This window comes from Coregonus clupeaformis, unplaced genomic scaffold (assembly GCF_020615455.1).
Source record: "Coregonus clupeaformis isolate EN_2021a unplaced genomic scaffold, ASM2061545v1 scaf2372, whole genome shotgun sequence".
Lineage (NCBI taxonomy): Eukaryota > Metazoa > Chordata > Actinopteri > Salmoniformes > Salmonidae > Coregonus > Coregonus clupeaformis.
In genome coordinates, this window is record NW_025535826.1 from 230 (window position 1) to 72,301 (window position 72,072).

At 44.7% G+C, this 72,072-nt stretch overlaps 1 long non-coding RNA gene and 1 pseudogene across 1 annotated transcript; one reads left to right on the top strand and one right to left on the bottom strand.

Moving 5' to 3' along the window:
* Nucleotides 1-3,669: 3,669 nt before the first annotated feature.
* On the bottom strand, nucleotides 3,670-5,561 carry LOC123488532. The gene is made up of 3 exons (XR_006660163.1): nucleotides 4,925-5,561; nucleotides 3,780-3,942; nucleotides 3,670-3,688 (listed from the first exon to the last, which is right to left on the bottom strand). It is a non-coding gene; the product is annotated as an uncharacterized LOC123488532 (long non-coding RNA).
* A 7,914-nt stretch (nucleotides 5,562-13,475) lies between these two features.
* Nucleotides 13,476-59,445, top strand: LOC123488533 (annotated as a pseudogene).
* Nucleotides 59,446-72,072: the final 12,627 nt, after the last annotated feature.

Consider the following 72,072-nt stretch of genomic DNA (forward strand, 5'->3'; position numbering starts at 1 on the left):
TGACTTAGTATTTGGTGGCAAAACCCTTGTTGGCAATCACAGAGGTCAGACGTTTCTTGTAGTTGGCCACCAGGTTTGCACACATCTCAGGAGGGATTTTGTCTCACTCCTCTTTGCAGATCTTCTCCAAGTCATTAAGGTTTCGAGCCTGACGTTTGGCAACTCGAACCTTCAGCTCCCTCCACAGATTTTCTATGGGATTAAGGTCTGGAGACTGGCTAGGCCACTCCAGGACCTTAATGTGCTTCTTCTTGAGCCAATCCTTTGTTGCCTTGGCCGTGTGTTTTGGGTCATTTTCATGCTGGAATACCCATCCACGACCCATTTTCAATGCCCTGGCTGAGGGAAGGAGGTTCTCACCCAAGATTTGACGGTACATGGCCTCGTCCATCTTCCCTTTGATGTGGTGAAGTTGTCCTGTCCCCTTAGCAGAAAAACACCCGCAAAGCATAATGTTTCCACCTCCATGTTTGATGGTGGGGATGGTGTTCATGGGGTCATAGGCAGCATTCCTCCTCCTCCAAACACGGCGAATTGAGTTGATGCCAAAGAGCTCCATTTTGGTCTCATCTGACCACAACACTTTCACCCAGTTCTCCTCTGAATCATTGAGATGTTCATTGGCAAACTTCAGACGGGCCTGTATATGTGCTTTCTTGAGCAGGGGGACCTTGCGGGCGCTGCAGTCCTTCACGGCGTAGTGTGTTACCAATTGTTTTCTTGGTGACTATGGTCCCAGCTGCCTTGAGATCATTGACAAGATCCTCCCGTGTAGTTCCGGACTCATTCCTCACCATTCTCATGATCATTGCAACTCCACAAGGTGAGATCTTGCATGGAGCCCCAGGCCGAGGGAGATTGACAGATATTTTGTGTTTCTTCCATTTGCGAATAATCACACCAACTGTTGTCACCTTCTCACCAAGCTGCTAGAGATGGTCTTGTAGCCCATTCCAGCCTTGTGTAGGTCTACAATCTTGTCCCTGACATCTTGGAGTGCTCTTTGGTCTGGTGGAGAGTTTGGAATCTGATTGGTTGATTGCTTCTGTGGACAGGTGTCTTTTATACAGGTAACAAGCTGAGATTAGGAGCACTCCCTTTAAGAGTGTGATCCTAATCTCAGCTCGTTACCTGTATAAAAGACACCTGGGAGCCAGATATCTTTCTGATTGAGAGGAGGTCAAATACTTATTTCCCTCATTAAAATGCAAACGAATTTATAACATTTTTGACATAGGTTCTTCTGGATTTTTTTGTTGTTATTCTGTCTCTCACTGTTCAAATAAACCTACCATTAAAATTATAGACTGATCATTTCTTTGTCAGTGGGCAAACGTACAAAATCAGCAGGGGATCAAATACTTTTTTCCCTCACTGTATGTTAAATGGGCAAAAACATTGCCCTCCCCCCAAAAAATATAGGCATTAGAGAGAATAAAGATTAATTTTATGTTTTGAGGGGCGGTTAGTTCTGTCAAATGGTCGGGCTAATTTTGTTTACGCTATGATATCGAAACAAGTTACGGGATGTTGATATTGTGATCATTTTACAAAAAAAGTTGTTTGTAATACAGTAAAAAGGCATTTAATTTATATATTGGAATGAACTGAGACATTAATTTAATTTAAATAGAAAAGATGTACAATAAATGTGTAATAACCTGTTGGAAGGATGAAGTGGGTTTCTGTCTCACTTCTGGGTCTGCTGAAGGTTGAGCTGGGATCTTGTCACTTGGTGTCTGCAACAAAATACAACAATAAATATTCTGTATTATAATCTATTTAATTAAAACTGAGAAAATCATCAGTGTATATACACTGCTCAAAAAAATAAAGGGAACACTTAAACAACACATCCTAGATCTGAATGAATGAAATAATCTTATTAAATACTTTTTTCTTTACATAGTTGAATGTGCTGACAACAAAATCACACAAAAATTATCAATGGAAATCAAATTTGTCAAACCATGGAGGTCTGGATTTGGATTCACCCTCAAAATTAAAGTGGAAAAACCACACCACAGGCTGATCCAACTTTGATGTAATGTCCTTAAAACAAGTCAAAATGTGGCTCAGTAGTGTGTGTGGCCTCCACGTGCCTGTATGACCTCCCTACAATGCCTGGGCATGCTCCTGATGAGGTGGCGGATGGTCTCCCTGAGGGATCTCCTCCCAGACCTGGACTAAAGCATCCGCCAACTCCTGGACAGTCTGTGGTGCAACGTGGCGTTGGTGGATGGAGCGAGACATGATGTCACAGATGTGCTCAATTGGATTCAGGTCTGGGGAACGGGCGGGCCAGTCCATAGCATCAATGCCTTCCTCTTGCAGGAACTGCTGACACACTCCAGCCACATGAGGTCTAGCATTGTCTTGCATTAGGAGGAACCCAGGGCCAACCGCACCAGCATATGGTCTCACAAGGGGTCTGGAGGATCTCATCTCAGTACCTAATGGCAGTCAGGCTACCTCTGGCGAGCACATGGAGGGCTGTGCGGCCCCCAAAGAAATGCCACCCCATACCATGACTGACCCACCGCCAAACCGGTCATGCTGGAGGATGTTGCAGGCAGCAGAACGTTCTCCACGGCGTCTCCAGACTCTGTCACGTCTGTCACCTGTGCTCAGTGTGAACCTGCGAGAGCACAGGGCGCCAGTGGCGAATTTGCCAATCTTGGTGTTTTCTGGCAAATGCTAAACATCCTGCACGGTGTTGGGCTGTAAGCACAACCTCCACCTGTGGACGTCGGGCCCTCATACCACCCTCATGGAGTCTGTTTCTGACCGTTTGAGCAGACACATGCACATTTGTGGTCTGCTGGAGGTCATTTTGCAGGGCTCTGGCAGTGCTCCTCCTGCTCCTCCTAGCACAAAGGCGGAGGTAGAGGTCCTGCTGCTGGGTTGTTGCCCTCCTACGGCCTCCTCCACGTCTCCTGATGTACTGGCCTGTCTCCTGGAAGCGCCTCCATGCTCTGGACACTACGCTGACAGACACAGCAAACCTTCTTGCCACAGCTCGCATTGATGTGCCATCCTGGATGAGCTGCACTACCTGAGCCACTTGTGTGGGTTGTAGACTCCGTCTCATGCTACCACTAGAGTGAAAGCACCGCCAGCATTCAAAAGTGACCAAAACATCAGCCAGGAAGCATAGGAACTGAGAAGTGGTCTGTGGTCACCACCTGCAGAACCACTTCTTTATTGGGGGTGTCTTGCTAATTGCCTATAATTTCCACCTGTTGTCTATTCCATTTGCACAACAGCATGTGAAATGTATTGTCAATCAGTGTTGCTTCCTAAGTGGACAGTTTGATTTCACAGAAGTGTGATTGACTTGGAGTTACATTGTGTTGTTTAAGTGTTCCCTTTATTTTTTTGAGCAGTGTATATAAAGCGGTGACAAAATACATGCAAGAAGGGACATGTATTTATATATTTTATAATTCTTTGACAGATCCTATACATTATAATATATTAAAGCAGATGTACTTACCAGAGCACGCCATGGCCACTGAGATTCTCCATAATCATAGGTTATTTCACTCTCTGCTTGAATGTTTTCAATAGCAAACAAGCAAAGATGAGGTTTACATTGGACTGTCATCTTTTTCATTTTGCAATTTGGTGACCTGTGGGCATCATTTACCAGCCCCCAGTGAACCGTCTTTCGCAGGATGCATCTATGCTAAAATTGAACAGGGAAACAGATTTACGTTTTCTCCACAAAACATATAAACATATAGAGATTAACTGATGTCTTATAGGGCTTTACTTACCACCATGAGCCATTGTTCCATTCAAAATCAAACAAGAAAGCATTTTGCTTTTCCGTATACTTCCCCTGCCTCTTGTCCCGTTCATATTGCGATATAAACTCCCCACGGTACTCGAGGACAAAGGATCCCTTTTCAATTGGTGCTGAGGCAAATACACCACGTCCTGATACAACAAAGTTAAGAACTTAGTATCAAGTAATACAGTTCAAATTAGGTTAATGAATTGCAGATGATCAGACCCATTTAGCCTGCTTATCAATGTGTATGATTTAATATTTAGGGGAAAGATCCATTGCAGGGGTGCAAACTGGTAAGGACCCAAAAAGGTGTCAACATTAAAAATAAATTTGGTCTGAAAACTATGAAAATCACGAGGAGACGTATTTTATGTTGGATTTAATGACAGATCTACAGCTAAAAACTGAAAAGCCGAAACAATGGCGTTAAAGCGGGGCAAAAAGAGATGTGATCCCAGGTAAGGTTCCAGCAGTTATCACCGCTAGACCTGCAGTGACTTGCACCGCTGAGTCTGCCTTTGACTCCCCGCTTTAGACCGCTTTATTGCAGACTTTGTATTTAAGGACATTAGCGTACACAAAAAAGTCCCAAATCACACAGGCAGGGATTACGCACCCACTCGTGTTGTGAACATGATTCTCTGTCGGTAGGCCTACACGGCGGTGCATTTTCGCTGTTAACTTGAATGGTGCCGTATTTGTTCTACGCGCTGATACGAATCATTCACATGTATTGTACATTTTTATCATTTAAATGCTTCTACATTCCGTTTATTGATGGGGTTGTTATGATCAAATGTTAAAAACATTTTTTGAATTTAAATCACATTACCGGCTTTCACACATAGCGCGAACGGTCTGCCGACTGGCCAAGGAAATTACCACCAATATCACACATTCTAATAGAAGTTGGGAGGTGTAGTTCATAAATCTTGAATATTTTTCCCCATCCCCCAACTGCTTGCAAAAGAATCACAACATAACTTCTGAAATTGGATGTTAAAGCCGTATGTGTCTAATGCAGCGGTGATGCAGTGATTTTTTTCACTTGTGTAAGACTTGAATGTGTTTCAAATGACATCCCAATATGGTATGACCCAATAAGTGTAGCGTGTGTGTATAACATACCTTTATAGTCATTGATCCATTTGACTTTATAACAAGGCTTGTCACTTCCAGAAATAATAAAATGAATAGCCTCAGCCTCAGGACTAAGTCTGGCTCTTCGTTTTGACATGCTCTTCAATTGCCCATGTGCTCCTCAACTAGAACACATCTACATTGGATGACAAAAAGTCAGCGAGACAAATACAGAAAAGACTAATACTTGATTTGAATCGAATAAGGATATATCAAATGGTATTAGTCTGCCTTTAGTCATATCGTGCTCATGTTCTTACTAATGCAGTATCCAGTTAGCTTATTAGGCTAACCGATCAGTGCAAACCTTATGCAACTGCAATCACAATAGCAATCTTTTCACAGTAAGCACAGTAAGCAATCTTAACACCTTCAAAGATAAATACTGTTATAAAAGTATAGTACTGTAAACTCTACAAATAACATTATCTGAACTGAACAACCAATATCATCACTTTGGCTTTAAATGGAAAAACATGATAGTGCTAAGTAACATTTGTGGTCAAGAACACTTAAATGTAAGAACAGCTTAGATAATAACTATCTCTTTAGTTGTAAATGAAGAAAAATAAATGTATTACCTTCATTTCTCTTGCACTTCTTCCAGTTCTGAATTTTCCATGTGGCAAAAAGTCCTTTTCATTCCTTTCAGCTAATTTGCTAACATTAGCTTATCTGGCTAATTGATGCTAAATTACGTTTTATTTGAAGGATTTAGGAGGATTTTATGATAATAAATAAATAATATGCCATTTAGCAGACGCTTTTATCCAAAGCTTAGTTATAGTTGACTATGATGACATGTATTATGTGTATTCAAGTAAATCTATCTTGAATAGTTGGAAAGTGTGCTCAAACAAAATCAGGATATGTCACGTAACTAAAAGTGTGTCACGTGACTAAAGTGTGTCACGTGACTAAAGTGTGTTTAAAGTGTGTTAATGTTCCAAAACTGACCACTAGGTGGCGTATTCACAGGTGAGCAAAAAGCGTAAACACACACACACACTTCAAATCATGAGATTGTGACATTTAAAGACTTTTCAGATTTTTGGTTTAGGGGCATTCTATGGTCGTCTAGAACACTGTAGTGAGCTCGGAAAAATGAGGACTCCAAAAATGTCCTCATATTTCCGAGCGTCCTGACATTGAAGGTGAGTTGTCATAAAATTGTCTTCATATGTCACCAAAACGAGTACACACACACACACACACACACACACACACACACACACACACACACACACACACACACACACACATACTCACGCACACACACACACACACACACACACACACACACACACACACACCACACACACACACACACACACACACACAGAGAGACGTGAGATGGGGAGATAAGAAAAGTCACAGTCTAATTTAAATGAGTTAATCTCCACTAAATGAAAGATGCTGTGTATGTGTCTTTGTGTGTGTGTGTGTGTGTGTGTGTGTGTGTGTGTGTGTGTGTGTGTGTGTGTGTGTGTGTGTGTGTGTGTGTGTGTGTGTATATATGTGTATATGTGTGTGTCTGCCTTCAACTGAAGTAAGTTTTCCCCTCACCACAGGTGCTAAAGTACATTATTCCAGCACTAGTATGCAAATAAGCATTGCATCTGCAGGGAGAAATGCAATCAATGCAAAGCGGTTTTGCTCTTAACTTTCCTATCAGTATCCTATCAGTATCCTATCAGTATGCATTGTGTTTATAAATGATAGATTTCGGGTTTTTGGAATTGCTGATTTATTTTGATCATCAGGTCTTTTGAAGCAAGAGTGAGGGATGATGATGGCGCCGGAGAAGATGGCTGCCGTTTTACAGCCCTCTAACCAATTGTACTATTATGTGTGTTTTTTCGCGTTATTTGTAATTTATTCTGTACATAATGTTTCTGCCATCGTCTCTTATAACCAAAAAGAGCTTCTGGATATCAGGACAGCGATTACTCGCCTCGTATTGGACGAAGATTTTTTCTTCAACGAGTCGGACGCAAAGGATATCCTACAGACACCCGACAAGGCCCAAATCCCTGTCATTCGCAGGAGAAAGAGACAGAGATATCGTGGACGTAGGTCGGGGTGCCTTGTAAGGATCCGACGGCAGCCGAGTAAACTGCCTCTTCCATCAATCCTATTAGCCAATGTTCAATCATTTGAAAATAAATTATATTACCTAATATTACGGTTATCCTACCAACGGGACATTAAAAACTGTAATATCTTATGTTTCACCGAGTCGTGGCTGAACGACGACATGGACAACATACAGCTGACGGGATATACGCTACATCAATCAATTTTATTTTATATAGCCCTTCTTACATCAGCTAATATCTCGAAGTGCTGTACAGAAACCCAGCCTAAAACCCCAAACAGCTAGTAATGCAGGTGTAGAAGCACGGTGGCTAGGAAAAACTCCCTAGAAAGGCGAAAACCTAGGAAGAAACCTAGAGAGGAACCAGGCTATGAGGGGTGGCCAGTCCTCTTCTGGCTGTGCCGGGTGAAGATTATAACAGAACCATGCCAAGATGTTCAAAAATGTTCATAAGTGACAAGCATGGTCAAATAATAATCAGGAATAAATCTCAGTTGGCTTTTCATAGCCGATCATTAAGAGTTGAAAACAGCAGGTCTGGGACAGGTAGGGGTTCCATAACCGCAGGCAGAACAGTTGAAACTGGAATAGCAGCAAGGCCAGGCGGACTGGGGACAGCAAGGAGTCACCACGGCCGGTAGTCCCGACGTATGGTCCTAGGGCTCAGGTCTCTCAGTTGGCTTTTCACATCGGCAGGATAGAACGGCTGACTCCGGTAAGACAAGGGGTGGCGGTCTGTGTATATTTGTAAACAACAGCTGGTGCACAAAATCAAATACTAAGGAAGTCTCAAGGTTTTGCTCGCTCTGAGGTAAAGTATCTTATGATAAGCTGTAGACCACACTATTTACCAAGAGAGTTTTCATCTATATTTTCATAGCTATCTATTTACCACCACAAACCAATGCTGGCATTGAGATTGCACTCAATGAGCTGTATAAGGCCATAACTAAACAGGAAAACGCTGATCCAGAAGCAGTGCTCCTAGTGGCCGGGAACTTTAATGCAGGGAAACTTTAATCCGTTCTACCTCATTTCTACCAGCATGTTAAATGTGCAACCAGAGGAAAAAAAACTCTAGACCACCTTTACTCCACACACAGAGACGCATACAAAGCTCTCCCTCGCCTCCATTTGGCAAATCTGACCATAACTCTATCCTCCTGATTCCTGCTTATAAGCAAAAACTAAAGCAGGAAGCACCAGTGACTCGGTTAATAAAAAAGTGGTCAGACGACGCAGAGATGCTAAGCTACAGGACTGTTTTGCTAGCACAGACTGGAACATGTTCCGGGATTCTTGAGATAGCATTGAGGAGTACACCACATCAGTCACTGGCTTCATCAATAAGTGTATCGATGACGTCATCCCCACAGTGACCGTACGTACATGGTCCTCTGTAGCTCAATTGGTAGAGCATGGCGCTTGTAACGCCAGGGTAGTGGGTTCGATCCCTGGACCACGTGAAAATGCATGCACGCATTACTGTAAGTCGCTTTGGATAAAAGCGCCTGCTAAATGGCATATTATTATATGATATTATTACATACCCCAACCAGAAGCCATGGATTACAGGCAACATCCGCACTGAGCTAAAGGGTAGAGCTGCCGCTTTCAAGGAGCAGGACTCTAACCCGGACGCTTATAAGAAATCCCGCTATGCCCTCCGACAAACCATCAAACAGGCAAAGAGTCAATACAGGACTAAGATTGAATCGTACTACACCGGCTCTGACACTCGTCGGATGTGGCAGGGCTTGAAAACTATTACAGACTACAAAGGGAAGCACAGCCGCGAGCTGCCCAGTGACACAAGCCTACCAGACGAGTTAAACCACTTCTATGCTCGCTTCGAGGCAAGCAACACTGAAGCATGCATGAGAGCACCAGCTGTTCCGGATGACTATGTGATCATGCTCTCCGTAGCCGATGTGAGTAAGACTTTTAAGTAGGTCAACATTCACAAGGCTGCAGGGCCAGACGGATTACCAGGACGTGTACTCTGAGCATGTGCTGACCAACTGGCAAGTGTCTTCACAGACATTTTCAACATGTCCCTGATTGAGTCTGTAATACCAACATGTTTCAAGCAGACCACCATAGTCCCTGTGCCCAAGGACACTAAGATAACCTGCCTAAATGACTACCGACCCGTAGCACTGACATCTGTAGCCATGAAGTGCTTTGAAAGGCTGGTCATGGCTCACATCAACATTATCTCAGAAACCCTAGACCCACTCCAATTTGCATACCGCCCTATAGATCCACAGATGAGTGCAATCTCTATTGCACTCCACACTGCCCTTTCCCACCTGGACAAGAGGAACACCTACGTGAGAATGCTATTCATTGACTACAGCTCAGCGTTCAACACCATAGTGCCCTCAAAGCTCATCACTAAGCTAAGGATCCTGGGACTAAACACCTCCCTCTGCAACTGGATCCTGGACTTCCTGACGGGCCGCCCCCCAGGTTGTAAGGGTAGGTAACAACACATCTGCCACGCTGATCCTCAACACGGAGGCCCCTCAGGGGTGCGTGCTCAGTCCCCTCCTGTACTCCCTGTTCACCCATGACTGCATGGCCAGGCACGACTCCAACACCATCATTAAGTTTGCCGACGACACAACAGTGGTAGGCCTGATCACCGACAACGATGAGACAGCCTATAGGGAGGAGGTCAGAGACCTGGCAGTGTGGTGCCAGGATAATAACCTCTCCATCAACGTGACCAAGACAAAGGAGATGATTGTGGACTACAGGAAAAAAAAGAGGACTGAGCACGCCCCCATTCTCATCGATGGGGCTGTAGTGGAACAGGTTGAGAGCTTCAAGTTCCTTGGTGTCCACATCACCAACAAACTATCATGGTCCAAACACACCAAGACAGTTGTGAAGAGGGCACGACAAAGCCTATTCCCCCTCAGGAGACTGAAAAGATTTGGCATGGGTCCTCAGATCCTCAAAAAGATCTACAGCTGCACCATCGAGAGTATCCTGACTGGTTGCATCACCGCCTGATATGGCAACTGCTCGGCCTCCGACCGCAAGGCACTACAGAGGGTAGTGCGTACGGCCCAGTACATCACTGGGGCCAAGCTTCCTGCCATCCAGGACCTCTATACCAGGCGGTGTCAGAGGAAGGCCCTCAAAATTGTCAAAGACTCCAGCCACCCTAGTCATAGACTGTTCTCTCTGCTACCGCACGGCAAGCGGTACCGGAGCGCCAAGTCTAGGTCCAAAAGGCTTCTCAACAGCTTCTACCCCCAAGCCATAAGACTCCTGAACAGCTAATCATGGCTACCCGGACTACTTGCACTACCCCCCCACCCCCACCCCATCTTTTTACGCTGCTGCTACTCTGTTAATTATTTATGCATAGTGACTTTAACTCTACCCACATGTACATATTACTCAACCACCTCAACATACCGGTGCCCCCGCACATTGACTCTGCACCGGTATATAGCCGGTATATACCCCCCTGTTGTCAAAGACGTCAGTGAAATGCGGTGGGCGAAGTCAAACGCAGGACACAGAGCTTATCAGAAAACATACTTTACTAGAAAGTAATCTGAGAATACACAATCTCCACACAGGCAGGAAATAACCTGCACACCAACGACTGCCGATAACAATAACAATCACACACAACACACAGTGTAAGACAGAGGGTTAAATAGGGAAGACAATATTACATAATAGAAAACAGGTGTAACCAATCAAGACAGAACAAGTCGAACATAGAAACATAGATCGGTAGCAGCTAGTACTCCGGTGACGACGAACGCCGAAGCCTGCCCAAGCAAGGAGGAGGGGCAGCCTCGCTGAATCCGTGACAGTACCCCCTTGACAGGCGGCCCCAGCCGTGCGCCGACCCGGCCGGACGGCCAGGAGGACGCGAAGCAGGCGGGTCGGATGACTCTGGTGGAAATCCCTCAACATGGAGGGATCTAGGATGTCCCTCCTAGGGACCCAGCACCATTCCTCCGGACCGTACCCCTCCCACTCCACGAGATACTGCAGGCCCCCCACCCGACGCCTCGAATCCAATATGGAATGGACCGAGTACGCCGGAGCCCCCTCGATGTCCAGTGGGGGCGGAGGAACCTCTCGTACCTCAGACTCCTGGAGTGGACCAGCTACTACCGGCCTGAGGAGAGACACATGTTCCGAGGGGTTAATGCGGTAATTAATAGGAAGTTGTAACCTATAACAAACCTTGTTCAATCTCCTCAGGACTTTAAATGGCCCCACAAACTGCCGATCCAGCTTCTGGCAGGGCAGGCGAAGGGGCAGGTTTCAGGTCGAGAGCCAGACCCGATCCCCCGGTGCATACACCGGAGCCTCACTGCGGTGGCGATCAGCGCGCCTTTGTCGCCTGATAGCCTGCAGGTATACATGCGCAGCGCCCAGGTCTCTTCCGAGCGCCGAAACCACTGGCCCGACCGCAGGAGCTTCGATCTGGCTCTGATGCCAAGGTGCCAGGACCGGCTGATAACCTAACACACACTGAAAAGGCGTAAGGTTAGTAGAGGAGTGGCGAAGTGAGTTTTGGGCTATCTCTGCCCAGGGGATATATCCCGACCACTCCCCCTGCTGGTCCTAGCAATAGGACCTCAGAAACCTACTCACATCCTGGTTAACTCTCTCCACCTGCCCATTACTCTCGGGTGAAAACCTGAGGTAAGGCTAATCGAGACCCCCAGACGTTCCATGAACGCCCTCCAGACTCTAGAGGTGAACTGGGGACCCCGATCTGACACTATATCATCAGGTATCCCGTAGTGCCGGAAGACGTGTGTAAACAGGGCGTCAGCAGTTTGTAGGGAGACCTGGCACAGGAATGAGACGGTAGGCCTTCGAAAACCGATCCACAACGACCAAGATCGTGGTGTTCCCCTGTGAGGGAGGAAGGTCCGTGACAAAGTCCACCGATAGATGAGACCACGGCCGTTGTGGAACGGGTAGGAGTTGTAATTTCCCTCTGGGCAGGTGTTTAGGTGCCTTACACTGGGCGCACACCGAGCAGGAGGAAACATAAACCCTCACGTCCTTGGCTAAAGTGGGCCTTCAGTACTTCCCACTAAGACAGTGCACTGTCCGACCGATACCAGGATGACCAGAGGAGGGTGACGTGTGAGCCCAATAGATGAATCGATCACGAACCTCGAGCAGCACGTACATCCGACCCTCCGGACACTGGGGGGGAGTAGGCTCGGTACGTAACGCCCTCTCGATGTCCGCATCAACCTCCTACACCACCGGTGCCACCAGACACGACGCCCGGAGTATGGGGAGTGGGCTCAATGGACCTCTCTCTGTGTCATACAGTCAGGACAGGGCGTCTGCCTTAGCGTTCTGGGAACCTGGTCTGTAAGTGAGCGTAAACACAAATCGAGTGAAAAATATAGCCCATCTTGCCTGACGAGGGTTCAACCTCCTCGCCGCCCGGATTTACTCCAGGTTACGATGGTCAGTCAAAATGAGAAAAGGGTGTTTAGCCCCCTCAAGCCAATGCCTCCACACCTTCAGGGCTTGAACCACAGCTAACAGCTCCCGGTTCCCCACATCATAATTGCGCTCCGCCGGACTGAGCTTCTTAGGAAAAGAAAGCACAGGGGGCGGAGTTTTGTGGCGTACCCGAGCGCTGAGACAGTACAGCACCGATCCCAGCCTCGGACGCATCCACCTCAACTTGGAATGCCAAGGAAGGATCCGGATGAGCCAGCACCGGAGCCGAAGTAAACAGGTCCTTCAGATGCCTAAAAGCCCTGTCCGCCTCAGCCGACCACTGCAGACGCAGTGCCCAAAGCCCCGGATAAACCTCCGGTAGTAATTGGCAAAACCCAAGAACCGCTGCACCTCCTTCACCGTGGTTGGAGTCTGCCAATTACGCATGGCCGAAATGCGGTCAATCTCCATCTCCACACCTGATGCGGACAAGCGGTGTCCCAGGAAGGAGATGGACTCTTGGAAGAACAGACATTTCTCCGCCTTCACATACAGGTCATGCTCCAACAGTCTAACAAGCACCCGACGAACTAGGGACACATGCTCGGCTCGTGTAGCAGAGTATATTAGAATGTCATCGATATACACCACTACACCCTGTCCATGCAGGTCCCGGAAAATCTCATCAACAAACGATTGGAAGACTGAAGGAGCATTCATCAGACCGTATGGCATGACGAGGTACTCATAGTGCCCCCGAGGTGGTACTAAATGCTGTCTTCCACTCAACTCCTCCCGAATACGTACCAGGTTGTACGCGCTCCTGAGATCCAATTTAGTGAAGAAGCGCGCCCCGCGCAATGACTCCGTCATACTAGCAATCAGAGGTAGTGGATAGCTATATTTTATTGTGATCTGATTTAGACCACGGTAGTCAATGCACGGGCGTAAACCACCATCCTTCTTCTTCACAAAAAAGAAACTTCGATGACACAGGAGAAGTGGACGGTCAGTATGTATCCCTGTCTCAGAGATTCGGTGACATATGTTTCCATAGCGCCGTCTCCTCCTGTGACAGAGGATAAACGTGACTCCGGGGAAGCGCAGCGACTACCTGGAGGTTTATCGCACAATCCCCCTGTCGATGGGGTGGTAATTGAGTCGCCTTCTTTTTACAGAAGGCGAAAGCCAAATCGGCATATTCAGGCGGAATGTGCAAGGTGGGAACCTGGTTCAGACTCTCCACCGTAGTTGCCCCTACGGAAACACCTACACACCTCCCCAAGCACTGATCAGACCATCCCTTGAGAGCCCTCTGTGCCATGAAATAGTGGGGTCATGAGAAGCTAACCAGGGAAGCCCCAACACCACAGGAAACGCAGGAGAATCAATCAGATACAAACTAATCATTTCCTCATGACCCTCCTGCATCTTCATCCTGAGAGGCGCTGTGACCTCCCTAATCAACCCTGACCCTAAAGGGCGGCTATCTAGGGCATGGATAGGGAAGGGCACATCGACTGGCACAATAGGAATCCCTAACTTATGGGTAAACTGACGATCAATAAAGTTCCCAGCTGCGCCTGAATCTACTAGCGCCTTATGCTGGGACTGAGGAGAAAACTCGGAAACACAACATTCATACACATATGCGCAACAGGGAGCTCTGGGTGAGTTGGGTGCCTAATCACCTGAAACGGCTCATCAGTGCGCTGCCTACTGCCTCGACTCCTAGGAGGCCCTCCCCAGCACCGACCAGCAGTATGTCCTCTGCGGCCATAGTTGGTGCAGGGGACGGCCCCTCTACTGGTCTCCCTCATAGCAGCACCTCCGAGCTCCATAGGGGTAGGGTCTGAGGTGCTGGGGGATGGAATGGACGGCCCCGGATCCGGACGTCCGCGGGTAGCCAACAGGTTATCTAGTCGAATAGACATGTCCACCAGTTGGTCCAGGCTTAGGTTGGTGTCCCTGCAGGCCAATTCCCGACGAACGTCCTCCCTCAAGCTACATCGGTAGTGGTCGATGAGGGCCCTCTCATTCCATCCCGCGTTGGCAGCCAGAGTCCGAAAGTCCAGTGCGAATTCCTGCGCGCTCCTCTTTCCCTGTCTGAGGTGGAATAGATGCTCACCCGCCGCTTTCCCCTCTGGTGGATGATCGAATACCGCCCTAAAGCGGCGGGTGAACTCTGCATAGCTGACAGTTGCGGCGTCTATCCCCCCCACTTGGCGTTGGCCCACTCCAGCGCTTTACCGGACAGACAGGAGATGAGGGCGGACACGCTCTCGTATCCCGAGGAGGCCGGGTGGATGGTTGCCAGGTAGAGTTCTACCTGGAGCAGAAAACCCTGACACCCGGCAGCTGTGCTGTCATAAGCCCTCGGGAGCGAGAGCCGAATCCCACTGGACCCCGGAGGTGAAACGATGGGTATCGATGTAGGTGGTGGTGTCATCGGAGGAGGTATAGGAAGACCTCCTCTCTCCCATCGCTCCATTGTGTTAACCACACGTTCCATGGCGGTGCCGAGAGCCTGGATCATGGCCGCTTGTTGTTGTACGCGTTCCTCCATCGATCCGGCTGGCACCGCTGCTCCTGCTAACTCCATGCTGGTGTGTGATTCTGTCAAAGGCTTCAGTGAAATGCGGTGGGCGAAGTCAAATGCAGGACACAGAGCTTATCAGAAAACGTACTTTACTAGAAAGTAATCTGAGAATACACAATCTCCACACAGGGAGGAAATAACCTGCACACTAACGACTGCCGATAACAATAACAATCACACACAACACACAGTGTAAGACAGAGGGTTAAATATGGAAGACAATACTACATAATGGGAAACAAGTGTAACCAATCAAGACAGAACAAGTCGAACATAGAAACATAGATCGGTAGCTGCTAGTACTCCGGTGACGCACGAACGCCGAAGCCTGCCCGAGCAAGGAGGAGGGGCAGCCTCGGCTGAATCCGTGACACCTGTATATAGCCTCCCTACTGTTATTTAATTTTACTTCTGCTCTTTTTTTCTCAACACTTTTTTGTTGTTGTTGTTTTATTTTACTTTTTTATTAAAAAATAAATGCATTGTTGGTTAAGGGCTGTAAGTAAGCATTTCACGGTAATGTCTACACCTGTTGTATTCGGCACATGTGGCAAATAAAATTGGATTTTTTTCTCCTAGAGCATTCAGTCAAGTTGATTGTAGTATTAGGATCAGGTATCAGGTGTGCATAACCATACAACAGAGACCAGGATATCTCACGACAATTTCTGGCCCTGTTTCTGATTACATGGTCAGAAATAACCCTGTCATGATGTTGAGGAGTTGTGTTTCGAAATGCTATCTGCAATTTGACGTTTCTACTTGTTGTCCAAAAGTGTTGAGAACAATCTGTGACTTTCTACTTGGAGTGCAATTTGAAAGGTGTCTGTATACTGTATATGAGCCTCAGCCTCTCTATGCCTCTCTTTGAGGTACTGTATTTCTTCAGCTAATTTAGCTGTGCAGCAATTTGGCACTCCGTCTAGGAGTTACCACAGATAACCCTCCTACAGATTGCATCACAGCTCAGCTCAATGAATCATTGAACAGGAATGAGAGACACCAGCCTCTCAGGAAATAGATATAGTGGCAGAGAGTTAGATAGATGTCAGTTCAGTATATTGTATGTATAAAATACAGTATATTCCATGTAAATTGCCTATGCACATACAGGAGAGTTTGTAGAGGACCTCAGTGTATTGTTGACATTGATAAATGCATGACTTTAGACAACAGGGCAGCCATCTCCTGACAACAACGTTAGGTATTTTATTGACCACTTTGACAGTTTTAGGTCCAAAAAGGTTGGGAGGGGAACTGAGGCAATACCTCAGCATGGCATTAAGATGGTAGTTGATGTATTTCTGAAAGCCCACTGTGTATCTCTCTGCGCAGGACTTTTTTAGCAAATCAGATCCTTTCCTGGAGATCTTCAGGATAAACGATGACGACACGCTACAGCTTGTGCACAGAACAGAGGTAAGGCCAGCGCTTGAACTAGTCATTCTGTTAAAACGGATCCATCCATCCAATTACATTAGCTTATTGACTTTTCTCTTTCATGTTTCACTCACAGACTGTTATGAACAACCTTAACCCGGTGTGGAAAACCTTCAAGACCTCCCTGAATTCCCTCTGCAGTGGAGACCATGACCGGCCTCTAAAGGTATAGGTGTGTGTGTCTGTGTATAGCTCTATCTCTTCTTGCCAGCCCAGGGGACCTGATTGAGCACCTTTGCCACGGTGGCGGACTGACTGGCAGGTGAGCAACACTGATGTCAAATCAAATCAAATCAAATCAAATCAAATTTTATTGGTCACATGCGCCGAATACAACAGGTGCAGACATTACAGTGAAATGCTTACTTACAGCCCTTAACCAACAGTGCATTTATTTTAAACAAAAAAAGTAAGAATAAAACAACAACAAAAAAAAGTGTTGGAAAAAAAGAGCAGAAGTAAAATAAAGTGACAGTAGGGAGGCTATATATACAGTAAAATAAAGTGACAGTAGGGAGGCTATATATACAGGGGGGTACCGTTGCAGAGTCAATGTGCGGGGTACCGGCTAGTTGATGTAGTTGAGGTAATATGTACATGTGGGTAGAGTTAAAGTGACTATGCATAAATACTTAACAGAGTAGCAGCAGCGTAAAAAGGATGGGGTGGGGGGCAGTGCAAATAGTCCGGGTAGCCATGATTAGCTGTTCAGGAGTCTTATGGCTTGGGGGTAGAAGCTGTTGAGAAGTCTTTGGACCTAGACTTGGCACTCCGGTACCGCTTGCCCGTGCGGTAGCAGAGAGAACAGTCTATGACTAGGGTGGCTGGAGTCTTTGACAATTTTGAGGGCCTGGTATAGAGGTCCTGAATGGCAGGGAGCTTTGCCCCAGTGATGTACTGGGCCGTACGCACTACCCTCTGTAGTGCCTTGCAGTCAGAGGCCAAGCAGTTGCCATACCAGGCGGTGATGCAACCAGTCAGGATGCTCGATGGTGCAGCTGTAGAATTTTTTGAGGATCTGAGGACCCATGCCAAATCTTTTTAGTCTCCTGAGGGGAATAGGCTTTGTCGTGCCCTCTTCACGACTGTCTTGGTGTGTTTGGACCATGATAGTTCGTTGGTGATGTGGACACCAAGGAACTTGAAGCTCTCAACCTGTTCCACTACAGCCCCGTCGATGAGAATGGGGGCGTGCTCAGTCCTCTTTTTTTTCTGTAGTCCACAATCATCTCCTTTGAGATGATTTAGGCACCAGGGCCTAAATCTTTAAGAGGTTTGTCTACTAAAGTCAGAAGGGAGGGCTGGACTAGGGAGGAAGGGGGATACTCTATAGCAGGGTTATTCAACTCTGACCCTACGAGGTCCGGAGCCTGCTGTTTTTCTGTTCTACCTGATAATTAATTGCACCCACCTGATGTCCCAGGTCTAAATCAGTCCCTGATTAGAGGGGGACAATGAAAAAATGCAGTGGAACTGGCTTGGAGGTCCAGAGTTGAGTTTGAGGGCTCTATAGACTAGTCATTTGTGGCTTGGCCTGATCATACAGAATGTCTATTAAACCAGGGGAGTGGAAAGAGAGAGACTCTCAATCGCCCCGCCCCCACCACCTTTATAACTCCTCCTCTTTCACCCCTCTCATGTTCTCTTTCAGCCCCCCTTCCCACTGTCTCACATTGTCTGCATCTTTCCCCTTTTCCTTTATGGCCTTGTGTGTGTGTGTGTGTGTGTGTGTGTGTGTGTGTGTGTATTATTGCCTTTTTCCCCCTTTCTAACTCCCTGGCATTACTAAATCATTAAACTACAGTTAGTCTAATGGGCGCCTCAAGGGCCTGCTCTAAACAAATAAGACTTTCTCATTAAACATTTAGGCAACAGCAGTGGCTCATTGTGTTTAGGGGCACTGAGTCTCTCTCTCTCTCTCTCTCTCTCTCTCTCTCTCTCTCCCTCTATTCTTCATTCCCTCCCTCTTAACCTCTCCAGTCAAGGAGATAGAGAGGGTGGTGCTGAGGTGGGAGGAGGTTAAGCTCTCAACGCCACTCTTCAACCGCCCCCTCCTCAACTCCCTCCCACCTACCTCTTGTCCCAATCCCTCCATGTTGCCAAGAGCACCTCTCCTCTTCATCCCAAGATCTCAATCAGCCCTGGTTGCCGCGGTGGTGCCCTTTAGGGGTTACAAGTGATGAGGTCACTGTAGGGTTGGAGGTGTGTTGGTGGAGCCAACAGTGATTAACCCCAGGGCAGGAAATGACATGGAGCTAAAGAGATCATTCGCATTTAAATGTTGATGGCTAAGAAACTGTCTGACCACATTACTACCAATATTAACAGCACCTACGGTATCTCAAAACCTTTTTGAAATAGGTATTGAAAGGATACAGACCGACTGCTTAATAACCAGTGGTTTCAGGGAAAGCGCTTCCTGTTTGTGTTGGGATTGACCACCCTGTGGGATATGATGATGCATTCTGCTAAAAGGGGACTAATGGGAGAGTCCCTGAGTCCCATGCTGCCTTGCCTACTGGCACCATCATAGCACGTAATGGTAGCATCATAATGGTAGCATCAAAATGGTAGCATCATAATTCTAGCATCATAATGGTAGCATCAAAATGGTAGCATCATAATTCTAGCATCATAATGGTAGCGTCAAAATGGTAGCATCATTATTCTAGCATCATAATGGTAGCATCATAAAGGTAGCATCATAATTCTAGCATGGTCTTCTATAGCTCAATTGGTAGAGCATGGCGCTCATAACGCCAGGGTAGTGGGTTCGATCCCGAGACCACCCATATGTAAATATTTATGCACACATGACTGTACGTCGCTTTGGATAAAAGCGTCTGCTAAATGGCATATTATTATTATTATTATTAGCTTCATAATGGTAGCATCATAATGGTAGCATCATAATGGGAGCATCATAATTCTAGCATCATAATGGTAGCATCATAATGGTAGCTCATTTAGAACATGTCAGGGAACATTATAGTTGAAGCACGGCTGGCATTGGTGACTATTGGACCCAACGGTGTCATTCCTGGAAAGCACAGACACATCAACGTGCAGCAAAGAGCTTTGTTCCCAACAACCATCAATGGACAGATAATATTCAGCCACACCCTCCTAACACAAAACGAAGACCTTTGCCAGCCAGGGCTATCTAAAAGTAATGTTAAATTATACAAATCTGTGAGATGGAATGCTCAGCTAAACTAACACATTGACAGTATGTAAATGCTTAGAAAGGAGAGCGGTAGGCCTATCTCTTCCTTTGGGTCTCAGTCATAGATAGCATCTTATTGAAATGTGAGAAGTTCTTTGAAGTTATTTAGTCATTTTAACTACACACTTGAGTTGAGAATATAAACCTCTAGAATCCATACAGTAGATGATGTCAGTGTTCTAAAATGGAAGCAGTTTCCATATGACCAGCTCTTCTAGCACTGTCTAGTTAATGGGGGGAAGCTAATGGTTTTGGATGAAACTCCACTGATAGTCCCGCCTCCCCTTCAACCTCCCTGCCCCCTGAATATCCCTTCTAGTTAATTGGACAGCTACCCAATCTGTTGACCTATACCAGAGGAAAAGAGAATTGTGCAGAAAAGACACCAATTTAGCCCTCATTGCCAAACCCATGCAATGAGGAGTCTCACCATCTACCTGGTGGGATATCTGGATGGAGCTGAGAGACAGGGCCTTTAAAGGGAAATGACCCCCTTGCCCTTGCATTATTCATGGTTACTTAAGGAGAGAAAGTGGGGTTGCTGTGGGAGAGAGATCGGAAGGCCGATAAGCATGTGTCAAAATACTTCTGATCCCCTTAATCCAGTGTCAGATTTCCATGCCATAATATCCACTTAAGCATGACCGAGTGTGTGTGGGGTGTGGGTGGATGTGTGTTAGGGGTGTGGGTGGAAGTGTGTGTGGGGTGTGGGTGGATGTGTGTTAGGAGTGTGGGTGGAAGTGTGTGGGTGGGTGGGTGTGGGTGTATGTGTGTGTGGGTGTGGTTGGATGTGTGTGTGGGTGTCAAAAGCAGTGATAGTGAATGACTCTCCATGGAGTTAATATGCCTCTAGGTTTAATGGATCATAAAATGTCTTCCACTCCAATTGGACTTTTCACAAGATGCTGTTAATGTTAGCTCAGGTTAACCTCATTGCTCACACACTGTATAATACAAGAGCATTAATCGAACACACACATTTATTAAACAGACATAGACACCCGTTGCAAGGCCACAGTTCTGACACGTTGCAAGGCCACAGTTCTGACACAAGGCCACTGTCCTGGAATGGCCACTGTAAGCGAATGTGTGTCATAGATGAATGTTCAGCATAGCTAATGGCCAAATGAAGGTCAGAGGTCAGTTTATTTATCTATGATCCATGTGAAACCAGGACACACACACACAGGGGTGTCATGCACCCATTATTTTAGAGGTACGTGAGGATGAAGGGGGGCTGGTTGAGGGGGGGCTGGGGCTGCCAGCCCCTCTCTGGAATTATGAGGATTTAGCATTTTTCAAACAACTGAAACAGCTTGTTCCTGCAATCCTCGTCCAAAATCATTATGCCTAATACTATGTAAAAAAAAAAAAAAAAAGTGAAAAGAAGAAGGGATATATATATATATTTTTCTGCATATGCTATCTAAGCATACCTCTTTACCTGTTCAAATGTCATTTTAATTAATGATGCACATTGATTCTTTAAGAAATGTTATGCCTTTAGTACAACTGCCACACTGGTATATACAGTGCAATCGGAGAGTATTCAGACCCCTTCCCTTTTTCCACATTTTGTTACGTTACAGCCTTATTCTAAAATGGATTAAATAAAATAAATTCCTCATCAATCTACACACAATACCCCATAATGACAAAGCGAAAACAAGTTTATTAAAAATAAAAAAACAGAAATACCTTATTTACATAAGTATTCAAACCCTTTGCTATGAGACTCGAAATTGAGCTCAGATGCATCCTGTTTCCATTGATCATCCTTGAGATGGTTCTAGAACTTGATTGGAGTCTACCTGTGGTCAATTAAATTGATTGGACATGATTTGGAAAGGCACACACCTGTATATATAAGGTCCCACAGTTGACAAGGCATGTCAGACCAAAAACCAAACCATGAGGTTTTGTCCGTAGCGCTCCGAGACAGGATTGTGTCGAGGCACAGATCTGGGGAAGGGTACCAAAAAATGTCTGCAGCATTGAAGGTCCACAAGAACACAGTGTTCTCCATCATTCTTAAATGGAAGAAGTTTGGAACCACCAAGACTCTTCCTAGAGCTGGCTGCCCGGCCAAACTGGGCAGTCGGGGGAGAAGGGCCTTGGTCAGGGAGGTGACCAAGAACCCGATGGTGACTCTGACAGAGCTCTGGAGTTCCTCTGTGGAAATGGGAGAACCTTCCAGAAGGACAACCATCTCTGCAGCACTCCACCAATCAGGTCTTTATGGTAGAGTGGCCAGACGGAAGCCACTCCTCAGTAAAAGGCACATAAAAGCCCACTTGGAGTTTGCCAAAAGCACCTAGAAGACTCTCAGACCATGAGAAACAAGATTTTCTGGTCTGATGAAACCAAGATTGAACTATTTAGCCTGAATGCCAAGCATCACGTCTGGAGGAAACCTGGCACCATCCCTACAGTGAAGCATGGTGGTGCCAGCATCATGCTGTGGGGATGTTTTTCAGCGGCAGGGACTGTGAGACTAGTCAGGATCGAGGAAAAGATGAACGGAGCAAAGTACAGAGAGATCCTTGATGAAAACCTGCTCCAGAGTGGTCAGGACGTCAGACTGGGGTGAAGGTTCACCTTCCAACAGGACAACGACCCTAAGCACACAGCCAAGACAAGTCTCTGAATGTCCTTGAGTGGCCCAGCAAGAGCCCGGTCTTGAACCCGATTGAACATCTCTGGAAAGAACTGAAAATAGCTGTGCAGCGATGCTCCCCATCCAACCTGACAGAGCTTGAGAGGATCTGCAGAGAAGAATGTAAGAAACTCCCCAAATACAGGTGTGCCAAGCTTGTAGCGTCATACCCAAGAAGACTCAAGGCTGTAATTGCTGCCAAAGGTACTTCAACAAAGTACTGAGGAAAGGGTCTGAATACTTATGTAAATGTCATATTTCAGTTTTGTATTTTTAATACATTTGCAAAAATTTCTACAAACCTGTTTTTGCTTTTGTCATTATGGGGTGTTGTGTGTAGATTGATGAGGAAAAATACAATTTAATCAATTTTAGAATAGGGCTGTAACGTAACAAAATGTGGAAAAAGTCAAGTGGTCTGAATACTTTCTGAATGCACCCAAGAATTAAAGCAACATTTTGTTTAAAGTCCAGCAACCTTGCCAGCATGCATGCCAGCTAAGATAGTTAGACAAGTGACTTCACTGATAGCCTGCAATGGCTTCTTGGTAGCTACATAGATATGAGGTTGGGAGATTGGGAACCTATCTAGCTGGCTAGCTAAAGCCAACTTCATAAAATTGCTAGGTGGCTGGTATTACAGAGAAATAACAAAACATTTTGGTTTTATTTATTCATCAAGAAGGCATCAATAGGCTACATAGCTTGATCAAATACATTTACAAACATACCTCCTGCGAGTCCTGCCCATCACCGGCAGCTAAAATCAAATAAAACACTGTGCGTGTAACTCGACACGCTCTCTCCTCCTCCACTGACGATACTGTCTGCATGCACAAGAGTATCTAGCCTCCTGCCTAGCATATCTTTGCTCGGTGGTGCATCTTGGAAGGAACCACTTACTAAGGAGGAGCAGGTCCAGTTAGTGTTCCCCCTCCACAAAAATACCGCTGACAGATATTTTTATAAATAATTATGATAAAATGTGGGCTTAAAAATTAAAGTGTAGTAATTAATTTAACATCTGAAACATTTATAATGTTAAACAAAATAAACATACACACACACACACAAATTCAATTTTCTCTCTCTCTCTTACGTCAAAAGCCTTCCTTCCCATCCTCAAATCCATATTTCATGAGACCATACAATTTTGATCACTCCAGTAATGTCCCCTTACTGATTTATTAATGGTGTAGCGTCGCAGGGGAGTCTGCTCTAGTTTTCTCAAACTGGTCCCAGTGAGTTGTAATGAGTATGAACACCAGAGGAGGTGCTTTCATCCATGCCAGAATCTACATGTCACCACATAGTTGGTCACATTCTGTCTGGTCATCTTGTTCTACTGCAGTATTCACAGATAGATTAGGTGATACGTTCGTGTTGACACCATAGTATTTGATCATTAACTGTAATCACTGTTTCTCTTCTCTCTTTACTCCCAACTCTTCTCTCTCTCTCTCCCTCTCTCTCTCTCTCTCCCTCTTCTTTCTCCCCCACCCTCCCCCCTCTCTCTCTCAGTGCACGGTGTGGGACTGGGACTCCAATGGGAAGCACGACTTTATTGGTGAATATCAGGCCACATTCAAAGAGATGAGAGGGGGCAATGGATGGGAGACAGGTAGGCTTGTACAGGTGTTGTGTGGGTTTATAAGTGAGGTTGTTTTGGGTTTTTTTAGGTAGCGAAGGCATCAATCAGGTTTGTAAAATGATCATTTCTAGATGCCTCACATATGTTTTCATTATCATCATGCTTGTAGCATCTGGAATTTGTCGAATGAGAAAAAATTAAAACAATTAAGTCACAAACAATTTTTGGGGTGTGCATCTACCTACTCATTTTACTAGCTCATCTGGAAACATTGTAATTATTATATACCTAAGACTTATCAGACTGTAGGAATCAGACTCTGATATGGTTCTGTACTCATTGGAAAGTATGTCTCTCCAGAGGATGTGGGAGAGCAGAGGAGAAAGTGGGTTAGAGAGGCAGAGCTCATGTTGGTCGCGACTGAAGATTTCATCCAACTCCAGGTTTTTCTAGTGTCCTCTCTGGGGGATGTGACCAGAGGCTAGCTTCCTCTCTCTGGGGGCCATTTGGGGCCATTTGGGGCTCCTGGAGGAGATACTTATCTCATTGGGTGCTGAGGATATATCAGTGCTCCACAGGGAAGAGTAGGACAGAAGCCTGAAGAAAAAACCAAACAAATGACAATGGACTCTCTCTCAACCAGGAGCCCTCCCCACCATCCGGTAGCCACCGTCTCCTCTTTCTCTCCCTCTGTGCCGGTGTAATTCAGAAATCAGCACTCTCTCCTTCACTGTATGGAGGACAAGAGTGTGGGAGAGTGAAAGTTCTGTCCTGCCTGGTGTGTTTGGGAAAGAATCCTTGCCCGTTTCCTTCCAGCTCAGAATGCTTGGAAATGGATCCATTGAGCCATGGTTAGTGCTATCCGGGATCCTTGGGACGCCCTACCCTAAACCCTAACCTTAACCCCTACCCTCACCCTAACCTTAACCATAACCATAACCATAACCCTTACCTTACCTTACCCTAACCTTAACCCTTACCTTAACCGTTTTAAATTTAAACTTCAATGGGATGACATCATATTTGGGACATCCCAAAGATTCCGTTAACACTTTTCCGTTGAGCCATGACCCTCAGTGATGTTTGAAATGTCAAAGGGTACTTTAACTTGGTTTCACTTGATGGCACTTTGATATAGACATATTTATTTTTTACCCCGTCTTCAAGATTACTCTTTTAATAGAGATCAGTCTTCATCACCACTTAAAGAGACAGTTTGAGGAGACTGTTGTAAGACTTTTGTGTTTTATGTTTGGTATTTATGAATTCTGCATAATGCCTTTTGGTTTAAGCCATGTGCTAGTGTTTTCTTTTTAAAGGCATTTGCCTAGTGTCCAGAGTTTTGCAAACAGAACAGCTTCCCTTGGAACAAGAACAAGAACAAATGCATTTAATTAACTGGCGTTCTCGGTGAAGATGACAGGCGACAACCCGTACGGCCATACATCACTGGACAGCTCTCCTTCATCACGCCGACCGGCCCTGTGCTCAGGCAGACAGCTGTGTCTTCATTAGCACACAGAAGGAGCTCCAGGCTGAGGCATCTGGGCTAATTATATTACAACGTGGCTCGCTTCGTAGTCTAAATAAACCCTACGGTGCTCGGGCCTCAAACGCAGCAAGCTTTTAAAGGCCGTTCACACCACTAATTGGCTCCTTCATGGAATTTAAGAAGACCGCAGAACCTGCTGGCATTAAACCCGTTACAGTAAGGCCCATTCCATTCGATTCCAATGCCACATATAGGATACACAAGGAGTGCTGACTCCTACTGAAACCAGTGATTTGGCTGATAGCGATATCTCGTTTTTTTTACCCATTATCTGTCAATCATTCATGGAGCTGCAACTAGTTGGGTGTCCACTTTTACGATAATGGTTATATAATTAGTTTTGTAAGCTAAAGTGAAAGACTGAGAACAGCACGGACAGACTGTCCCTGAGACGATTAGGTGACTGATATTTAGTTTTTCTCTCCCATGACTCTTAGAGGAAAGGTGGTAGATTTTAACACAGGAGTTGTTTTCTGTTTTTGAGCAGCAGATTGAAATGACTGGGCTAATCTGTACAGTCATGAATGGATAATGCTCCCCTCATTAGTGACGAACAAACGACCCAGAAACCAAACCTCCTCAGGCTGTTGTTGCTTGGCTTTGCTAATTATTCTCCCTAGCACGCTCTACAGTACCATTTCCTTGCCACCTCTCATTGCTGTGGATCGTATTGTTATATTTCACTCCATTGTCTGGCCTCCACTACCATGGCTCCATGTTATCCAGTGGGACGATATAGTCTATCAATATCTGTCGTTTTTTTATGATGTTTTGAATCTCTGTTTAGCACAGTCAGTCTCCCTCTACCAAGTCACATACTGTAAGGATGATACTATACTTATTGTGGTTTTTGGTCTCACTTGTTTTTTGATTTGATCAATGACAGGTCCAATGGGAGTGTATAAACCCCAAGTATCAGATCAAGAAGAAGAATTACAAGAACTCTGGTATCGTCATTCTCAATCAGTGCAAGGTGATTCACAACACTTTCAATCTCTCTCTCTCTCTCGCTCTCTATCTCTCTCTCTCTCTCTCTCACTCTCTCTCACTCTCTCTCTCTCTCTCTCTCTCTCTCTCTCTCTCTCTCTCTCTCTCTCTGTCTCCTTAATATTCACACACTGTTTCCTTCCTTCCTCCACCCACCACTTTCTCTAACCTGATGTCTTAGTCTGATTGGCAGATGGTTCTAGAACATTTATCATCCTGTTGCTGTTATGGATGTGAAGGAAGGTTGTGATCAGATGGAATCTGACTAATATGACATTTCTTCCATCTGCTGATCCCACAGATGGCCTTACATTTACATTTATATTTACGTCATTTAGCAGACGCTCTTATCCAGAGCAACTTACAAATAGGTGCATTCACCTTATAGCCAGTGGGATAACCACTTTACAATGTTTTTTTTTTTGGGGGAACGACAGGGTGTTGTCCAGGGTCACGCCAAGGCTCTTCGCACTCTGGGAGGAGGACACAACGGAGTTGTCAACCGTGATGGCGAGATCATGGAACAGGCAGTCCTTCCCCGGGAGGAAGAGCAGCTCCGTCTTGCCAAGGTTCAGCTTGAGGTGGTGATCCGTCATCCATACTGATATGTCTGCCAGACATGCAGAGATGCGATTCGCCACCTGGTTATCAGAAGGGGAAAAGGAGAAGATTAGTTGTGTGTCGTCAGCGTAGCAATGATTGGAGAGAGGCCATGTGAGGATATGACAGAGCCAAGTGACTTGGTGTATAGCGAGAATAGGAGAGGGCCTAGAACTGAGCCCTGGGGGACACCAGTGGTGAGAGCACGTGGTGCGGAGACAGCTTCGCCACGCCACTTGGTAGGAGCGACCGGTCAGGTAGGACGCAATCCAAGAGTGAGCCGCGCCGGAGATGCCCAGCTTGGAGAGGGTGGAGAGGAGGATCTGATATTTCACAGTATCAAAGGCAGCAGACAGGTCTAGAAGGACAAGAGCAGAGGAGAGAGAGTTAGCTTTAGCAGTGCGGAGAGCCTCTGTGACACAGAGAAGAGCAGTCTCAGTTGAATGACCAGTCTTGAAACCTGACTGGTTTGGATCAAGAAGGTCATTCTGAGAGAGATAGCAAGAGAGTTGGCTAAAGAGGGCACGCTCAATAGTTTTGGAGAGAAAAGAAAGAAGGGATACTGGTCTGTAGTTGTTGACATCAGAGGGATCGAGTGTTGGTTTTTTGAGAAGGGGTGCAACTCTCGCTCTCTTGAAGACGGAAGGGACATAGCCAGCGGTCAAGGATGAGTTGATCAGCGAGGTGAGGTAAGGGAGAAGGTCACCGGAGATGGTCTGGAGAGAGGAGGGGATAGGGTCAAGCGGGCAGGTTGTTGGGCGGCCTGCCATCACAAGTCGCAAGATTTTATCTGGAGAGAGAGGGGAGAAAGAAGTCAAAGCATAGGGTAGGGCAGTGTGAGCAGGACCAGCAGTGTCATTTGACTTAACAAACGAGGATCGGATGTCGTCAACAGAGAGGGATTTGGGGGGTGGGGGGGATTCAGCAGGGAGGAGAATGTGGCAAAGAGCGTCCTAGGGTTAGAGGCAGATGCTTGGAGTGGTAGAAAGTGGCCTTAGCAGCAGAAACAGATGAAGAAAATGTAGAGAGGAGGGAGTGAAAAGATGCCAGTTCCGCAGGGAGTCTAGTTTTCTTCCATTTCCGCTCAGCTGCCAGGAGCTCTGTTCTGTGAGCTCGCAATGAGTCATCAAGCCACGGAGCTGGAGGGGAGGACCGAGCCGGCCGGGAGGATAGGGGACATAGAGAGTCAAATGATGCAGAAAGGGAGGAGAGGAGGGTTGAGGAGGCAGAATCAGGAGATTGGAGGGAGAAGGATTGAGCAGAGGGAAGAGATGATAGGATGGAAGAGGAGAGAGTAGCGGAAGAGAGAGAGCGATGGTTGCGACGGCGCATTACCATCTGTGTAGGGGCAGAGTGAGTAGTGTTGGAGGAGAGGGAGAGAGAAAAGGATACAAAGTAGTGGTCGGAGACTTGGAGGGGAGTTGCAGTGAGATTAGTAGAACAACAGCATCTAGTAAAGATGAGGTCAAGCGTATTGCCTGCCTTGTGAGTAGGGGGAGGACGGTGAGAGGGGTGAGGTCAAAAGAGGAGAGGAGTGGAAAGAAGGAGGCAGAGAGAAATGAGTCAAATGTAGACGTAGGGAGGTTGAAATCCCCAGAACTGTGAGGGGTGAGCCATCCTCAGGAAAGGAACTTATCAAGGCGTCAAGCTCATTGATGAACTCTCCAAGGGAACCTGGAGGGCGATAGATGACAAGGATATTAAGCTTAAATGGGCTAGTGACTGTGACAGCATGGAATTCAAATGAGGAGATAGACAGATGGGTCAGGGGAAAAATTGAGAATGTCCACTTGGGAGAGATGAGGATTCCTGTGCCACCACCCCGCTTGACCAGATGCTCTCGGGGTATGCGAGAACACATGGTCAGACGAGGAGAGAGCAGCAGGAGTAGCAGTGTTTTCAGTGGTAATCCATGTTTCCGTCAGCGCCAAGAAGTCGAGGGACTGGAGGGTAGCATAGGCTGAGATGAACTCTGCCTTGTTGGCAGCAGAACGGCAGTTCCAGAGGCTGCCTGAGACCTGGAACTCCACGTGGGTCGTGCGTGCAGGGACTACCAGGTTAGAGAGGCAGCAGCCACGCGGTGTGAGGCGTTTGTGTAGCCTGTGCGGAGAGGAGAGAACAGGGATAGGCAGAGGCATAGTTGACAGGCTGCAGCAGATGGCTACAATAATGCAGAGAAGATCGGAATGAAATGAACTAAACATCTGGGAAAGGAGAGAGCGGGGCCTCCCTCACCACAACTCCCAAATATAACTCTCCCAACTTCCACCTCAGAAACTATAATTGTTGTAAACTACAGCGGTTCAATGTTTTCTAGGAATAGACTAACTTAGTTTATTCAGCTAGCTAACTAGGTGCAGTATTATTCCGTGAAAAACGTCCGGGCACCTCGTCATAAGACGCCACAGCCAGCTAGCATGCCGGTCTCCAACAACACGGTTTAGCGCCAATACTGGCGACAACAAACCACCAGTGTATCAACACGCAAGCAGATCGTTCGTTGTCCGGTGTAACGTTGTGGGTTAGTCCCGACAGCTTGAGCGAGTCCGTCGAGTCAACTTATTCAGCCAGTTAGTTAGCTAGAATAGTTAGCAAACTAGCTAGCCATTGCTTTCAGACAAAGAAATAACCCTCCCTTTCACGGCACGAACACACAGAGAGAGCCAAACTAACGTTAACTAGTCACCCATGTCCCGAATTCCTTGAACGACTGGCTATCAATATGTAAAAAAAAAAAACACAAGCCTTAAAATTAGTGTCATTTTAGGGACAACTATGTCTGTATGGACACACCGTGGAATAGCTAATGTTGTTTTTAAATGCAGACAGATTCCCATTAAATAAGTGCTGGCCTTTCTCAGTGTCTTTATTGGCAGATTACTCTCGTAATTCGACATGCTGTCATAGACCTCCATACAAAAAAGGCTTATCTCACGCACACAGATTTTGGGCCGGAGTAAATCCTCTCGCTTTGCCTCTTCCTCTCTGATATTTCCCAACACTGGCCAACATGTGACACCAGTTGTAAGAGAGACATAATGGAGAACTCACACAGCCAGCTGCTGTCTCAAAGCTAATGGCTAACATGCTACACCAGCTGCTTTCTAATAGGCTGGAATAAAGGGTAAGATGCTCCTAAGTGGTCAGTTACTGTGTCCATCATGTCATCCCCAAGTCATTGGAGCCAATTCTCACTGTGGATAGCTGAGTTCTCCCGCCCTCAACTGCTGTCTCCCATCCACAGATCATCAAGATGCACTCATTCCTGGATTACATCATGGGAGGCTGTCAGATCCAGTTTACAGTGAGTTCACACTGACATGCATGCCTCACACATTCACACACAGGATGCCAAAATGTATTCAAATCCACACAATATGCAAATGACTTTAAAAATGTCACTGCCCTCATGATTATCTTTTTAGTTGGGTGACGTACAGCACCAATGAAAAGTTTGGCCACACCTACTCATTCAAGTTTTTTTTGTTTTTATTTTTATTTTTTAAAACTATTTTCTACATTGTAGAATAATAGTGAAGACATCAAAACTATGAAATAACACATATGGAATCATGTAGTAACCAAAAAAGTGTTAAACAAATCAAAATATATTATGTATTTGAGATTCTTCAAATAGCCACCCTTTGCCTTGATGACAGCTTTGCGCACTCTTGTCATTCTCTCAACCAGCTTCATGAGGTAGTCACCTGGAATGCATTTCAATTAAAAGGTTTGCCTTGTTAAAAGTTCATTTGTGGAATTTATTTCCTTCTTAATGCATTTGAGCCAGTCAGTTGTGTTGTGACAAGGTAGGGGTGGTATACAGAAGATAGCCCTATTTGGTAAAAGTCCATATTATGGCAAGAACAGCTCAAATAAGCAAAGAGAAATGACAGTACATCATTACTTTTAGACATGAAGGTCAGTCAATACGGAAAATATCAAGAACTCTGAAAGTTTCTTCAAGTGCAGTCGCAAAAACCATCAAGTGTTATGATGAAACTGGCTCTCATGAGGACCGCCACAGGAAAGGAAGACCCAGAGTTACCTCTATGCAGAGGATAAGTTCATTAGAGTTACCATCTTCAGAAGTCGCAGCCCAAATAAATGCTTCACTGAGTTCAAGTAACAGACACATCTCAACATCAACTGTTCAGAGGAGACTGCGTGAATCAGGCCTTCATGGTCGAATTGTTGCAAAGAAACCACTACTAAAGGACACCAATAAGAAGAAGAGACTTGCTTGGGCCAAGAAACACGAGCAATGGACATTAGACCGGTGGAAATCTGTCCTTTGGTCCAACCACCGTGTCTTTGTGAGAAGCGGTGTTGGTGAACGGTTGATCTCCACATGTGTATTTCCCACCGTGAAGCATGGAGGAGGAAGTGTTATGGTGTGGGGGTGCTATGCTGGTGACACTGTCTGTGATTTATTTAGAATTCAAATCACACTTAACCAGCATGGCTACCACAGCATTCTGCAGCGATACGCCATCCCATCTGGTTTGCGCTTAGTGGGACTATCATTTGTTTTTCAACAGGACAATGACCCAAAACACACGTCCAGGCTGTGTAAAGGCTATTAGACCAAGGAGAGTGATGGAGTGCTGCATCAGATGACCTGGCCTCCATAGTCACCTGACCTCAACCCAATTGAGATGGTTTGGGATGAGTTGGACCGCAGAGTGAAGGAAAAGCAGCCAACAAGTGCTCAGCATGTGTGGGAACTCCTTCAAGACTGTTGGACAAGCATTCCTCATAAAGCTGGTTGAGAGAATGCCAAGAGTGTGCAAAGCTGTCATCAAGGCAAAGGGTGGCTACTTTGAAGTTTGGTTACTACATGATTCCATATGTGTTATTTCATAGTTTTGACGTCTTCACTATTATTCTAAAATAGTAAAAATAAAGAAAAACCCTTGAATGAGTAGGTGTGTCCAAACTTTCGACAAACAATATGTGACAGACTGGGTTTTAACCAGGGTCATATGTGTGCCACAAGACTGAGTTAGCCTGCTGAGCTTAAGCCTAGGCATTAGTTTAGGGAGATAATGCAAATAATGGGGTGGGGATGGTGTATGTGTCAGAGTGAGGGAGAGGTGGGGATGGTGTATGTGTCAGAGTGAGGGAGAGGTGGGGATGGTGTGTGTGTCAGAGTGAGGGATAGGTGTAAAGGGAAGGTGCATACATTTGAGGTAATTGGAGTCAAACTCCCCTTTGATTGCCACTTGTCTTCCCAGGTAGCTATTGATTTCACCGCCTCGAACGGGGATCCTCACAACAGCTGCTCGCTACACTACATCCACCCCTACCAGCCTAACGAGTACCTCAAAGCCCTGGTCGCGGTAGGGGAGATCTGCCAGGATTACGACAGGTGAGGCCAATCACATTCAAGCACTCGTTAACAGGTATTATGTAAAATGTTGTGCAATGACTGTTGCTCGTGACTTCAATGTTGATCCCTCCTCTCCTGAAAAAATCTAATAACTTTTGAAAGTTTGTATGTGAAAGTTTACTCTAGTTCTCCAGTGACTCAGAGGTTATGTAAATGAGAAGTCATTTAGAGCCCATTGTAGTCCTGGGTCGCCAGCGGAATGAACTTGTTTATGGGTATTTGTTTCAGATAATGATCACCGGCTCAGAATCAAGTGTGTCATCGCTCAAATTCTAATCACTTTTTTGTTTTCTGTCCCTGCATGCATTTCAATCCAGTGACAAAATGTTCCCAGCGTTTGGCTTCGGCGCTCGGATCCCGCCCGACTTCAAGGTAATTTCCAACCGTATTTTTCACAGAGTTGGGCTATGGCTCAGCCTCAGCAGGGTGTCAGTAATCACTCCTGTGGCGAGATGAGACGAGGTGAGACTCTGGCTCTGCTCTCCTGCTTCTGTGGTGATTACGGAAGCCACCCGCTGGCCCTCGCTGACCCTCGCTGGCCCTCGCTCTGCTCTGTCCTGTCACACAGAATGGGCCCGTCCAGCCCAGGGCTCTTTACTGCTGGATTGACTTTCTGAGTCACTAAACTGAACCCAGCAGGAAATAATTGACATTCTGCCTGGGTGACTGATGCTACCACTGGCTGATACATTATACTGTCTCTGGTCCAGCCTGGGGGGGCAGCCTAACCCATCGAGCTGTGTGTGGGGTGGGGGGGGGGGGTAGCATGGCTTGCAATTATGCTAATTATCCAACCCACAAAAATGCATCCATGGAATTTTGATTTTAAAAATTAGATTGTTTGATTGATTGCTTCTGGCCAACTGTGTGTATGTGTGTGTGTCTGTGTGTGTGTGTGTGTGTGTGTGTGTGTGCTCCTTTGTCTCACTGTTCCATGGTGATCAAAATATCATATTTTTCATCTTCCTCCAGGTTTCCCACGATTTTGCGGTGAATTTTAATGAGGAAAACCCAGAATGTGCAGGTAGGTGCTTCGCCTCAAACAGATTAGAGGTTCACCCTGCCTTTGAAATCACAGACTGTCAAAATGCTTTATTTCAAATGCTCATCACTAGCTCTGGGGTGGGTGGTTACAGCAAATTGGCAAAATTGGGGTCAATTTCCCCTTGCACTGAATGCCTATTAAATATTGAAACCACAAATATACCTTTAATAACACATTAACCAGATAATAAAACCGCATTTACCACACACTCTCTTCATTCCGGCCCAAACACTTTGTAGGGATGCATCAATAAAAAGTTGTAACAGTGAGTTAAATGACTTAAGGAAAAGGTTGAACAGCCAAAGATGACCTGCATAAAGTCCCACAGACAGGCCTGGGTGAACAGCCAAAGGTGACTTGCATAAAGTCCCACAGACAGGCCTGGGTGAACAGCCAAAGATGACTTGCATAAAGTCCCACAGACAGGCCTGGGTGAACAGCCAAAGGTGACTTGCATAAAGTCCCACAGACAGGCCTGGGTGAACAGCCAAAGGTTTCGGCGTACTTTTACTGTGAACACTTGAGGCTGTACCCGTTTTAATTTACTGTTTTAACAGTGTCCAAGTAGGCTACTGTGGCTATTTGATCATAATGTAGGCCTACCATAGTGGCCTACCATCAAAAACAATGGAGAAAATGCATCACATAACATTTTAACATGGAAATAGTGGTTATATCGTTCAGCCGACAGTAGCAGCCAATGTGTGGTGGCAGGTAGCTTAGTGGTTAAGCTTGGATAAGCTAAGTAGCCAATAGACAGAGGGTAGCATAATTTGTCTGATTCTCTGTAATATTGATTTTTCACCTAGTCGGCTGGGGCTTAGAACCAGCGACCTTTCAGTTACTGGCACAACACTAGTAACCGAAAGGTCGCTGGTTCTAAGCCCCGAGCCGACTAGGTGAAAAATCTGTCGATGTGCCCTTGAGCAAAGCACTTAACCCTAATTTCTCCTGTAAGTCGCTCTGGATAAGAGCGTCTGCTAAATGACAAAAATAATAATAATAATATTATGTAGGCCTACATTCCATAAGACTTTTGAAAGAAACATGCAGAGCTTGACTGTCACGATCGTCAAGCATAGAGGAGGACCAAGGCGCAGCGTGTGCAAAATACATCTCTTTATTATGGAAGAGAGAAAAAACACGAAACCGAACACTATCCAAAACTTACAAAACAACAAACGACCGTGAAGCTAAATAACGTAAGTGCACAGACAAGCAACAAACGTTCAACATAGACAATTACCCACAAACACATGATGCCCATGGCTGCCTTAAATATGGCTCCCAATTAGAGACAATAAACCACAGCTGTCTCCAATTGAGAACCAATCCAGGCAGCCATCAACATACAAACACCTAGACAAGACATTACCCCAAAAACCTACAAACCCCTAGACAAACCAAAACACATACTTCACCATGTCACACCCTGACCTAACTAAAATATGAATGAAAACAAAGATAACTAAGGCCAGGGTGTGACATAACCCCCCCCTTAAGGTGCGAACTCCGGGCGCACCAGCATAAAGTCTAGGGGAGGGTCTGGGTGGGCGTCTGTCCACGGTGGCGGCTCTGGCACTGGTCGTGGTCCCCACCCCACCATAGTCACTACCCGCTTACGTAGCCTCCTCCAACTGACCACCCTCCAACTTAACCCCACTGGATTAAGGGGCAGCACCGGACTAAGAGGCAGCACCGGACTAAGGGGCAGCACCGGACTAAGGGGCAGCACCAGGATAAGGGGCAGCACCAGGATAAGGAGCAGCACCAGGATATGGGGCAGCACCGGGCTAAGGGGCAGCACCGGACTAAGGGGCAGCACCGGACTGAATGGCGGATCCTGGCTGGCTGGCCCTGGCGGATCCTGGCTGGCTGGCGGATCCTGGCTGGACGGCTCTGGCGGATCCCGGCTGGACGGCTCTGGCGGACCCTGGCTGGACGGCTCTGGCGGATCCTGGCTGGACGGCTCTGGCGGATCCTGGCTGGACGGCTCTGGCGGATCCTGGCTGGACGGCTCATGCGGATCCCGGCTGGACGGCTCTGGCGGACCCTGGCTGGACGGCTCTGGCGGATCCTGGCTGGACGGCTCTGGCGGATCCTGGCTGGACGGCTCTGGCGGATCCTGGCTGGACGGCTCATGGCTGGCTGGACGGATCTGGCTGCTCGTGGCTGGCTGACGGATCTGGCTGCTCATGGCTGGCTGGACGGATCTGGCTGCTCATGGCTGGCTGAAGGATCTGGCTGCTCATGGCTGGCTGACGGATCTGGCTGCTCATGGCTGGCCGACGGATCTGGCTGCTCATGGCTGGCGGAAGGCTCTGGCTGATCCTGTCTGGCGGAAGGCTCTGGCTGATCCTGTCTGGCGGAAGGCTCCTGGCTGATCCTGTCTGGCGGAAGGCTCTAGCGGCTCCTGTCTGGCGGAAGGCTTTAGCGTCTCCGGTCTGGCGGACGGCTCTGAAGGCTCATGGCAGACGGGGCGGCTTAGCAGGCTCAGTACAGACGGGCAGTTCATGCAGCGCTTGGCAGACGGACAGTTCAGGACGGCGTTGGGCAGACGGGGCAGTGCAGGCGCCCGTTAGGCAGACGGCAGACTCTGGCCGGCCGAGACGCCCTATAAGCCTGGTGCGTGGTGCCGGAACTGGAGGTACCGGGCTGAGGACACGCATCTCAGGTCTAGTGCGGGGAGAAGGAACAGGGCATGCTGGACCCTGGGGACGCACATAAGGCCTAGTGGCGTGGTGCCGGAACTGGTGGTCCCGGGCTGAGGACACGCATCTCAGGGCTAGTGCGGGGAGCAGGAACAGGCCGGACCGGGCTGGCGACGCGCACCGTAGGTTTGGTGCGAGTGGCAGGAACAGGCCGGGTCGGGCTGGCGACGCGCACCGTAGACTTGGTGCGGGTGGCAGGAACAGGCCGGACCGGGCTGGCGACGCGCACCGTAGGTTTGGTGCGAAGTGGCAGGAACAGGCCGGGTCGGGCTGGCGACGCATACCGTAGGCTTAGCACGTGGAGCAGGAACCGGCCGGGCTGGACTGGCGACGCACACCGTGGGTCTGGTACGTGAGCAGGAACAGGTCGGGCTGGGCTGGCCACGTACACCGTAGGCTCAGTACGTGGAGCAGGAACCGGCCGGGCTGGACTGGCGACGCACACCGTGGGCTTGATGCGTGGAGTAGGAACAGGCCGGTCCGTACTGGGAACACACACCACTGGCCTTAACCGGGATCAGGAACGGGCCGGACCGGACTGGTAACACACCTCAGTCTCTTACGCCGTGCCTCAACTGCTTCCCTCCCTCTACTCGCCAATGGCTCCCGTAAACCGGTAGCCTTCTCTCCACGTCTCCCTGTGGCAGCCTCCTGCTGCCCAGCCGCCCAAGCCATGTGCCCCCCCCCAAAAACTTTTTGGGGTTGCCTCTCGTCCCTCCGACGATGGCCCTGCTGATGCCGTTGCTCCTCTCTCAGTCGCCTCTCCACTGTTTCACTCCATGGCCGTCGATCCATCCCATCCAGGATTTCCTCCCAAGTCCAAGACCCTTTACCTTCCAAAATCTCCTCCCAGGTCCAGACCCTTGGCTCCTGGACACGCTGCTTGGTCCTTTGGTGGTGGGTAATTCTGTCACGATCGTCAAGCATAGAGGAGGACCAAGGCGCAGCGTGTGCAAAATACATCTCTTTATTATGGAAGAGAGAAAAAACACGAAACCGAACACTATCCAAAACTTACAAAATAACAAACGACCGTGAAGCTAAATAACGTAAGTGCACAGACAAGCAACAAACGTTCAACATAGACAATTACCCACAAACACATGATGCCCATGGCTGCCTTAAATATGGCTCCCAATTAGAGACAATAAACCACAGCTGTCTCCAATTGAGAACCAATCCAGGCAGCCATCAACATACAAACACCTAGACAAGACATTACCCCAAAAACCTACAAACCCCTAGACAAACCAAAACACATACTTCACCATGTCACACCCTGACCTAACTAAAATATGAATGAAAACAAAGATAACTAAGGCCAGGGTGTGACATTGACATTAACCTGTTTATCCACTTGTCCTTCAGACAAGGAGGTGACTGAAAATGTTGTTTGATGCAAGAAACCACTTTACAAAATAAAATGCGTTATTATTCCTAAACCAATATTACAGAGAATCAGACAAATTATGCTACCCTCTGTCTATTGGCTACTTAGCTTACTCAAGCCTGTCTCAAAATACATCACTGCCCCTTTAAGACATAAAGCTCTTTACCTGACTGGCTTTTCAAAGATGGCTAGATGTTTATACGTTTTGTGCTCGTAGGAAGCAATCACTCACACATTTCTGACTACAAATTAGCTATAACTGGGCTAATAACTCACTAACTAGAAAAGAGTATGAACAAATGTGCACACGTAGCTACATACAGCTAGGGATGTGGCGGTCATGACATTTTGTCAGCCAGTGATTGTCAAGCAAATAACTGTTGGTCTCACGGTAATTGACCATTAATGAACATAAAGACATTTAGCATCTCCTGGCTTCCACGCATAGCCTACAAGCCACTGATGCAGACCTTTGGAACATATACATTTTTAAAAGTCTAATAAATCCATGTAATATAGCCTATACCAACACAATAAATCCATTATTTATTTTAGACAGGTCTGAAGATTTATCTATTTCAGAAGAACATAATACCATACTCTGAGTTGTCCTTATGTTAGGCCCTGATCTGGCTATGCCATATGGCTGTGGGCTACACTAGTTCATTTAGCAGACAGGATTTGCTTAGAATTCCATGGCATTATTTGATATTATTTTATAGTATGAAGAATACAATTGAACATAGCTGAATAAAATAGAAAGGATATTTTCCCCAAACGATTTGGAGAGTGTGCACATGCCGCTATTCTGTGTTGAGCGGTTAACCAAAAAAACAGGGACTCCTATATGCTTAATTTAGAGTTATTTATGTAACTTTAGTTGTTCTACAAACATTGGGCTATATGTTTAGATTTTTAATACATTCTAAGGCGGCATGATGAGACTAATGATGGTTTGAAAAATGTTGCATGAAAGGCATGAGCTCTGCTTGGTTTTTTGCGCAGGCTGTACACACTTCACACCCTGGAGAGAAATAATGTTTTCTGAATGTCTAATACATAACTCCATGGAGAGAAATAATGTTTTCTGAATGTCTAATACATACAGTGGGGGAAAGTATTTAGTCAGCCACATTGTGCAGTTCTCCCACTTAAAAAGATGAGAGGCCTGTAATTTTCATCATGTACACGTCACTCATGACAGACAAAATGAGAAAAAATAATCCAGAAAATCACATTGTAGGATTTTTAATGAATGTATTTGCAAATTATTACTTATTTTCCACCATAATTTGCAAATAAATTCATTAAAAATCCTACAATGTGATTTTCTGGATTTTTTTTCCTCAATTTGTCTGTCATAGTTGACGTGTACCTATGATGAAAATTACAGGCCTCTCTCATCTTTTTAAGTGGGAGAACTTGCACAATTGGTGGCTGACTAAATACTTTTTTTCCCCACTGTAACTCCGTGGAGAGAAATACTTTTCTAAAGCTGCTAGTGTTACACCCCTGAAAAAGGGAAGAAATAATCACGAACGTGACGCAGTTATGTTTCCTCACTGACAAATTTAGTGTAATGAGAAAAAGACCGCGATTCCCCCAGGAAGTTGGGTGGAGACCAGAGCAATCGATCTCAGGCTCATAGATTAAGAGCATTTAGTAGATCACAGATGAACACTTTTACCCTTAAATTAGGCACCACAAAATAAAGTAGTCAATATAACATTTACACATTCCTCTTACAATATTAACCCTTTGACTCTTGACGGATTTTAAACACATTTATGCATTTTATCAATCTCTATGAACTAGTACTGGATGCATTCTCTTTTTAACCTTAGATATTTTAAGATCCTTACATACCATGAACTTACTAATACTTTTTAGTGTATAACAGGCTATGAATATGTCCTTTAACCTGTCACACTAGCTAGACAGAAAGTTTTTATAACATAAACAAAATGTAATACTGCATCGAATAGGTTGAACAGGTGGTGTAAACATATCATTTGTGTATCTTTATGAGGTTGTGGGAGAGATTTAAACAGAAAAGTAATGAGACAGTGAGGCGCGCAGGGAGAGACAGAACACAAATGTGAATATGAAAGTCTGTCTGCATTGAGACATCCTCCAATTTGAAATAATATAAATGACAATGTTTCTCACTCAAACTCTGGAGAGATCCTTGTCCCTGTAATCAAATGACACTCACAGCACAAGCACCAATTGGGTGAACTTTGAACAGAAACTTTTATGAGAAACTTCATGTTTTTTTTATTAACATCTAATTAAACTTTGCTTTGTATAGGTATTGTCGTATATGATGAGTGGTGGCAATTATTGCTGTCAACAAAAAGTCCGTTATGCTGCATCGTGTTCGAGGCTTTTATTAAAATCACGAATTTACAGCATAGATACAGACTCGCGATGTCCGGAGAACGGCTCCCCAGATTGTTATGGCCGTTCTGCCGCCTCATCGTTACCCCTATTTATAAACAATGCAAAAAGAGGAGGACTCCTCTTCTGGCCAATCACCAGTCTCCCTGGGGCATCACCCTCCCAACGCTACATTTGAACTAAGATCATAAAAACAACATTCTTTGTTCCTCCAAAACATTTAACAAAGGCATAATCTTCAGATACGATACCCTTTCGAGACGAAATAAACGTCTCGAAAACAAACAGAATAAGATTATGACTATTAACCATTTATCTTATTGAGTATCTTTAACATTAAACCAAACACATTCTCCTCTAGAGTGTAAATACCTTTCTATGAAATACCTGTTTATGGAGTGTAAATACATTACTATGAAATATGAACAACTGTTTATGAAGTATGAATACATTACTATGACATATGAACAACTGTTTATGAAGTATGAATACATTACTATGACATATGAAGAAATCTCTATGGAGTGTAAGAGCGAAAAACTGTCTGGCAACCTTTGTTCCAAATCCATCCATCCATCAATCAAGACAGTAAAATTCTCTCACGGTCCCTCTGCCCCAGGCAACCACCGCGGTACTCCAGATAAACTCATAAACCATGTAAATACATTTGAAACTATGATGCCATTAAATACACATGTTCCCTGCAAACAAAATCCTATCCAGAAACATCCACTCTCAGGCTGGTCAACCCATAGGACCTGAAAGGGAATCTCTCCCTGCCTAAACGCCCTTTCCCTAAACCCCATCGAAATAAACAAAAGCATCTAAGATCCTCATCTGCATTCAATAACATCAAACATCATTCTACTAAAATCAATACCTAAGAATATGACACAATTATGTATTACACATCAAATATGTCTATATTTCATTGCAGACACTGGAATGTAGTCCACTACACTTCATCTCCTCCGTAGTCTCGACTTCCAATGGACTTGTTAATGATGGAATCAGCCACACCCTCCTTGTTTCATCTCCTCCAGTCATATTGTCCCTTCATATTGTCTTTGTTTGAGTATTCCAATCTCCACATGTTCTCCCAAATGCTTCTGGAATGACAAGAAAATAAACGACCAAACAGTATCTTTTGCAAAACAACATTTTCAAATTAAACCTCAACATCAATTTAAGAATATAAAAATGACCTATAAATGATGTATGAATCACATTAACCTATCCCCCCCTTGATTCATAAATCATACCAACATCACCCTACTATTGAATAATTTTTTTTGAAAAATAATCAACTCATAAAAAAATCATATTTATCCATCAGTAGTCCATCCATCTTTATCCAGATCAGGAACAGTCAACACCGCATCTGAGTGTTGTCTCCAGGAATCACTCTCAACCTATCTCAATATCATAACTTTCTCAAAGGTAAGTAACAAATTACAAACATCACCCAGTGTTATCAAAGCTGAAACTAAAATCTGACCCATCACTGCCCCTACTGGCCTAATTGATCTTGCAACCAAATCTTCTCAGATCTCCCAAACACATCCCTTATAATGCATCTATAACCCCAGTGATCTTATCTGAACTATCTGGACTCAAAGTATAACTAATATTTATCAATATGATCTTCCCAAATGTTACACCATACCATGAATAAAGTCCCCCCCTTCTCCCTTAGACTTATTCTTCAATAATAGGCTTGAAGACTATGACATGTCCCTTTTCATCCTATTTTGAACTCTAATTTCAGATCGATCTGTGTTCGATGCTACTCCTCTTTTAATAGTAAAAGCCTCATATGGAAGCTTCAACGTTGACATGTAACCAAATCCTGTCCATTCCTAATATAAGTATATATATTTTATCATCACAAACCCACCAAATATCTCCAATTCCCCATAGTCATAGGCAAAAGCTAATCTTTTAACCATCAAAGTCCTGCTGTTCTACTACCTGGTCCACAACAATTACATTATATTTGTCATCTCTACCCTTATGGTCATGCTTATCCAAAGTTATCATATAACATCCCACTCTGATCTTCCCATAAACATACCCCTTACCTCATATGTTTTATTAAACAACTTTTATCCCTCAATGTTTCACCTGAATACTTCATGGTTCCGTTGTTACCTAATTTTCCTTTCCATCTAACAATTCCCATAGGGTAAACCATTTACCCAAGAACAATTAAACCTAGGCTTAAACCACTGTTCTGACAACTACATTATTTTATCTGTCAATGACCGTTGCTAATTCCACAGCCATGACAAAGCATAAGACTGACCCATACCTGACAGAGGCTGCGCAACCGTCTAACATGTCTGGGATGGAATTCTCAACGGACATGGACCTTCAAGATTCCTCACTGATCTTACAGAATGAGTTAACCTATCTCTAATTTCCACAACAGACGAACAAGCGGCACTGCAGATACCTCCTCCCGTCTGTCATCAAAATCAAAGACCTCATCCTGCAGCTCCATGATGAATCTATATTCTCCATTTCAGATTAATCTATATTGTTTCTATCTGCTCTCCTATTTTAATCCTATTCGTACTATCATTGACAGCCCTCTCCATCCGTAACATAAACTCCTGAGTCATTAATTTCTTTCCAAAGTTACCATTACCGTCGTTGATTTAGTTGATGAATTAAAACCCTTAATTCCTTCTAGTGGAAAAGCTACCCATATCCCATGTGTATTATTCACTGTTGGAGTGACTACTGTAATAAACTTATCCTTAACTCCCTCTGTGACTGTGGAAACTTCTACAGACTTCAAATCTTCCATTATAAGCGTCACCTTACAAATTACATAGCCCTTTAACCAATAATTCCTAACCGGAACAACTTCTAATGCTTGCACTAGATAAGTACACATATATTCTCCCTGACCTTTCTCTGTAACCTTACGCCAAATAAGTGAACAGTCACTCCTAACCCTCTTCTAAACTATACCTCCTTTTACTCCTGGTCCTGATAACAATACTTATTCTCCATATGGGAGAAACGTCCCCATCTTAAACCCTAATAAGTATTTTCCCCCTAAAATTGGTGCTGTATTGGTTCCCTTATAATCAAATGCAATATATTTATGACTTTAATAACTATCCATGTTGAAAGAGTTAAATTGCTTCTCCCTGTTGTTCTAATAGACTGAAGTGTTAATGTCCTTATTTACTCCTAGTTTTCCCCAAATCTCAGTCCTCTCTCTAAATCCCTGACTTTCAAACTTTTGATTACACAAAATACCCCTATAATTACCTTGATCTTCCTACTCTACAGTGTCCTTCACCATTGTTCTCTCTCTTTCTTACTACTAACTTTGAAACTTAGCTTACTGTCTTAGAGTCCCTTCAACCTAGCCTACCCCTAACTTATTTTAATCTAATCTTTTCTCTCATAACATTTAACTTTTTCCCCTAATTTTCACAAAATCCCTTACCACCAAATTTGTAGAATATGTGATTGGGAAAGTTCCCCACCTGCTTCTGACTCATTACACACAGACTTGGCAAAACGACTAACCACCTTTTAGCCTAGCCTGAAATCCCTTAGTGTAAGAATGTAACCCCGAATAACAGTCACCCTATTAATTTTATTTTCCCAAACAGATTGTCTAATAGGCAATCTAATAAATTATCATCCTTCCTATGATATTATCTTTTTAAGCAAATGATTCCCAAAAACCCTACTTTTTAAAATATTCTACCAGACAGTCAGTCGTCTAGTGTACATCTTATTGTACGCTTCAATTTACACCATGCATCTCTTTCCCAACAATGCCATAGGTATATTGTCCTAATATCAGTATGTCTCTTTTACTTCCTCTTTGACTTTTATAGCAGAGCTCAATTGATTCCCTAAGAGTAATTAAACTGTTTTACTACATCAAATCCCTATCCTACCCTAATTAATTTTACATAGTGAGATGTTTAACCTCTTTAGGCTGAACACATAAATTTTCCCACTATTCACTATCACTTCTAATGGCCGGTTGTTTCAACTGTTAGCTATTTTCTCTTCTCCTCTAATCGAGGCTCTCAGCAATGCACCCCCCTTCATCTCTTCTAGAACAGGTGATCTTCACTTTCTCCTTCATCTTCCTCTGTTGTTTTCTCCTGTTCTTGGGATTCTCTCAGCAGTTTTCTTGGTCCTGTTCCTTCTCGTCGTTGACATATCAGTATTCTTCTAAGTTCTGTCCTCGAAATATCATCTTCCATCATCTTCTTACTTTTCTTCTGTGCCAGTCCTTGTAGGACAAACTCCTCTTGAAAATAAAGCACCTTTAATCTCCAAATCTTCATCGCTTTCTTCATCTTCAACTTCCATCAGAGATCAAATCTCGTGTACCCTTCTTTCCTCTCTTGCCACTTCCTTCTGATCACAGAGTCATATCCACCCATGACCTCTCTCAATCACTCTCATCTTCATCATCCTCATCTCCTTAAGTTCCCAGACATCTCGGTTTTCTTCCTTCTGGAGTTCTAAATTCATCTTCATCGTCGTTTCTGCTCGTATTCGTCTTCATCTCTGATGCCATAATCACCCTGCTGGATGATGTCTTTCTGCTGAATCCGTATGTGAGAAAGGTGTACTAACTTCTGCCATTAGTCTCTCCTAACACTACCTTAGTTAAATAATTACTATTTTAGTCAATTTTCCCCTATATCAACCCTTTTAAATTCCTTTATTGTGAACTATATTATTTTAGACTGTATAAGTTATATAGGCTTCCCCCCTGTAATTCTTAATATAACCTAAACAAATCCATTAACAATCCTGAATAATTAACCCCAATTCCTATTCCTATGTCACCAATATCAATTAGTGTTGGCTATCTTACCACAACCCATCAAATGCAAGTAAATGAAGTTAGTAAACTTCAGACTAAAATACCCATAAACAAAGCCTTCTAACCTTACAACCCTTCAATACTCCAATTCCCATAACCCCTTGCTCTATTAGCTCTAATTATCTTAAATTTACAGAACAATCCTCCATCCATCCTTGATTCCCAACACATCTGTAATCAAACCCCAGTGATACACAGCCTCCAAAATGCAATTTTTAATGAAATAGTATTTGCCAAGCCCATGTAAAATTGTCATAACATCACATATCTTTAAATTGGAAAATGTTGCAACCTAGCCTGATATCTGATCCTCTGCTGCGTCATGTGATGTCACGTCATGTGACGTCACGCCACGCACACGTCAGCCCCTCCTCTCTCTCTCGTCTCGCCGTTCCATGTTCCTCTCATATTTCAAAAAACATAGAAACACACAAGATTTCAGCAGTTTATGCAATTAACCAAGTTATCCACATTCAATATTCGTCCGTTTTACATTCGCTCTAAGACTTTAACTCAGGACGAATTATAGATCGCTCAAAAACATTTAAAATTTTATTTTCATCCGTCATTTAATTTAATTTAATTCAATCTATTATAATCCGCTACCATATATCTAATTTATAAATTCAATAGGTCCCAAAACAAGTTTCATCTTAACCCACCGCCGTTTAAACTTATAAGATTCGTGTTAAAATCTCTTTATGCGTATTTGTTCCGTCGTCTGTGTTCCTCTGTCTCCCCCTGCAGTTTAACCAATGTGTTGTTTTACAGAATCCCACGCATGCGCAAATATCATTTTAACCTCATGCTTGAGTTTTAGCATCCCCTCGTGGTGTCGTTTAGTGCCGTAAAACAAAACGTTCCCTAATCTCGTGTCATAAACTCCCCCTTTCTGTCGGGTAGTATCGCAAAATTAAACGCATGCGCACAACCATTCAAAAATCCCTTTTCACCGTGAAAGGAAGATTTTCTATTCTCTCTCCCCAAACAGAAAGAATAACAGCCAGCTGTAATTTCCCATTTCCCCCTTATAGTCAAACAACATTTAACAGCGCTCACAAAACATACAACCTGACTTACAGACAGTGACAAGTTTAAGAGACTTTAATCCATCGCAATGGAATCTCTAAGGATATCCGTTAGCATGTAGCACGCAACACAATTAGCATTAGCAGTTAGCATTAGCCTGAGGTACACTGTGACACAAAACACAGTTAGCATTTAGCCTTAAGCATTAACATTTAGCTTGGCCTAAGGTACACCGTGGCACAAAACACAATTAGCATGTAGCATTAGCATTTAGCCACGAGGCACCACGTGGCCTGAAACAATCCAGCATTAACACCAACCTCCAGCTAACTGCAGCCTACTAGCTATACAAATGAACACCCCGCACCGTGGCCCAATCATTGTCTATCAGTAATATCTCCTTCTAACTTTGTGTTGCCGTAAGTTCTGGATAATCATAGAGAGGTTACCCCAAGCATTATAGTTCGTCAACCATACGATGAGTATATAACATGCATATAATTCGTCCAGCTTAATAATTCCCAGAATTAACCTTACACCACATAACGCGTTGCAAGGATTTTATGGCCCATTCCTAAAGAATCGCCTCGATTCGAGGGCTTTTCCAGATTCCCGGTGCCCTAACTATGCAGACGTCTTCCCACATTTATTGTCTACCAATCCATTGTCACCCGTTACCAATGAAATATCAACTTATCACTCTAATTATCATTGTCTATAGTTACCAATGAAATCACATTTTAGCAGACTCCAGTCGACCAGCAACAACGCCACCGAGGCCAGGTCATAATGGAACATCTCCTCCGTGTACACAAGTCATATCCAATCTAACAAACTCCGAAGCGATAAGGACACTCACCCTTTTTCGGCCATGCTTCAGAGAGAGTCAGGCCGGCGGTTGACTGAAACAAGGAGGAGACGCAAACCCAGCCCCACGTTGGGCGCCATTATGTCGTATATGATGAGTGGTGGCAATTATTGCTGTCAACAAAAAGTCCGTTATGCTGCATCGTGTTCGAGGCTTTTATTAAAATCACGAATTTACAGCATAGATACAGACTCGCGATGTCCGGAGAACGGCTCCCCAGATTGTTATGGCCGTTCTGCCGTCTCATCGTTTACCCCCTATTTATAAACAATGCAAAAAGAGGAGTGACTCCCCTCTTCTGGCCAATCACCAGTCTCCCCTGGGGCATCACCCTCCCAACGCTACATTTGAACTAAGATCATAAAACAACATTCTTTGTTCCTCCAAAACATTTAACAAAGGCATAATCTTCAGATACGATAGTATCATTAGAGGTATCATTATCAAGTGAATATGATTCTACCTGCAAAGTGAGGCTTCATTCTCATAGAATGAGTTAAATATGTTACAACGTTTCCAAGTTTAATTCAGTTGATCTCATGTGATCTATCCAACTTTGTGGCAACAGTTTGGGGAAGGCCCTTTCCTGTTTCAGCATGACAATGCCCCCCTGCACAAAGCGAGGTCCATACAGAAATTGTTTGTCGAGATCGGTGTGGAAGAAATTGACTGGCCTGCACAGAGCCCTGACCTCAACCCCATCGAACAAGGCCGACTGTGAGCCAGGCCTAATCGCCCAACATCAGTGCCCGACATCACTAATGCTCTTGTGGCTGAATGGAAGCAAGTCCCCGCAGCAATGTTCCAACATCTAGTGGAAAGCCTTCCTAGAAGAGTGGAGGCAGTTATAGTAGCAAAGAGGGGACCAAGTCCATATTAATGCCCATGATTTTGAAATGAGATGTTCGACGATCAGGTGTCCACATACCTTTGGTCATGTAGCGTATGTGTGTGAGGGGGAGCGAGAGAGAGAGTGTGAGAATGTCTTCCAGACGAATTATAGATCGCTCAAAAACATTTAAAATTTTATTTTCATCCGTCATTTAATTTAATTTAATTCAATCTATTATAATCCGCTACCATATATCTAATTTATAAATTCAATAGGTCCCAAAACAAGTTTCATCTTAACCCACCGCCGTTTAAACTTATAAGATTCGTGTTAAAATCTCTTTATGCGTATTTGTTCCGTCGTCTGTGTTCCTCTGTCTCCCCCTGCAGTTTAACCAATGTGTTGTTTTACAGAATCCCACGCATGCGCAAATATCATTTTAACCTCATGCTTGAGTTTTAGCATCCCCTCGTGGTGTCGTTTAGTGCCGTAAAACAAAACGTTCCCTAATCTCGTGTCATAAACTCCCCCTTTCTGTCGGGTAGTATCGCAAAATTAAACGCATGCGCACAACCATTCAAAAATCCCTTTTCACCGTGAAAGGAAGATTTTCTATTCTCTCTCCCCAAACAGAAAGAATAACAGCCAGCTGTAATTTCCCATTTCCCCCTTATAGTCAAACAACATTTAACAGCGCTCACAAAACATACAACCTGACTTACAGACAGTGACAAGTTTAAGAGACTTTAATCCATCGCAATGGAATCTCTAAGGATATCCGTTAGCATGTAGCACGCAACACAATTAGCATTAGCAGTTAGCATTAGCCTGAGGTACACTGTGACACAAAACACAGTTAGCATTTAGCCTTAAGCATTAACATTTAGCTTGGCCTAAGGTACACCGTGGCACAAAACACAATTAGCATGTAGCATTAGCATTTAGCCACGAGGCACCACGTGGCCTGAAACAATCCAGCATTAACACCAACCTCCAGCTAACTGCAGCCTACTAGCTATACAAATGAACACCCCGCACCGTGGCCCAATCATTGTCTATCAGTAATATCTCCTTCTAACTTTGTGTTGCCGTAAGTTCTGGATAATCATAGAGAGGTTACCCCAAGCATTATAGTTCGGTCAACCATACGATGAGTATATAACATGCATATAATTCGTCCAGCTTAATAATTCCCAGAATTAACCTTACACCACATAACGCGTTGCAAGGATTTTAGTGGCCCATTCCTAAAGAATCGCCCTCGATTCGAGGGCTTTTCCAGATTCCCGGTGCCCTAACTATGCAGACGTCTTCCCACATTTATTGTCTACCAATCCATTGTCACCCGTTACCAATGAAATATCAACTTATCACTCTAATTATCATTGTCTATAGTTACCAATGAAATCACATTTTAGCAGACTCCAGTCGACCAGCAACAACGCCACCGAGGCCAGGTCATAATGGAACATCTCCTCCATGTACACAAGTCATATCCAATCTAACAAACTCCGAAGCGATAAGGACACACCCTTTTTCGGCCATGCTTCAGAGAGAGTCAGGCCGGCGGTTGACTGAAACAAGGAGGAGACGCAAACCCAGCCCCACGTTGGGCGCCATTATGTCGTATATGATGAGTGGTGGCAATTATTGCTGTCAACAAAAAGTCCGTTATGCTGCATCGTGTTCGAGGCTTTTATTAAAATCACGAATTTACAGCATAGATACAGACTCGCGATGTCCGGAGAACGGCTCCCCAGATTGTTATGGCCGTTCTGCCGTCTCATCGTTTACCCCCTATTTATAAACAATGCAAAAAGAGGAGTGACTCCCCTCTTCTGGCCAATCACCAGTCTCCCCTGGGGCATCACCCTCCCAACGCTACATTTGAACTAAGATCATAAAACAACATTCTTTGTTCCTCCAAAACATTTAACAAAGGCATAATCTTCAGATACGATAGTATCATTAGAGGTATCATTATCAAGTGAATATGATTCTACCTGCAAAGTGAGGCTTCATTCTCATAGAATGAGTTAAATATGTTACAAAGTTTCCAAGTTTAATTCAGTTGATCTCATGTGATCTATCCAGCTCACCTGCACACAGCCCTAACACTTTTTCACACACTATATAAGAACAGAAGATAAGAATAGACTATAAGAATAGACTATGAGAATAGACTATGAGAATAGACTATGAGAATAGACTATAAGAATAGACTATGAGAATAGACTATAAGAATAGACTATAAGAATAGACTATAAGAATAGACTATGAGAATAGACTATAAGAATAGACTATAAGAATAGACTATGAGAATAGACTATAAGAATAGACTATAAGAATAGACTATAAGAATAGACTATAAGAATAGACTATGAGAATAGACTATAAGAATAGACTATAAGAATAGACTATAAGAATAGACTATAAGAATAGACTATAAGAATAGACTATAAGAATAGCTTTTACTTCCTTCAGCTTTTCAGCTCATCCTCCACTTTCTACCTTGTATTCGTGTCACTCTATTAGCTTGCTTGTTTTGAGTGGCGGGCGCCCTGGATGGGTGGAGAGCAGCCAGACAGGTGCTGATCCAGTCCAGAGCTTCTTGCCAGGAAAGCAGCCAAGAATAGATCAGTCTCAATGCTCCTCTGTCCGGCAAGCTTCCAGCCCACCTCCCAAAGCAGAGGGCATAGCTTGCACAGTTTTTCATGCAGGAAAACTGACTGTTGTTAAGATGCTGTTAGATGCGGACACACACCAATGCGTACACACACACGCTCAGTCAATACTGTCTTCCTTTGTGCCTGTACCTACCATTGATATTGATATCTCTTTGAGGGTGAAAGTTTGCATTACTGTGGGTAGAGGGAGTGGCAAGCTGACACTTGCTTTTAAGTAGTGTGTGTGTGTGTGTGTGTGTGTGTGTGTGTGTGCGTGTGCATAACTGCCTGTGTGTGTACGTGCCGGTGTTTGTGCCTGTGTAAGATACACTATATATACAAAAGTATGTGGAAACCCCTTCAAATGAGTGGATTTGGCTATTTCAGCCACACCCGTTGCTGACAGGTGTATAAAATCAAGCACACAGCCATGCAATCTCCATAGCCCAACATTGGCAGTATAATCTCCTTACTGAAGAGCTCAGTGACTTTCAACGGGGCACTGTCATAGGATGCCACCTTTCCAACAAGTCAATTTGTCAAATTTCTGCCCTGCTAGAGCTGCCCCGGTCAACTGTAAGTGCTGTTATTGTGAAGTGGAAACTTGTAGGAGCAACAACGGCTCAGCTCGCGAAGTGGTAGGCCACACAAGCTCACAGAACGGGGAAGTGTGTGGCGCGTAAAATCGTCTGTCCTCGGTTGCAACACTCACTCCCGAGTTCCAAACTGCCTCTGGAAGCAACGTCAGCACAATAACTGTTCGTCGGGAGCTTCATGAAATGGGTTTCCATGGCCGAGCAGCCCCACACAAGCCTAAGATCACCATGTGCAATGCCAAATGTAAAGTTTGGTGGAGGAGGAATAATAGTTGGGGCTGTTTTTCATGGTTCGGCTAGGCCCCCTAGTTCCAGTGAAGGGAAATCTTAACGCTACAGCATACAATGACATTCTAAACGATTCTGTGCTTCCAACTTTGTGGCAACAGTTTGGGGAAGGCCCTTTCCTGTTTCAGCATGACAATGCCCCCCTGCACAAAGCGAGGTCCATACAGAAATTGTTTGTCGAGATCGGTGTGGAAGAAATTGACTGGCCTGCACAGAGCCCTGACCTCAACCCCATCGAACAAGGCCGACTGTGAGCCAGGCCTAATCGCCCAACATCAGTGCCCGACATCACTAATGCTCTTGTGGCTGAATGGAAGCAAGTCCCCGCAGCAATGTTCCAACATCTAGTGGAAAGCCTTCCTAGAAGAGTGGAGGCAGTTATAGTAGCAAAGAGGGGACCAAGTCCATATTAATGCCCATGATTTTGAAATGAGATGTTCGACGATCAGGTGTCCACATACCTTTGGTCATGTAGCGTATGTGTGTGAGGGGGAGCGAGAGAGAGAGTGTGAGAATGTCTTCCAGCTCGAAGGCTCTCCAGTCCTCCAGTCACCTTTTTGATGGCTGAGGCTGCAGGAGAGTGGTCAGTAATCAGACCTCCAGATGTCTGCAGTATAGTGGTCAGTAATCAGACCTCCAGATGTCTGCAGTATAGTGGTCAGTAATCAGACCTCCAGATGTCTGCGGTATAGTGGTCAGTAATCAGACCTCCAGATGTCGTGCAGAAATGTATAGTGGTCAGTAATCAGACCTCCAGATGTCTGCGGGACAGTGGTCAGTAATCAGACCTCCAGATGTCTGCAGTATAGTGGTCAGTAATCAGACCTCCAGATGTCTGCAGTATAGTGGTCAGTAATCAGACCTCCAGATGTCTGCAGTATAGTGGTCAGTAATCAGACCTCCAGATGTCTGCAGTATAGTGGTCAGTAATCAGACCTCCAGATGTCTGCGTATAGTGGTCAGTAATCAGACCTCCAGATGTCTGCGGTATAGTGGTCAGTAATCAGACCTCCAGATGTCTGCAGTATAGTGGTCAGTAATCAGACCTCCAGATGTCTGCGGTATAGTGGTCAGTAATCAGACCTCCAGATGTCTGCGGTATAGTGGTCAGTAATCAGACCTCCAGATGTCTGCGGTATAGTGGTCAGTAATCAGACCTCCAGATGTCTGCAGTATAGTGGTCAGTAATCAGACCTCCAGATGTCTGCAGTATAGTGGTCAGTAATCAGACCTCCAGATGTCTGCAGTATAGTGGTCAGTAATCAGACCTCCAGATGTCTGCAGTATAGTGGTCAGTAATCAGACCTCCAGATGTCTGCGGTATAGTGGTCAGTAATCAGACCTCCAGATGTCTGCAGTATAGTGGTCAGTAATCAGACCTCCAGATGTCTGCGGTATAGTGGTCAGTAATCAGACCTCCAGATGTCTGCGGTATAGTTGTCAGTAATCAGACCTCCAGATGTCTGCGGTATAGTTGTCAGTAATCAGACCTCCAGATGTCTGCGGGACAGTGGTCAGTAATCAGACCTCCAGATGTCTGCAGTATAGTGGTCAGTAATCAGACCTCCAGATGTCTGCAGTATAGTGGTCAGTAATCAGACCTCCAGATGTCTGCAGTATAGTGGTCAGTAATCAGACCTCCAGATGTCTGCAGTATAGTGGTCAGTAATCAGACCTCCAGATGTCTGCAGGGGTCAGTAATCAGACCTCCAGATGTCTGCAGTATAGTGGTCAGTAATCAGACCTCCAGATGTCTGCAGTATAGTGGTCAGTAATCAGACCTCCAGATGTCTGCAGTATAGTGGTCAGTAATCAGACCTCCAGATGTCTGCGGTATAGTGGTCAGTAATCAGACCTCCAGATGTCTGCAGTATAGTGGTCAGTAATCAGACCTCCAGATGTCTGCGGTATAGTGGTCAGTAATCAGACCTCCAGATGTCTGCGGTATAGTGGTCAGTAATCAGACCTCCAGATGTCTGCGGTATAGTGGTCAGTAATCAGACCTCCAGATGTCTGCGGGATAGTGGTCAGTAATCAGACCTCCAGATGTCTGCGGTATAGTGGTCAGTAATCAGACCTCCAGATGTCTGCGGTATAGTGGTCAGTATTCAGACCTCCAGATGTCTGCGGGGACAGTGGTCAGTAATCAGACCTCCAGATGTCTGCGTGTATAGTGGTCAGTAATCAGACCTCCAGATGTCTGTGGCATAGTGGTCAGTAATCAGACCTCCAGATGTCTGCGGTATAGTGGTCAGTAATCAGACCTCCAGATGTCTGCGGTATAGTGGTCAGTAATCAGACCTCCAGATGTCTGCGGTATATTGGTCAGTAATCAGACCTCCAGATGTCTGCGGTATAGTGGTCAGTAATCAGACCTCCAGATGTCTGCGGTATAGTGGTCAGTAATCAGACCTCCAGAAGTCTGCGGTATAGTGGTCAGTAATCAGACCTCCAGATGTCTACACCCCTCCATACACTCACACCCTCGTCCCCTAAGGAGAGCCTGTCACTGATAATGAAGTCTCTCTCTGTGTGTGGACCCACTCCAATTCAATTCGCATACCCACTCCAATTCAATTCGCATATCACCCCAACAGATCCACAGATAACGCAATCTCTATTGCACTCCACACTGCCTTCTCCCATGTGAGAATGCTGTTCATCGACTACAACTCAGCGTTCAACACCATAGTGCCCTCCAAGCTCATCACTAAGCTCAGGACCCTTGGACTGAACACCACCCTCTGCAACTGGATCCTGGACTTGCTGACGGGCCACCCCCCAGGTGGTGAGGGTAGGCAACAACACATCCACCACGCTGACCCTCAACAAGGACCCCCTCAGGAGTGTGTGCTTAGTCACCTCCTGTACTCCCTGTTCAGCCACAACTGCGTGGCCGCGCACGACTCCAACACAATCATTACGTTTGCTGATGACACGTCGGTGACAGGCCTGATCACCGACAACGATGAGACAGCCGATAGGGAGGAGGTCAGTGACCTGGCAGTGTGGTGCCAAGACAACAACCTCTCCCTCAATGTCAGCAAGACAAAGGAGCTCATCGTGGACTACAGGAAACGGAGGGCCGAGCACGCCCCCATCCACATCGACAAGGCTGTAGTGTAGCGGGTCAAGAGCTTCAAGCTCCTCGGTGTCCACCTCACTAAAGAATTAGCATGGCTACACACACCAACACAGTCATGAAGAAGACTGAAAAGATCCTCAAAGTTCTACAGCTGCACCATTGAGAGCATCTTGACTGGCTGCATCACCGCTTGATATGGCAACTGCTTGGTATCCGACCGCAAGGCGCTACAGAGGGTAGTGCATACGGCACAGTACATCACTGGGGCTGAGCTCCCTGCTATCCAGGACCTCTATTCCAGGTGGTGTCTGAGGAAGGCCCTAAACATTGACAGACTCCAGCCACCCAAGTCATAAACGGTTCTCTCTGCTTCCGCACAGGAAGCGGTACCAAAGTCTGGAACTAACAGGACCCAGCACACAGCTTCTACCCCCAAGCCATAAGACTGCTGAAAAGTTAACCAAATAGCTACCTGGACTATCTGCATTGACCCTTTTTTCACTAACTCTTTTGACTCATTACATACGCTGCTGCTACTGTTTATTATCTATCCTGTTGCCTAGTAACTTTACCCCTACCTATATGTACATATCTACCTCAATTACTTCGTACCCCTGCACATCGACTCTGTACTGGTACCCCGTGTATATAGCCAAGTTATCATTACTCACTGTGTATTCATTCCTCATGGTATTATCTTTCTATAATTTCACTGTTAGTCTACACTAGTTGTTTACGAAGCATGTGGTGTTTGTGTGTGTGTGTGTGTGTGTGCGCGTGTGCACGCACACTGAGGTCATGATGGAGGTTTTTTTTTATTAAGTGAAATTCTCCAAAGATGTGTGTGTGACCTCAAATGTCCACTCAATCAGTAAATGGCATTACTTCAGCTGCTCGGCCTGATGGGAGGCCACTGCTGAGATCCCTGTAGTGGTGAGAAGAGATAAATAGAAGTCAATGCAGCTGTGACGTTGACTAACTATTCACAGAGTGGCTGCTTCCCTCAAAGTGTAAAATATCATGGAACATCATGGGGCTCAATTACTCCACAAAGATACCTTCACACCTGTGTGCATTGGTGTTGGTCATTGTGTTCCCCAAATACCCAGAGTTCTCCAGATGTACAGTGGGGAGAACAAGTATTTGATACACTGCCGATTTTGCAGGTTGTCCTACTAACAAAGAATGTAGAGGTCTGTAATTTTTATCATAGGTACACTTCAACTGTGATAGACGGAATCTAAAACAAAAATCCAGAAAATCACATTGTATGATTTTTAAGTAATTAATTTGCATTTTATTGCATGACATAAGTATTTGATACATCAGAAAAGCAGAACTTAATATTTGGTACAGAAACCTTTGTTTGCAATTACAGAGATCATACGTTTCCTGTAGGTCTTGACCAGGTTTGCACACACTGCAGCAGGGATTTTGGCCCACTCCTCCATACAGACCTTCTCCAGATCCTTCAGGTTTCGGGGCTGTCGCTGGGCAATACGGACTATCAGCTCCCTCCAAAGATTTTCTATTGGATTCAGGTCTGGAGACTGGCTAGGCCACTCCAGGACCTTGAGATGCTTCTTACGGAGCCACTCCTTAGTTGCCCTGGCTGTGTGTTTCGGGTCGTTGTCATGCTAGAAGACCCAGCCACGACCCATCTTCAATGCTCTTACTGAGGGAAGGAGGTTGTTGGCCAAGATCTCGCGATACATGGCCCCATCTATCCTCCCCTCAATAAGGTGCAGTCGTTCTGTCCCCTTTGCAGAAAAGCATCCCCAAAGAATGATGTTTCCACCTCTATGCTTCACGGTTGGGATGGTGTTCTTGGGGTTGTACTCATCCTTCTTCTTCCTCCAAACAAGGCGAGTGGAGTTTAGACCAAAAAGCTCTATTTTTGTCTCATCAGACCACATGACCTTCTCCCATTCCTCCTCTGGATCATCCAGATGGTCATTGGCAAACTTCAGACGGGCCTGGACATGCGCTGGCTTGAGCAGGGGGGCCTTGCTTGCGCTGCAGGATTTTAATCCATGACGGCGTAGTGTGTTACTAATGGTTTTCTTTGAGACTGTGGTCCCAGCTCTCTTCAGGTCATTGACCAGGTCCTGCCGTGTAGTTCTGGGCTGATCCCTTACCTTCCTCATGATCATTAATGCCCCACGAGGTGAGATCTTGCATGGAGCCCCAGACCGAGGGTGATTGACCGTCATCTTGAACTTCTTCCATTTTCTAATAATTGCGCCAACATTTGTTGCCTTCTCACCAAGCTGCTTGCCTATTGTCCTGTAGCCCATCCCAGCCTTGTGCAGGTCTACAATTTTATCCCTGATGTCCTTACACAGCTCTCTGGTCTTGGCCATTGTGGAGAGGTTGGAGTCTGTTTGATTGAGTGTGTGGACAGGTATCTTTAACACAGGTAACGAGTTCAAACAGGTGCAGTTAATACAGGTAATGAGTGGAGAACAGGAGGGCTTCTTAAAGAAAACCTAACAGGTCTGTGAGAGCCGGAATTCTTACTGGTTGGTAGGTGATCAAATACTTATGTCATGCAATAAAATGCAAATTAATTACTTAAAAATCATACAATGTGATTTTCTGGAGTTTTGTTTTAGATTCCGTCTCTCACAGTTGAAGTGTACCTATGATAAAAAGTACAGACCTCTACATGCTTTGTAAGTAGGAAAACCTGCAAAATCGCCAGTGTATCAAATACTTGTTCTCCCCACTGTATATGACTATGTGAGTGTTACTGTGTGTGTTATTCTGTGTTTTCCCAACATATGTTTATGGGTGTGTAGGTATCCAAGGGGTGGTGGAGGCCTATCAAACCTGCCTTCCTAAGCTTCAGCTCTACGGCCCCACCAACATCGCCCCCATCATCCAGAAAGTAGCCAGCTCCGCTTCACAAGAAATGCACACCAAGGAGGCCATGGTAAGATAGCTGTCAGTCGTCCTCTTCTCCTTGGAACCAGTCAATTTGGAGCATAGCTTGAACCTTCGCTTAAATCATGTATTGATGTCAATGGGAGACTTGCGCAATGTATTTCCAACAAACCCCACAGACATTACTCTCTACGTTGCTCCCAACTCATTGACTTCCTTCCTTTATCTCTGCAGCAATACTTCATTCTGCTTATCCTAACGGACGGAGTGATCACAGATATGGCGGACACCCGCGAGGCCATCGTCCAAGCCTCCCACTTGCCCATGTCCATCATCATCGTGGGGCGTGGGAAGTGCTGACTTCAGTGACATGCGGATGCTGGATGGAGATGACGGGATCCTTCGCTCGCCCAAGGGGGAGCCCTGCCTACGAGACATCGTCCAGTTCGTCCCCTTCCGCAACTTCAAACATGTGAGTCTTTACCGGAACTGGGAGGGTTAACTGAGGAACTGGGAGGGTTAACTGAGGAACTAGGAGGGTTACCTGAGGAACTGGGAGGTTACCTGAGGAACTGGGAGGGTTACCTGAGGAACTGGGAGGGTTACCTGAGGAACTGGGAGGGTTACCTGAGGAACTGGGAGGTTACCTGAGGAACTGGGAGGTTACCTGAGGAACTGGGAGGGTTACCTGAGGAACTGGGAGGGTTACCTGAGGAACTGGGAGGGTTACCTGAGGAACTGGGAGGGTTACCTGAGGAACTGGGAGGTTACCTGAGGAACTGGGAGGGTTACCTGAGGAACTGGGAGGTTACCTGAGGAACTGGGAGGGTTACCTGAGGAACTGGGAGGGTTACCTGAGGAACTGGGAGGGTTACCTGAGGAACTGAGAGGGTTACCTGAGGAACTGGGAGGGTTACCTGAGGAACTGGGAGGGTTACCTGAGGAACTGGGAGGGTTACCTGAGGAACTGGGAGGGTTACCTGAGGAACTGGGAGGGTTACCTGAGGAACTGGGAGGTTACCTGAGGAACTGGGAGGGTTACCTGAGGAACTGGGAGGGTTACCTGAGGAACTGGGAGGGTTACCTGAGGAACTGGGAGGGTTACCCTGAGGAACTGGGAGGGTTACCTGAGGAACTGGGAGGGTTACCTGAGGAACTGGGAGGGTTACCTGAGGAACTGGGAGGGTTACCTGAGGAACTGGGAGGGTTACCTGAGGAACTGGGAGGGTACCTGAGGAACTGGGAGGGTTACCTGAGGAACTGGGAGGGTTACCTGAGGAACTGGGAGGGTTACCTGAGGAACTGGGAGGGTTACCTGAGGAACTGGGAGGGTTACCTGAGGAACTGGGAGGGTTACCTGAGGAACTGGGAGGGTTACCTGAGTGTTACAGGAAGTGACAGGTTTCTCTCTGTCCCTCTCCAGGGCTCACCTGCAGAGCTGGCGAAGACTGTCCTAGCAGAAGTGCCCAACCAGGTGGTTGACTACTACAACAACAAGGGCATCAAACCCAAAGTTCCCAACGAGTTGGAGTCTTCCAAGACGTTCGCCCCCTGAGCGGAGGGGCCCAACGCCCTCATTACAACAGACAGCACGTTATGCTGACTAACTGAAAAGTTTACTGTTTTGCTCTATTCGTTTGTTTGTTCTTTTCGTTGTGCATGCGTGGCCTCCGAGGCTTGCATCTGTAAAGCAACTGTATAATTCAAAGCATTTGTATGGAGGGGGGACACACACAAACGCAAAAACGAACAACCAAACTGACATCCCTACAGATGAGCGTTCAACTATCGATGACGGAATGTATAGAACACCCCCATTCGTTTTTTTTTATAAGAGTTTGTTGAGATTTTGCTAAATTTCTTAATATTCATACATTGTAAAACATTTTGGACCACAGTGAATGAACTAGCTACAGTACCTGCGTTAGAAACGTCTGTGTCCTCAGAAGTCCGTACTGCAGATGAGGCGGATGCATGAACTGTTGTTTTGCATGCTGGTAATAAAGCAGACACTGTTTTCTCATGGTTCATGTTGTTTTCTTAGTGAACAATAGAGTTGACAGTATTGTGGGGATAAAGGAGATTCTACTATGAAGCATGTTGACATGGAAACTAACTGTGTGAGTAGACTTTAAAGCACAACTTGAGTATTCACTAGAGTATATTTTTTGCCGTTGTTATGTTACAATGCAGTATTCTGTGAAATTATGAATTACTTATAATAATAAAAGCTTTATCAATATGCTTGTGACTTGTACTATGTAAAAAAAAAAGCTATTGGGTTTCAAATCAAAAACGTAATTGGAATTGTGGTCACAACCATTTCAATTAATTCAATGGAAAATCCATAGAAAGTGCAGAGGACTGAATAGGCTGAATTTCAATATTTTGGTGTGCAAAGTAGTCAAAGGAATTGGGAATTGGGGTCACTTTCTTAGCAATTCCAATTGGGAGAAGAGAGAGAGATGGGGAGGACTGAGTGAGGGAGATGGGGAGAAGGGAAGGACATGGGGTGAAGAGAAGGAGATGGGGAGGAGAGAGGGAGATGGGGAGAAGATAGCGAGGGATTGATAGCAATGGGAGGGATGGAGATTTCTGAGATGCATGATGAATACCATAGAAAGGGCAGGGCAGGGCCCTTTCATGTCCAGAGCAGCCGGCAGTCCAATAATTCTGTCCTGGTTCATAATGAACTGTCTGACGAGTTGGACAGGCAGCGCCATGGAGACAGCCAGAAGGATCAGCCTCCAAAAACATCCAAACCATGTGACTAATAAAACACATCCCATTCAGTTGTGTGTAAGTAACTTCAGTCTCAATAGTGACAGTGACATACAGTGGGGAAAAAAAGTATTTAGTCAGCCACCAATTGTGCATGTTCTCCCACTTAAAAAGATAAGAGAGGCCTGTAATTTTCATCATAGGTACACGTCAACTATGACAGACAAAATGAGGAAAAAAAATCCAGAATATCACATTGTAGGATTTTTAATGAATTTATTTGCAAATTATGGTGGAAAATAAGTATTTGGTCACCTACAAACAAGCAAGATTTCTGGCTCTCACAGACCTGTAACTTCTTCTTTAAGAGGCTCCTCTGTCCTCCACTCGTTACCTGTATTAATAGCACCTGTTTGAACTTGTTATCAGTATAAAAGACACCTGTCCACAACCTCAAACAGTCACACTCCAAACACCACTATGGCCAAGACCAAAGAGCTGTCAAAGGACACCAGAAACAAAATTGTAGACCTGCACCAGGCTGGGAAGACTGAATCTGCAATAGGTAAGCAGCTTGGTTTGAAGAAATCAACTGTGGGAGCAATTATTAGGAAATGGAAGACATACAAGACCACTGATAATCTCCCTCGATCTGGGGCTCCACGCAAGATCTCACCCCATGGGGTCAAAATGATCACAAGAACGGTGAGCAAAAATTCCAGAACCACACGGGGGGACCTAGTGAATGACCTGCAGAGAGCTGGGACCAAAGTAACAAAGCCTACCATCAGTAACACACTACGCCGCCAGGGACTCAAATCCTGCAGTGCCAGACGTGTCCCCTGCTTAAGCCAGTACATGTCCAGGCCCGTCTGAAGTTTGCTAGAGTGCATTTGGATGATCCAGAAGAGGATTGGGAGAATGTCATATGGTCAGATGAAACCAAAATTGAACTTTTTGGTAAAAACTCAACTCGCCGTTTTTGGAGGACAAAGAATGCTGAGTTGCATCCAAAGAACACCATACCTACTGTGAAGCATGGGGGTGGAAACATCATGCTTTGGGGCTGTTTTTCTGCAAAGGGACCAGGGACGACTGATCCGTGTAAAGGAAAGAATGAATGGGGCCATGTATCGTGAGATTTTGAGTGAAAACCTCCTTTCATCAGCAAGGGCATTGAAGATGAAACATGGCTGGGTCTTTCAGCATGACAATGATCCCAAACACACAGCCCGGACAACGAAGGAGTGGCTTCGTAAGAAGCATTTCAAGGTCCTGGAGTGGCCTAGCCAGTCTCCAGATCTCAACCCCATAGAAAATCTTTGGAGGGAGTTGAAAGTCTGTGTTGCCCAGCGACAGCCCCAAAACATCACTGCTCTAGAGGAGATCTGCATGGAGGAATGGGCCAAAATACCAGCAACAGTGTGTGAAAACCTTGTGAAGACTTACAGAAAACGTTTGACCTGTGTCATTGCCAACATAGGGTATATAACAAAGTATTGAGAAACTTTTGTTATTGACCAAATACTTATTTTCCACCATAATTTGCAAATAAATTCATTAAAAATCCTACAATGTGATTTTCTGGAATTTTTTTTCTCATTTTGTCTGTCATAGTTGACGTGTACCTATGATGAAAATTACAGGCCTCTCTCATCTTTTTAAGTGGGAGAACTTGCACAATTGGTGGCTGACTAAATACTTTTTTCCCCCACTGTACATGCTGGAGTGACGATACCTCGAGGTGTGTGTGTACTGTGTTTGTGCCTTGAGCGTCTTGTATGAACCAGCTGCGTTCTGTGAAAGTCGACATCTGTTGATGGGTACATACTGTAAGAGCCATATTATGGGTAAGAGTTGCAGTGAGTCATCTGTTATGGAGGGCTACTTGACAGCACCAAGCGGTATGTCTGACAGGCAGGGAATGGGCTCGTCAACACAACTCCCCGTTAGGACTGGTGCTGAAGAAATATGGAACAACGCGGACTGTGAAGTGACACACACACACACACACACACACACTAGCACACGCACTCTACACACATGTACACTGTGGTATAGTTGTATGTCGGTATTGTACATTTGGTGTTGTAGATCTGTAGTGGTGTAGTAATGTTATATGATGTAACCGTTTTTTGTTGTTGTTGTGTTTTTTAAACATGCCTTAATGTGTTTGGAACCCAGGAAGAGTAGCTGCTGCCTTGGCAACTGTTAATGGGGATCCCTAATAAAATACAAATACTTCAATGACTCGCTCAATATTACTGAATACTCAAGGCATAAACAATAAATCATAATTACATTACATCAGATTAGACAATGGTGGGTAGTCTGATTTCAATCACTCCTTATAGTTCATCACATACTGTATGAGTCACATATGAGTCATGTAATGTAAATGTCATACCAATTTAGAATTGGCTTTGTCCATGCCTCGGCTGTTCTTGGAAAGTATTTCACTCTCTAATTGCTTAACTGCTAACATCTGACTATGCTATTTTAAGCAAATGTATCTAAAGGCTATAGGTTAAGGATTCTGACATTTTGGGTTGTATTGTATATCTTTGGGAAGTAAGAGAAGGACATTCAAATAGGTAACTCAAAATTCAAGTGATATTTTCAATTTTCTGCACGGTTGTATGCAATCGCTTAACCACTATCTGAAATGAAAATGACTTGAGGTAGATGATGGTCCGTACAGTTTATACTGTGTGTGTGTGTGTGTGTGTGTGTCTGCACAAATTTCAGATAGAGTTATAAATGGTTGAGGGTGCAATGTGTTGTCATGGGAAATGAAAGTTTGATTTCCTCCTGGATATAAATTATATCCCATCTAGATTCTAGAGAATAATAACACATTTTCTGTCTTGAGAATAAATCATCTTTCCCATCATTTCCACTCAAATCGGAGAGGATATTTAAAATATTTATATCCTCTATATACTGTGTATCCAAACCCCCAGTGCCAGCCAGCTCCTTGGTTGGTTGTGTCGCGGGTCACTGCCATGGTCATTTTCCCACTGAAAAATCCATAGAGAACTCTCAGTGGCCAAGGGTTTATAATTAGCCCCATCATTGATCTGCCAGTGCCAGGAGACAGGAGAGCTTCAATCTGTAACACTTAAATTACACAGTATTATTTAATATGGTAATCTAGTATATACTAAGAAATTATGTGGAAACAAAAGGTATTGATACTTCAATTCAACACAGTTAGTAACTAGCTACCTAACACATGGTGCATTCCTATTTAAATAGCAGGTAAAGAGCAGAATAAACCATGAACCTTCAATCATTAGCCTGGTTCGCCTGTCAGGGCTCTGATTGGGAGAAAGAGGACTGTTGTTGCCATGTGTTATTTAAGCCATAAGGCCAGAGGGGGTGTGGTATATGGCCAATATACCACGGCTAAGGGCTGTTCTTTTATGCATGACGCAACGCGGAGTGCCTGGATACAGCCCTTAGCAGTGGTATATTGGCCGTATACCACAAACCCCCGAGTTGCCTTATTGCTATTATAAACTGGTTACCATCATAGTTGGAAGAGTAAAAATAAATGTTTTTTCATACCCGTGGTATACGGTCTGATATACATTTTACATTACATTTTAGTCATTTAGCAGATGCTCTTATCCAGAGCGACTTACAGTTAGTGAGTGCATACATTTTTTTTCTCAGCCAATCAGGATTCAGGGCTCGAACCACCCAGTTTATAATGTACATTGGCTAAAACTGCATCCCAGCCGTGTGTATATGAGACGATATACCATTGGTATGACGCAAAAATACTTGTTTACTGTTCTATTTGAAGTATGACTACGCATACCACGGCAAATGACAAGCAAAAAGCAAAGCAATAAGGCTTCTATTTAACACATCATATACCCTTGTTCTAGCCTAGCATTCTGTTGGCAACAATGGGGATTTGTATAAACCTGCTGTCTGTGTTATTGTTCAGAGTGACTCATCTTCAGCTGACCAAGTAGTGGACCATGTTCATGTCCAGTGGGTGCAATTATGGTGGTAATATTGGGAGGAAACATTTTAATGGGAAGAAATGTGTCTCCAAGATAGCCCACAGCCTTCATTACTATCTCCGTTCTCCTCTAGTTTGCCACTAGCTGAATATATATTTTCTAGCTGGGAGCAATTTTGGCAATTTTGCCTCTAAATTGCCAATGTTCTAGATGTCTATCTGATTAAAAGTATATTGTTTGTTTGCCGCAAGTTATACCCGTTGATAGTGTAACTACATACAGTTGGAGTAGAATAAATATACATTATTTACTGTTAAACAAACCTGCCATCTGTGTACATTGTGTGATTACTGAACATTAAATAAATGTGTTTGAATGCTACTAATGAGCAATTCAGCCAGGATGGCGAGCACAGAATCATACAATAAAAAAGCTGTGGCTTGATTCTGAAGGTCTTGAATCTGAAGGTCTTGATTCTAAAGGTCTTGATTCTGAAGGTCTTGATTTTGAAGGTCTTGATTCTAAAGGTCTTGATTCTGAAGGTCTTGATTCTGAAGGTCTTGATTCTAAAGGTCTTGATTCTGAAGATCTTGATTCTGAAGGTGTTGATTCTAAAGGTCTTGATTCTGAAGGTCTTGATTCTGAAGGTCTTGATTCTAAAGGTCTTGATTCTGAAGGTCTTGATTCTGAAGGTCTTGATTCTAAAGGTCTTGATTCTGAAGGTCTTGATTCTGAAGGTCTTGATTCTAAAGGTCTTGATTCTGAAGGTCTTGATTCTAAAGGTCTTGATTCTGAAGGTCTTGATTCTAAAGGTCTTGATTCTGAAGGTCTTGATTCTGAAGGTCTTGATTCTAAAGGTCTTGATTCTGATGGTCTTGATTCTGAAGGTCTTGATTCTGAAGGTCAGACGCTACAGTAAATCATCTTATTCAGTCTCCTAGTTGTCCTAACAGCTGTGCCAGAATACCCAACATTCCCACAAACACAGGTGGTTATTACCCCAGATAAAAACACAAATTTCCTGCTTTGTTGATTCCCTCTATTGTCTAAACCGGTGTCCAGAATGGCACTCTAGTCTTTGTTCTCTGTCTAAACCTGCTATTTGGCACAGGAGGTTAATGCCATGCATATTGACCAGAGAGGGAGGGGGATTGGGCTAATGACGGTCTTGTTCACAGAGGAAGAACAGTGAAAGGGCTTGATTAGCTTCAGAGAGGACATAGCGGAATTGAGCTGCTAGCTAGCATAGACTGTTGACAGGGAGGGAGCTAGCCTTTGAAGAACGATGACTGTACAGACACAGCACAGTTGACGTCAACTGATGAAAAGTGACTTTAAACCCTCATGTCAAAGTGTTTAGCTAAGGTACCAGGCTGTCAGACATAATAACAGACTCACACAGACTCGCCAAGGGCTGCAATTTAGAGTACAGTAGCTGTTTGCTCCACGCAGCACGACAGTGTTACATCATTTGATATGGTAACTGTCATGACTAAACACAGGGCACCTGTTATGTTGTGCTAATGACAGTGTAACGCACAGGCGGCTGGGGGCACCTTAATTGGGGAGGACAGGCTCATAATAATGGCTGGAATGGAATAAATGGAATGGTATTGACACATCAAACACATGGTTTCCTGTTCCATTCACTTCATTCCAGTTATTAAAGTAAACTAGCGACAAGAGGCCTCTGCGTTGAGAACCAGCATTTAGAGTAGTCCTGTCTCTTGAGTGACTTCACTACAGCTGTCCTTCCCCCTGACTCACATCTCTCTTGTCTACTGCTTACTGTTTCATATTTAAGAGGGACAAAGTAGCCAAATCGTTAATGGGAGCCACTACTGTTCACTGAGGCCTAACACTGACCACAACATACCCTGCTCTCCATTTCAACCGACTGCACCCACCATGACTCAGCAATAAAGATTAAATGGCTTCTTTCAAGTTTCAAGTTTTATTAGTCGTATGTACGGGATACGCATGGTATACATCATCCAACGAAATGCTTACTTGCAGGTTCCTTCTCGACAATGCAACAACAATAAGACATAATAAAATATAAGAATACGAACATAAATTAAATGGCTCAGTAGAACAGAATAAACATTTTATAGTAGCATAAGTATTATTCAAGAAGGCATCATTTATAGTCCAATATTTACACGTGTATTGGAGAAAGGGGGGGATGGGGGTCAGTGTATAAACTGAGCAGTATAATAAGAGTCTGGTAGCAGCAGTTGTGATGTGTGTAGCATGAATGTAAATGTGTGTGTGTGTGTGTGTGTATGTCTGTGTGGGTGTGTGTGTGCATGAGTGAGTGCATGTGTACTAAGGGCTGGAGAATCAGAGCAGGTGGCCAATCCAGTTCAAGTGTTCAGCAGTCTGATGGCTTGTTTGATTTGAAGTTTTGGCAAAAGTTTAGTACTCTGTAGTCTATACAACGTAACTCTGCGTTGGATGTGGCATTTGACAAGGAAAGCTGTTAGTAGGAACTCCAGGAAGTAGTTTTCTTCGAGTTAGAGAGAACAGAGGCCATTGTGTTAAGTTGATCGGTGGGACATAAAATACCTTCTGCCACTCCGGAGAGGTGGGCTGTGTGTGTGTGACTGGTGTTTTGGGGAGATTGTTAGAGGCAGGGTTCTACTAGGGGACTGAATCGGTTCTGTCTTTGTTGTAATCATCCCAGAGAGAGAGAGACATGAGTAGGTGTCTGCTGTCAGGTCCTGGTGAGGCTTCAGGGAAATGTCACCTCCCTCATCCTCTGTCCTCTCACGCGCGCCGTACCACAGGTAGAATATCTTATTCAGCCCACTGTCACTGCTGATAGAAGCAAGGTGCTGTCGGAAAATATTATGTAGGCCACCATTTTATTTCATTTGACCCATTCTATGTGGTATGTGTACTGTATTGGTTTTTTATGTAACTGATAGCTTTACTGGTATGTGTGACTTAAACGTGTGAAGTCATTCATGCGTCACTAACTCAACATCAACATCACTCTGAAATGCTGCAGCAGCCCCTGATAAATCACAAGTAAAAAACAGTCAACCTCATAGACATTAAGGCCTGTATTCAATCAGATCAAGCGTTAACCGGTGATAGCATACACCCGCATAGCGGACGGACAATTTTTGTCACAATTATTATTATTTTATTTTTTAAACTATTTTTCAGGGCATGCTGCAGCACCCTCAGCACCCCTACTTCCTGTGGCTCTGTATGCAGATGTTGGCTAAAGTGTGTCTGATTGAATAGAGCCCTAAATCCCCTTTAGAATAAGCTGAATAGTTGAGCATCAGGTAGCAGCAGTAGACATTTTTAACAAACAATCAACTCAAATGCAGAAGAGATTTATTTATTAATTATTTATTTTACACTCCTCAGTTTGTCCACATTTCAGATTTGCATGAGTAGAAAACGAGATTTTATGTACTGTGGCGCCGTGGAGAATTTAAATAATGCTACCTGATGAAAACAAGGGAGCTAAATAACCCTTCCGTTTTCTCTTTCTATGAGGGTCAGACAGGCTGCTGATTTGTTTGGGCAACTTAAACATTTTCTGTTGGTTCACAGATTGTATTTAACACCAAGGAAACGTTTTACGATGAAATTGGCCCCGACTCCCAACTGTTCGCTAAATCAGGTAGGCACATTCCTTCATATGATGTGGGAGTTCCCTGCAGTTAAACGCTTCTGGGGCAAAGTTACAAAATTAATTTTGAAATGCATGAATGTAATTATCCAAAGATTTACATCTATTAAGTTACTTAACGATGATAGCTCCTTGAATCTCTCAATTAATCAGAGACGATTACTGCTGGCAGGCAGCACTGCCACAAAAAAAGATGTTGGCTCCTAGATGGCAATCACCTCACTCTCTCCCAATTCACCAGTGGATGCAGTTACTATTAGAAGTTATGACATTAGAATTATCGACAGAGAGAATCAATGGTGCTAGTCAAGGAACAATTGAGGCCTGGACAAATATACTTGACTCTGTAAAGAATAATCTCAGCTAAAGTCACATACAAATAAACAATCCATAAAGCCCAACAAATACATACAAACAATATAAAGTATATATATATATACACTGCCCAAAAATATAAATGCAACATGTAAAGTGTTGGTCCCATGTTTCATGAGCTGAAATAAAAGATCCCAGAAATGTTCCATATGCACAAAAAAACAGATTTCTCTCAAATGTTGTGCACAGATTTGTTTACATCCCTGTTACAGCATTTCTCCTTTGCCAAGATAATCCATCCACCTGACAGGTGTGGTATATCAAGAAGCTGACTAAACAGCAAGATCATTACACAGGTGCACCTTAGTGAAATTGATAATGTACTGTACCTGTAAGCCCCAACGAAAAATAACAAGACAAATAAAGACTTGGTCAAAAAGAAAAAGTGGGAAATAGTAAGGATGTTGCTTTCAAATCAAAGCAGTCCGTAGGTCGGGCTGGGAAATGCGAAAAACTCTCTAACTTCAATCAAGCTAAAGAGTATTAAGTAGCTCTCATCTTTTACAGAATGTTGTTTTCTCTGGTGTCTGTAGCTTCCAGACAGACTATTGTTATGGCAGGGTTGATTGAGTCCAGGCTGAGTGTGTCAGAAATGGAAACTCAGGAGCAGCCCTCTGGCTATGGTTTGCAGTTTTAGAACAGCCTGACACGTGTGTATCTGACATACTACTGGGCTAATGTTACATGAAGCAATTTCCAGGCAATTTTTGTTTCATACCATAGTCACAGGTGACATCCTCTGCCCAACTGTCATGTTATGTTAAGGGTTTTGATTGCTGTCATATGCCTTTTGAATCGTCATTTAATTCTGTGTTATATACAAGATTTCACAGACGCTTTCATTGGCAATTTCTAATGACATGGGATGAATATTATAGAATATAAAAACCAGAGGTTGCTAAAGTCATGTGAATTTGAATAGTTTTACTGCCTCCTGGGCCTGAGTGTACCCCACTGGGTAACATCTTCCCGTCTGAATTGAGATGAATGAGTCCAATATTGTTTTGGTGGAAGACAGAGGGTCTACCCCCATACCCAGGGGGGTATTACTGTGACACCTGCCTGAGGGGAAGGAACCACACCGTTGTGTTATCTGTTATCATGTTCCCTTTACCCCGTTACCACTACAACATTATCAAACAGCGAAAGGGGTTATTCCCAACATTGAGATATAATAACAAGGATAATATTTTTCATTAAACAAGATATTCTGTTCCTTTTACTCTTAGCTAAGTATGTGTTGAGTTCTACACATTTCTCTTCTACCAGGGTTGGAATTACACCAATGACTCTCGGGAGTCAAGAAGAGTGTCTCTGTACTAACATTAATATTTATAAGGCGTATGTGTGGGGATGGCCCGCATTAATCATTCTAAAGCTTACGCTGATATGTTATGGGAGTGCTCAGCATACCTCACTATCCCCATTACTCAACCTCTGACCTCCATTCCGAGTTGTTTAATCAAGCGTTTGTAATTTCGGTGTAATTTTTGGTGCAGACGGAGGATGCATAGTAACCTACATAGACCACAGCTCAGAGCCACTCAACAATTCACTCTTGGGAATGTTTCGTTAGAATTGCACACACAGACACAATGATTTGACAAGCAGCACCACATTATTCCCTGCATGCGTCTCTCTTGCACCGCTGAATCGTCCCCCTCGTTATCAGTTCCCCTTCACATCCGCCATGCTTCCTCCACATGATCTGATTGTTATACTTAACAACCGTGCTGCTACGCTAATTCAATTAGGCTTTTTTTCAAGGCTCCCTCTCATTGTGCCTACTGTTTAGAGGGGTGGCAGGGTACTTGTGTTTTCTCCCATAATGCCTCTTTCCTGAGGCCAATTCCATGATACCAGAGGACTAATTATGGAAGATTATCACCTCCCGAGTGGCGCAGTGGTCTAAGGCACTGCATCGCAGTGCTAGCTGTGCCACTAGAGATCCTGGTTTGAATCCAGGCTCTGTTGTAGCCAGCTGCGACCAAGAGACCCATGGGGCGGCGCACAATTGGTCCAGGGTAGGGGAGGGAATGGCCGGCAGGGATGTAGCTCAGTTGGTAGAGCATGGTGTTTGCAACGGCAGGGTTGTGGGTTCGATTCCCACAGGGAGCCAGTATGAAAAAAAAATATATATATATAAAAAAATTATGTATGCACTCACTAACTGTAAGTCGCTCCGAATAAGAGCGTCTACTAAAATGGATGAACTTTGGAGTTGCTTGCTTTTGTTGTTTTTTTTGAGACCCATGGAAACAGGCGTATGTGTGTGTGTGTGTGTGTGTGAGTGTGCGTGTGCATGTGTGTGAGAGAGATAATATACTTTCAGTTATGAAAATAAATTACCTGCATTTCTGCCATAAAACTTTCTCCATGCCAAGATCCCTTCCTAATCCTACAAACCGCTGGCTGCTATACAGAGAGGGTTTTTAGGCACTCCCCAATTATCTGTGACTGTAATCCATCCATACACAAACACTCACACCAACCCATCACCCCCACCACAACCCATCACACCGACCACAACCCATCACCCCCCACCCCCACCCCCACCCCCAGCACAACCCATTACCCCCACCACAACCCATCACACCCACACCAACCTATCACCCACAGGCTAACCACCTGACTCCATCAACAGCCATCCTGGAGTTAGGCTAGCGTAAAATAGTTGATTATTTTAGATATAAAAATAGCTTAAAAAGTAGCACTGTAAACTTAGACTAGTTCATACCAATGCTGAGTGAGTCAATGTTTTCATGTCTCTACGTTGCGGCCAATCAGAATCACTCAGCAGGGAGCGCCACAGTCATTGGTCTCTCACAGTCAGTTATTAACAGGGGTAGACACAAATGGAATGGCTAATCATGACTAATCATGCCTATGTCCTCCCTCGTCAGTGGAGATTTCAGCTACACACACCACCCACACACCCACCTAAAGCACCGCCAGAGCTGAAAGTTAAAGATGTACAGTCCTGTACCCCCAACCCAGTGAAGGACGAGAGTTGAGCTGTCGCTTTCATTAGCTCACTGTGGAGCCTGGGCCACAGGGATCCCTCAGCAATTAAAACTAAACTATGAGAGCGAGAGAGAGAGAGAGAGAGAGAGAGAGAGAGCTAGGTAAATTAGGGAGAAAGACGTAGCCAGCTCATCGAACACCAACTTGCTCACCTCCCAGTCAGTCCCATAGCTCAGCTCTTTATGACTGAAAAACAACACATGCGCATGAACGCCTTAACATAATTACCACAACGTTACCCATTTACAATTTATTCATGTGTAATTTATGCCAGCCTGCGCTCTTCCACCGATCTACGAGTGGTCTGCCTGTGGGAGGTCTGTAGGCTTGGGGAGTGGGGAGTGGGTGGAGGAAGAAGAGTGGGGGATCCTGGGTAACGCGGTCTCTCTGAGCTGTGTGATCTGGAGCTAATTGAGTTGTAGCAGAGCACAGTACCTCTGGAGGGATTACTGTCTGGGAAAATTATGTCAATTCCCCAGAAACCTCCACTCCCAATTCCTTCTCTCCTTCATACAACCTATGTTTGTCAAAGTCTTTTTAAAACAAGTTGGGAGCATTTTACAGCCCTAATTAGGATTTTAATGGTTTTAAAGTTGGGCTGTTAAATTGATGATGTTGAGAATGCAGTGGAGAACGTTATGCATTCAAATTTCCCTAACAACCCTGGAGTTCTTCATACTACTTTACATTTCATATAACTTCAAGGGTTATTCAGAACCCCTGGAAACACTCTGTTTTCATAGGCAGTGAAGGCAATATAATTAAGGGCTTGATTCAATCAGATCCGCTTTAGCCAACATCTGCATAGCGGTTGTTTTGGCGGTGTCGGGGTGGAAGTGCGTTAGAGCTGTCAAATCCACAAGTGGCTCCTGGCATTATACCTAAAGCGGACCTTGCCATTGGCTGCATGGAGCCGCATTAACAGAAATCCCATGCAGCCTTGTTTACAAGTTGGAACACTGGAATGTGAGATGTAATCTACACCCCCATTAAGATTACAGAAATCCTCATTTTGTTTAATGTTTTTTCAATTTGAGCGTCATCAAATCAAATCAAATGTTATTGGTCACATACACATGTTTAGCAGATGTTATTGCGGGTGTAGTGAAATGTGTTTCTA